Raw genomic sequence first — 60948 nt, forward strand, 5'->3', positions numbered from 1 at the left:
TTGTGTTAAATTCTTGATTGATTCTGTGCTAATACTGACAGCATGATTGAAAGCAGATATGGGCTATAATCAGAAGAAAAGCTATTAGTGGATGCCCATGTAATTACCAATACATTTATTGTGCTTTCTTTTGTGGTATTTGTGCATCTCTTATTCACACCTTGTTCTCCTCCAGGCTGGCTCTCTTATGGTACCACACGGTGGTGCAGCCCTTCTTTGCTCTGGATGGCTCTGATTCCCGGGCTGGACTGCTTGAAGCTAAAACTATTCTGCAGAAGAAAGCAGTAATTTACCCCAACTCATCTCTCTTCATCTTCTTTAGAGGACGAGTGCAAAGATTAGAGGTAAGTATGTGCAGCCTAGAAAGTCTTAACAGGTGATGAAGCGCATTTCATGTTCTACATATGTTGAAAAGTTAGTTTTTCCCAAAACACCACCCCAGCAGACACCTTTAAACACAAGCAGAATTAAAAATCAGCAAATGACAAAGTTATGTTATTTATTTTTTGTCAATTTCAGCAGGATAGAGTTTTACAAGTGGTGTAATATTAAAAACAATTTCAGCATCACATTTAAAGGATTTTTTTGTAATGTAAATGCTAGCACTTCCTAGGTAGAATGTTAAAAGGGCTGACTGAATGTAACACAATACCTTTCAAAGTGATCAAAGTAAAAAACTCTTGGCGGTTTGATGTATAATGTTTGCTCAGATTCCAGACATAAAATAAAACAGCAGATTCAGAAAAAAATAGTAAACTTTCCATATGAATTTTACTGAATCAATTTTACAGATTTAGATTGTATGCAGAGCGAGGTAACAACTCAGCTAGCTCAGCAGAATAGATAGCTATAAAAATGTTAACGTTCATTGCAAATCCACATTCACTGCCCAGTTACCTCTTAACTGAACCATGTTTAAGATATGTCACAAAAAATACGTCTCAATTCTCATCTAAATTCTACAATCTGTTTGAGCTAAAAATAAATCATCTAATTTTTTGCTAATAGCAAAATTGCAACTATGCACACTTAGCCTTTTGCTTTACTATTAGTAGTTTGGTTACAATTTAGGGATGCTGGATTTAAAATGAATTTGTAGGCTTTTTTCTTTTTCAGTGCCAGATAAATGCTGCGCTGGCATCTTTCCATGATGCTCTGGAGTTTGCTTCAGACCAAAGAGAGATCCAACATGTGTGTCTCTATGAGATCGGTATGATCTGTATCTTCTATATCTATAGAGTATATATATATATACTTTGAAGACTAGTTTGGTCACAGTGTGTTCTAAACATGTGTACATTTCAGGGTGGTGCAGTATGATTGAGATGAACTTTGAAGATGCTTATAAGGCATTTGAAAGACTAAAAAATGAGTCCAGGTGGTCACAATGCTACTACGCTTACCTTACTGGAGGTATGTTTCATCATTTGTTTACCTGAAGGTTTTTGTAAGCAATATGGTGGCACTGTCAGGGGAATACTCTTATAGGAATGTAGTCAATGACAGGGTTGTGTAATGCAGCAGACTTTCTATTTCCTTCTCAAAGTGAAATGTGGCTCAAAGTGACTTGCACAAGAATGATGCAAACATTTCATTGATTTTTGTAATTACATTACATGTTGGGGAACATTCATAAAACAAGTCCATTCATGTTATCACTTCAGTTAAATGATGTGGGATAAAAGTAAACACAAAGAACAAAATTTTAGTATATAGTATATACATGTAAAAAATGTGAATGTTTGTGTGTGTTTATACAGTATATAATGTATGTTAATATATCATTTGAGTTTACTTTTATCCCACACTTAGTATGCCAGGGTGCCTCAGGTGATTTGGAGGGGGCAAACACGATTTTCCAAGACGTACCTAAGCTCTTCAAACGCAAGAACAATCAGATTGAGCAGTTTGCATTCAGGAGGGTGAGTTTGTTACTGCTAATAAACATCATTAGCAAACAGTTATCATATGCTCAAAGTGGACCCCATGCACTTGGTACCTCTTTTCACGTCTTGTTTTCTCTGATTTTTTTTACAGGCAGAGCGATTGAGAAAACTGGGTGCTTCACAGGATCTGTGCATTCTGGGAGTTGTAGAGGTGCTATACCTGTGGAAGGCTCTTGCAAATTGCTCATCTTCTAAACTGCAGCTCATGAGCCAAGGTGAAATAGAGTGTTTTTATTTTTTGTTTCCCTTGGTTTTGTGTAGAACCATAAAACAGTGTTTTCCTATTAGATAGTGTTTAATAGATAAAGGAATAAAACATTTTAGAACACCAAGAGCGCTTAACCATTAAGTAAACCGTTCAAAATCCATAATGTGAGACTATAATGTGGGTTTGACTTTATATCAGTGCTTTGAAAATGGTTCTTAAAATCATTGATCTGCAATGATCAGGAATAGTTTTCAGCCTTAAGGGCGAAGGGCTCTTGAGCAAAGCTCTTGATTCAATCTCTCAGTCTGGCTGTTGGTCTGGGGTTGGAACCCAGAAGACACATTAATGGTCATCCCCAGGAGCTTGCAGAAGTTCCAAAAGACGGAAGTGAACTGGGGACCTCAGTTGGAAACAATGTTTCAGGGCCATGAAGACGGTAGGCATTTTGGAGGGGAAGCTGGCTGACAGTAACTTGGGTAGTAGGATGAAGTGGGCCAGCTTGGTAAAGCAGTTGATCACGGAAAGCACCACAGTGTTGCTGGAGAAGAGAGATAGTCTAGTCATAGTCCATGGCGATGTGAGACCAGGGACGGTGAAGAATTGGGAGGGGGTTGAAGATAGCAAGCTGAGGGAGTCATAGGGCTTTTCTACTTGGTGCAGAATGGGGACACCGAAACAAATTCTTGGGTGTCCTTCTTAATGTCCAGTCACCAGAATTGCTGGTGGAGGACTGCGAGGGTTCATGGAACCCCAGGATGGCAAAACAAGCAAGAGCTGTGGCACCATTGTGAGATTGGAGGTGGCTTGTTGGAATATTTACTCTATGTCAAAAAGGAGGGCTCAGATGGTAAGGGAAGGTTGGAGGATGGGATCAGTGGAAGGCTTTGCAGGATCTTGAGCCCAGGTGGCATTCAGTTTGGGTGCCATGGCATCGGATGCCATACGTAGCTCTGTGGAGTAGGCGTCAGATGAATGACAGGTCACTGCCATTCCCATTCAGTTCTGGAGATCTGCTCAAGAAGCAGGAGAGTACACGTTGGGAATGGCAGTGAACTATTTGGGAGAGCATGCTGAAACTGAAGGACGTGCAGACTTTGCGCTGTGTCCACAAAATGTGTTTGACAAAAACATTACTGACAGCATTCATGAAGTGGGCCATCTTGGCAAAGTAGTCAATCACAGAAACCACCACAGTGTTGCTGGAGAAGGGAGGTAGTCTTGTGACAGTCCAGGGTGATATGAGACCAGGGACGGTGAAGAATTGGGAGGGGTTGTAGATAGAAAGCTGAGGGAGTCATGGGGCTTTTTTGCTGGGTGCAGAATGGGCACGACGAAACATCACTGACAGCATTCATAGGCCTACTTCAAAGCCTACAGATAAATAACGTAGGAAGGATGAATTCAGCAGGTGACTGATGTTGCTCTGGATTTGCCTGGCTTTGCTTTTTTTGTCTTTTACCATTCTTCTTTGTTCTCTCAGTGTTGCAGGGTGTGGATGACCCATCCTGCATGGGTTTAAAACACTTGCTTCTCGGTGCTATACAGAAATGTCTTGGAAACATTAAAGATGCTATTCAGGTTTGTGTCTCTCCTATTGAAATGCATTTTAAAGCCATATTCTTGGATGTCATCCTGTCTAACACCCAATCTGGGACAGTATTCAGATAGTACTGTATAGAGTAGCTTTATTAATTTGATCATGTGTGAAAGATTGGAACTAGAGCAGCTTTATTTTCGTACAGAACATTTCAATAAGAATGTGGCTGCTGTTTACACTCTGAGTAAATTACTTGTGTTTATCTTGTTGGTCAACCATACAGTCGTATCAGAGGGCAGCCAGGGATGAGCTGGGCCGACTGAGCAACTCTTATGTGCAGCCATACGCCTACTATGAGCTAGGATGTGTGTTATTGGCTAAACCTGAGGTAAGGCTACAAGCCTAAGAAAACCAGCATAAAAACTGTTTCTTTCCAATGTTTTTTTCCCTTTATGTTTGTTTCAAGAAGCCTGTAGCATGATATACTGGGAACATCAAAAACTATGTCACGTCAACTTTACATATGTGAACATACAAAATGTATAAAAAGTATATAAATGTGAAACCATAAAGAGAAGAGTGAGTCAAAAAATGAAACATGGTACAAGTTACACCATAATGAAGTTACATGCTTCTTACACAGTCAATTATTGTATAGTCCTTAGATATACAGTGATACCTCGAGATACGAGTGCATTGACATACAGATTTTTTGAGATACGAGCTGTGATTCGACCAAATTTTTGCCTTGAGATATGAACAAATTTTTGAGATACGAGCATCCGAGCCGACGCCGACGAAACAAAGATCCCCAACAATCACGTGTGAGATACAAACCTCCGGGAGTAAATAAAAGGGAGGAAGAAACAAACCTTCTTGGACAGGTTTTTATTAAAACGACCGGCAGATGTTAGTGAGGAAAGAGTGACAAAAAAGGCAAAAACAAGTGAAGAGAAAAGTGATGAAGAAAATTAAGCAAAATTAATGTAAAGAAAACAGAAATTGTAGCAATTAAGTTCAGTTAAGTTAAGAGAATTTCAGTTAAGTTCATTAGTTTTAGTGAAGTTTTGTTAAGTTCCATTTAAGTGTAAAGTAGCATTAAGAGTGTACAGTAGCGAGTAAGTGAACGAAAGTGAAAGTGTACATACGAGACAAAATTCCTCCTAACTCCTCCGCCTGTTTACTCCTCCCTCAACCTCCGTGCCCATCTTCTGTTAGCTCAAGGCGTCTGATCTGGGCGTCTGATCTGGTAAATAATACACTTTATAGTAAAACCAGTTTCTTTTTTTAATATTCTCTTTTATTACTGTATGTTTTTATACAATATTTGTCATTTATAAATACAGTTACTGTATATTTTTCATATTCAAAACACATAAACAAAACACCTGGAGTGGAATTTTGCGAGCTGGAACGGATTAATGGGATTTCAATTAATTTAAATGGGGAAAATTGCTTTGAGATACGAGCAAGGTCACGGAACGAATTAAACTCGTACTGTATCTCAAGGTATTACTGTACAATTAATTTTGCATCCTTTTCATAATTGTGTTTGAATTAAGTATATATTATTTGATCAATTTAAAAGACATTGTTATTATGCATCTGTATAGATAATCTATAACTACATTTCATTCCATAATAATTTAGTAATACTAAATTAGATATTCCATTAAACCATTTAATTCAAATAAATGTGGTGGTCTCATTGTAAATTATAGTAAATGTCTCTAATTTTTCTTTTTGTTTATAGACTTTGAGTAAAGGAAGGTCATTGTTGCTTCAGGCAAAGGTAAGCAGTATGCATTGTTGAGTTTAGCATAGTTTTTACAGTATGTACCTACAGCCTGTGGTACAGGGGGCCCAGCAGGGGTTTTAGGGATTTTCCAGGCATTGCCAGGCATTATGCAGACAAATCAGGTTTAATACTTCATGGAATTAGCATTCCTGGTCAGACAACCTTATTGTTATGATTTCAGTTTGTAATTTTTACTGTATTAATTAGTTATGCAATGACAGGTCAAACTGATGTGTTTCACTAGTCTTAATTCAGTTTGTGGTCCTACATAGTGCTCCGTATAAAACAGTCTGGAGTATATACAGTAGTGAGGGAGGGTTTTCTGACACAGTGAAGTTCAAGGCAGCATAAAAAGCAGGAAGTAAACATGCATCAAGGCAAAAGGCAAATAAATGGATTCTGTAATAGAACCTTGGTGAACTGAGGCTGTGACCAGGCGAGATGCACTGTCTGCAAGCGTAAGTAGAGGAGGTGCTTAAAGTAACACAGTGGAGAGATCAGGGTTGAGGATCAATATGAGATCATATTATTGTCAAAGCCCCAAAGCCTAGGGAAATAATTTCTCATAATCAAAACTGGCTGACATAGCTCACAAAAGAAACACCAGCAAGAAAATGAAGAAAAACTTGATTTAATTCAGCCAGCATTTGGTGAAATGAGACCATAAAGAGGAAATCCCAAACACTATTATTATACAAGGTACTAAATGTCACAACTTAAGGTATCATAAAATTATTTTTAATTTAAAGTTAATTTAAGCACTGTTTCATATTTTGTATTGTACTCTCACCATCCACTTTATTAGGAACACCTGCCAATTTATGCAGTTGTCCAATCACTGAATCAAGAAAAAAATCATGCAGATAGAGTACAGTTCATGAGCTTCAGTTAAAACATAACAAATATGAGATCTCTATAACTTTAACTGTGGCATGGTTGATGGTGCAAGACAGGCTAATTTAAGTATTTCAGAATCTGTGGATTTCCTGGGAATTACAAACACAATAGTCTTTAGAGTTTATACAGAGTGGTACAAAAATAGTTTCTTATTTTGATATTTGATGTGAACAATAACTGAAGCTCTTGTCCTTTATCTATGTGATTGTATGCATTGTGCTGCCTGCACAAAATTGGCTGATTAAATAACTGCATGAACCTGTGGTTGTACAGCTGTACAACATACTGTAGGTGTCCTAATAAAGTGGATTGTAAGTGTTTATAGCTGATTTGTATATAGCTGTTAATTGTAAACAGAGTTGAAGTAGTGGGTTTGTGTATGTTTGCAGGAGAACTGTACAGGATATGACTTTGAGAACAGACTGCATGTGCGAATCCACACAGCCCTCGCCTCTGTAAAGGAAGTGGTCCCTCTGTGACTCCAGCCAACCCAGGAAGTGCATTTTACAGGGACCAACCCTGTTTGGCACCTTTTAAAATGCAAGCCATTAAATTTTTTTGTTTGTTGTTTTTTTTTTTTTGAAAATCAAAATGATAAATTATTTTTAGATGGTTAGGTTGATCACCAATAGTCTTTTTTTTCCTATGTAGGCGAATTTCCTGTTTTTATGTAGTAGATAAAGTACATAAAGTAGATTATATTGCAGTTTCAAAGTTCAGTTAAAGTTAGCTGTCCCATTACACTGATGAATGTCACTATTCCTGAATGTTTTGTCTTTTTTGGCTTTGGAAATGTTTTAGCCAGGACATTTTGGAAAGGATAAGAACGATGTTCTAAATTTGGCTGGCTTTAGTTTTTTGTTTTATCATTTATTATACATTAAGAATTTGTGTCATGGGAATAATACTAGATTAACACTACCTACCTAACACTACCTAACACTATTACAATATTTACACACACATTAATGTCAGAGGAAGGCAGAATTCTGACTAAGGACTTAATCATGTTGCAATTTCTTTCTCTAATAAGCATAATCTTGCTGAAAAATGGCATTCATTAAATAGCATTCATTTAAAATTTTGCCTTTTACAAAAATTATCTGTGTATGATATGAAAATGTAAATAGAAATAATCATTGTGTAATAATAAGTTGTTTCAATGCCCAGATAACAACTAAAATTCGGCAAGATCATCACTTCATTATGAAGAAGGATGATGGTCTCCATATTCATATGATAAGCCAAATGGCTCAGAAGCTTGTTTACTGCTTCTTCAAACAAGCTCACTTTTATCAAGAGCGATATCAGTATCACAGACCCATATGTATATTCTCACCAATTTTCAGCTGGATAGCTGAGCAGGTTCTGTAGTTAAAAAACCTGTTTCCTTTAAAAATCGGCATGTCAGATGTCACAGGTTCAAAGCCAACTGCCTTATAAGTTTAGAAGTTCTAAATGGGAAAATATAGATTTAGCACTTTGTTAACAAATTTAAACCAAAGACCAATTTATAGAATCAAAATTGGCCATGCGAGAGGAGTTAACCAGTTAAAATTACATTTCTGCATTTACAGAAATTCAGGGGTATAGAACAAATTATTATATAAATAAATAAGGCAATTTTAAGTCAAAATGCTTCACATTATCATTTTTGCTTGTGCTATAAACTCTGAACAGATCAGATGAATGTTTTTAAACTAAAAATGAAGAATAAAATGCATACTTCTCTGTCCAATAATCTTTAAAAATTCTGTTTTTCATATTAATTGTATAGTCACTACATTAATCAGACCAGAATGTATAAATGAAACTGGAATCTGAAATTTCCACAAGTATCCAGTGAAAGTGAAATTTCATTGTCTGCTGTAACATTTTTCTCAGTCCAGCATTTGATGATTACTGCTTCGGAGCGTTTCGGATAAATTTTCAGACATAAACTGATCAAACATTGCTAGCTCGGCAACATTACTCAATGTTTTTCAAATTTGCTGAGTGATAATTCTTGCATGTGTTGTCTGCATTGCAGAGACATGCATATGCAGTTTGACATTGTAAAATTTGTTATCCTCCTAATCTTCCATCACTAAGACAAGTTCGAGGTGTGCAAAAATCTGAATTTCTATTCAGTTGTGAAATCACTTTATCTCACTGAAGAAAAGTAATTATTCAGGAAAAGTATCACACATGGATAGTGTCATTTAACCACACCCATTAACTGTCTTGGCCTTAATCATGAGACATACAGAAACATACATAATAAAAATATAATCTTCTTCAAAATAGTGACCATATTTAAATGATTCTGTGCATGACAATAGAGATATCATTAAATCAGACTGCTTTTGAATCCTTTCACATTGTCCTTAATATTTTTCCAGATTACAACTAATAAGATGCTGATACTACTACCCAATGACCTCCTGGTTTCATTGCTTCTGTATGTTTAAGTGCACCTGGTGAAAGTGTTTGCATTTGTTAGCTTTCATTGTTATATCATTACTACTGTCAACATTAAAACATTATGTACTCTATACTCATATTTCCTGCTATATAGTTCTCAAAGTGGGGTTCAAGACATACAGCCAGGGTATAGTCATTTTCTTTCTATTTTCTATTTAATGAGGGTAAAGTGGTAGAAATCGATTGATTGATTGGTTGATTGATTGATTGATGTCTCTAATATTGCAATAATAGTATTTCACTCACACAATACCTTATTTCTGCAAATATAAAATTGTTTTACACTGAAAAGGCTCCCTGGCTGCAAAAGATGTGAGAACCATAGAGATCTACACAGGATTTTTTTTATATTTTTGATCCTTTAAAAATCATTTAGTACCGTAGCTGCTATTACATATAGAAATTTAATCTGGTTTATTAGATGACATACTCTTAATGCATTAGATAATCAGCCTGTTACGTCACTCCACTTGCATGAGATGAGTAAATATGCACATGCTGCCATATAGACTGACACACTATGAATACATTAATATGGTTAAATATGTTCAGGTATATTTCCAAGTTTATTTCCACTAAAACATATCATCCTGAAATAATACTGAAATAATCCTGAATGTTTTTTTCACATTCACCAGCTGGCAAGAAACTCTAAACTTTACACTGAAGGATAATCTCTGAGCACAGCACAGGTTTTGACCACTCATACAGCTACCTTGTTTTTTATTTTTATACAAAGGCTGGAATATATGCATCTATGCTATTACATACTTTTTTTGTTACATCTATTACATAAAATGTTCTTTAATATTTTTTTTTCAATTCATTGACCTGTATTTTGTTGAGCAAGATATTTCTTTGAGCAAGGCAAGATCATATTCAATGTGAAGTACCGAGGATGAAATGTGATTTGTTCCTTCTTCTTTGACAGTGCTTACAAGGAAATATGGCAAATTTCATTTCAAGTATTTTGATCATGTGCAAAATAAGTCAGAATCTCACATCTGTACTGATAATTTGTGTGCTTTACTGTTAAGTGCCCAGGTAATGTGTTACTATGTTAATCCTATATGCATAACCATAATTAATATTCTGTACTGTAATGTCACTGAGACAGTGAAGTGTGTGAGTGGCACTGCCAGTTGACCCTAAATTAAAATATGTTCTTAATGCCATTACATGTCGTGGTCATCACATTTGTAATATCTATACATATATTTTATTTCTCTCATAAACTGAACATACTAGCTACTGAATGTAGGTTTCCAAACTAAACCATCTTTAATTCCATTGGCTTAAATTTTAAAAACAAGGTATTAAGAAGGTGTTTGATAAAACTATACAGCAAAAAGTTTGCAATTCTTCGCTATTATTATTAATCAAAATCACATTAAAGCCTTTTACCTCTTTTACATTTCACATACAACTCTACCATCCTGCCTTGATGCCCGATGACGCCTGAGATAGGCACAGGCTCCCCGTGACCCAAGGTAGTTCGGATAAGCGGTAGAAGATGAATGAATGAATGAATGAATGAATGAATGAATGAATGAATGAATGAATACAACTCTACCATTGTCAGGGAGCTACCTGTCTCTTCTCCCGTGCGTGCCCCGCCCGCACGGAGCGGCTCGCCGGCTTACTAATTACACACACCTGACTCTCGTTTCAACCTCATCACCCACCATATATAATCCCCTCTCTCACTCTAACCTCCGTCCGTTATTATCTATGGTTCGGCTGTGCTTTTCACTACACGCCTGTGTAAATGCCCAGCTTCGCGCTTCGGCTAAAGCGCTCCTTCGGATTTGGACACAGACTTGCCTTTGGCATTCTCTTCAGGACTTCGTGGGCCGCGCTCCCTAGCGCACCACCGGATATATCATTGTCTCTGCTAACCAGTGTGTTTTTGGCATTAAAACTCTGTCTGCCTTCACTTCGGCTTCCACCTCTGTGTCTAGCATAACAACCATACTCTACGTGTTTTATATATATATTTAACATAAAGTTCTTGTAAATGTCTTTTGGAACGCAATAGAAATTCTGGGCTATAGACACATTTTGGGGCTTTGCTCTCATGTCCTCAGTTTCATGAGTCACATCAGAATCTTTCTGATGTGACTCATGAAACTGAGGACATGAGAGCAAAGCCCCAAAATGTGTCTATAGCCCAGAATTTCAGTATTATAACTGGACAAAACTGTAACAAATAAATGAATTAGAGCAAATGCATGATATATTGGTATTTTTCAAACACCTGATTACTGTCATGAATTCAACCATTCAGCCTGTCTTTTCTAATTAAAATGCACACTTTTTTCTACTGGATGTTATAATAGTTAAGAGATTTTTAGTAAATAATCAGCAGACTTAGACAATCATTAACATCTGTGCTTTATTATTAATGATAACCATAGTATTATTAGTCTACTGCATTAACAAGTAAGCAATACATTATATAAATCATGCATGGCTACAGTGATACTGGATATAGTCCTAAGCACTATATTCACCAAATGCTGTGCATACCAAATCTAGTCTGTGTACCTAGATTTTCAGTTTTAGTTACAGTCAGCAGTCACTTAATAAGGAAGGAATATGCTCGACAGTCTCAAATTTTGGAAAGAATTCATGCCAGGCAGTGTTGTAATGTAACGGAGTACAAATACTTCGTTACCGTACTTAAGTAGAAATTTCACGTATCTGTACTTTACTTTTTAAAGTTACTATTTAAATTTATGTCAACTTTCACTTTTACTCCACTACATTTCCTAGATAAAATGTATACTTTTACTCCGTTATATTTCCACTAAGCATCTTCATTACTCGTTACTACAAAATAAAATCAGAAGAAATGTGTGCGACTGCAATAAGGGAGGTTTGGCGAATCACTGCTCCTAGATTGCATTACGCTCCGCACGCTCTACAGAGAAGCACAGGCACGCGCAACGTGCACGCGCAGTCAGCGCTGGAGGCGTTTATCTATAACGTTAATCGGCGGTAAACCGCAAAGACGGCAACCAAAAGCAGTGAAATTTCACTATTCTTATTACCAGAGTTGATAGCACAAACAAAATATTAATGCAAACAATCCATTCAATACTAAATAAACATAACATTTATTGATTTGAACTTTGTCTTGTGAATATTTTTTATTAATGACTGCATTCATTGGACACACTGTTTGTAGAGAATGCACACATACATGAACTGATTTGATTCAAGACTGGCATCATGCATAAAATTTTGGTGTCCACTTTTGCCATTTAATAATACCATAACATTTGGCTTACTATGTAGTCATATAATATATAATATAAAACTCTTCTTGTTTTAAATTCTCACTGAGGGCTAAAACCCCTAAAGATTAAATCCTAGAACCGCCCCTGCTCTTATGCCTACCGAAAATCACTGGAATTTTACTTTTTACTTTTACTTCAAATACTTAAGTACATTAAATGTCAGACTGTGCGACTGTATGACGCCATTATTATGACGTGCCTCGGAATGTTTATGACGAACGCGACCTTTTGATTCTAGAACGGTATCGATCAGAGCTGGTCGTGTTGGCGACGCAACGGTTATGTTGCTACGGTGATTACTGCAATTACGACTTGTAATGAATTAATGGCCACTAAAACTGAAACTTTTGAGGGATGGCCAACGGTGTTACTGCCGTTTGGTCTGTCAACGTTGCTGAAGAACATGAGCAGGGACGTTATGATCGAACAACCTGAAAACATCGCCTGCTTCTTGGCTGATTATACGTCTGAGCTGCTCCTGTACAGAAATCGTCAGTAGTTTGTTTTTATTTATTCACTAAACATAACTTTCAGAACTTTACATCTATAGTAGAATTAGTGCCTTTTTTTTTTTTGAAGCTCGTGATTACAACACAATATAGACGTGAGTCTGATGTTGTTGACTTGATTTAAAGTGTTTTGATGGCCTCAGAACGTGTAGTAAATTGACTGGCTAATAAAAAGCATGTTCTACCGGTCGTTTTTGCTGACAGACTTTTAAAAATGAAATGAAATGAAAGTAAATATAATAGTAATAAACAGATGTTTCTAACATCTTGTTGTCAAGTGCAAATGGAGGCTGTAAAAAACACTGTGGTCAAAAAAAAAACTAACAAAAAAGCTAAGTATGAAACAGTTTATGACTATGGCAATGACTTGAGAAACACCCAGTATTATATATTAGTTTTCCTAATAAAGTGCTCTATTAGTATATAGGCTATATAATCATTTTTTACCTTAAACAGATGTTGACTAGTGTGTTGTTTTAACAATAATTTTTGTTGCATTTTACAATCTTTGTGAAATAATGCAGTTTAACACAAACAATCACCTTGGTTTTGATTTCTCAGAAAACCCAACAATGGACCTGAATGAAGTCATAATTCTATTTCAAAATAGGAGAGGTGAGTTTTATGACAAGCCATATTGAAAAATGTCTTCCTGATTTCTTAATATTAAAAAAAGTTACAACAAAAAACAGTGGTGCTTTTACGGAATAAAGAGAGTTGTTAAAAAATAAGAACTGTATTCTCAGAAGAGATCATGAATATATCATCTGAAGTGACAGCTGGTGAAGTTAGAGATATCGGAAAGGAAAGTGAGACGTCTTCCCCAAACCTCCCATCAACCAGTCAAGGTGAGAACTGTTGATTACAACAAACTTAATATTGTACTGTTCGAGGTACGTTAAAGAATTGTATGTTGTTTATTTTTATGCCAAAAAGGGTTTAAAAATTATTTCAATTGGTATATTGGTTGTTTCTGCATGCATAAGGAAAAAATTGTGTTTTCAATAATATGATGTTTGTGGACTAAACACCAGTCTGGGACTATAATACCGGGATATATCTAGGTACTTGAACTTTGTGAAACTTTGCAAAAACAAAGTAAATCTGCTAAGGCACTGCAGATTTTTAGAGCATATTGCTGTATTACTAATCATCTGCATGCTTAAGGATATATCCTCTGCTATCACTGTAGCTAAACATGTATCTATTCAACCTTCACGACTAAGAGAATATCAGCAGCAGCTTCAGATGTTCAAAGGGAAATGTTTAAATGTTCAAGAGAAAAATGCCTTCATTTACCAATACCTAATATGTTTGCAGGTAAAAGCAGTAGAAAGCAGTACTAATGCTAAATAATTGTTTTTAGAAGCTCCTCATCTGAGTGTAGATAGAAGTCAGTCAAGTGAAGTTAGCATCACGCCACCTGAAGATGTTTTAGGTGTCAAGCTCCTAGAGGAAACACTGCTTGTTGAAGGTAAATTACAAATTACACAGAAATGTGCAACATTGAGTGACCAGCTGTTCAGTTGCCAGGTAAAATTTTGTAACTCATGTAATAACTCCACAACTGTGGTGAGCAGAAATCCATCTGCTCAAAACATGCTTAAAATGTTAATACCTAATATGTTTGCAGGTAAAAGCAGTAGCAAGCAGTACTAATGCTAAATAATTGTTTTTAGAAGCTGCTCATCTGAGTGTAGATAGAAGTCAGTCGAGTGAAGTTAGCGTCACGCCACCTGAAGATGTTTTAGGTGTCAAGCTCCTAGAGGAAACACTGCTTGTTGAAGGTAAATTACAAATTACACAGAAATGTGCAACATTGAGTGACCAGCTGTTCAGTTGCCAGGTAAAATTTTGTAACTCATGTAATAACTCCACAACTGTGGTGAGCAGAAATCCATCTGCTCAAAACATGCTTAAAATGTTAATACCTAATATGTTTGCAGGTAAAAGCAGTAGCAAGCAGTACTAATGCTAAATAATTGTTTTTAGAAGCTGCTCATCTGAGTGTAGATAGAAGTCAGTCGAGTGAAGTTAGCGTCACGCCACCTGAAGATGTTTTAGGTGTCAAGCTCCTAGAGGAAACACTGCTTGTTGAAGGTAAATTACAAATTACACAGAAATGTGCAACATTGAGTGACCAGCTGTTCAGTTGCCAGGTAAAATTTTGTAACTCATGTAATAACTCCACAACTGTGGTGAGCAGAAATCCATCTGCTCAAAACATGCTTAAAATGTTAATACCTAATATGTTTGCAGGTAAAAGCAGTAGCAAGCAGTACTAATGCTAAATAATTGTTTTTAGAAGCTCCTCATCTGAGTGTAGATAGAAGTCAGTCAAGTGAAGTTAGCGTCACGCCACCTGAAGATGTTTTAGGTGTCAAGCTCCTAGAGGAAACACTGCTTGTTGAAGGTAAATTACAAATTGCACAGAAATGTGCAACATTGAGTGACCAGCTGTTCAGTTGCCAGGTAAAATTTTATAACTCCTGTAATAACTCCACAACTGTGGTGAGCAGAAATCTATCTGCTCAAAACATGCTTAAAATGTTAATACCTATTATGTTTGCAGGTAAAAGCAGTAGCAAGCAGTACTAATGCTAAATAATTGTTTTTAGAAGCTGCTCATCTGAGTGTAGATAGAAGTCAGTCGAGTGAAGTTAGCGTCACGCCACCTGATGATTTAGGTGTCAAGCTCCTAGAGGAAACACAGCCTGTTGAAGGTAAATTACAAATTACACAGAAATGTGCAACATTGAGTGACCAGCTGTTCAGTTGCCAGGTAAAATTTAGTAACTCCTGTAATAACTCTACAATTGTGGTGAGCAGAAATCCATCTGCTCAAAACATGCTTAAAACATTGAATGTTGAGTTGGATGCAGTACAAAAGAAGAAGACCACTTTAAGTTCCACTCCTGTGAGCCAAGAAAAGAAATCTGAGGCTATCATTTTAGAGGCAGTTATTTGAGGCAGTTTTGCACTCAAGTCTCCTTCTCTGAACAGCTGAACTCCAACACTATAAACTTCATGTTAAAACTATGATGAAGTCAAAAATGACTTTGATGCTTTGAACCATAATTTGCTCATAAGATTCTGTTTTCACACAATTGCACCTTTTGACTATATAGTATACAGTTAGAGAAGAAACATTTTGCTGTATTAGCAAACTTCTTCATGGTTAAAATCATATCCTCTTCTCTCACTGCAGTTAAACCTCAACCTATGCCACTACGTAAACCTATGAAAAGATTAGCAGCAACTTTAAAAAGAGCTGCTGTGCAAATGAAACTTTCAAGGAGCGATGGTGAAACTACTAATCAAGCGAAACTGGTAAAGTCATCATCTCTACAGGACAGTGGTGTTTTGATGTCCTCTGAAGTGACCTATAAATCTGACACAACACAACAGGAAGCTTTCCTGGACAAAGGTACATTTTGCATTTACAACTTTTTTGATCTTATAAAAAGGTAATTATTAATATGACTAATAGCTGTGAATAGACAATAATCCATCACAGCCTACACATGACATTGAACATTGCCATAGATAGGGTACAACAGCAAAAAAACACTTTGAATCCCACTCCTGTCAGCTGAAAAAAATCGGAGACTATCATTTTAGAAGCAGTTATCTGAAGCGGTTTTGTGTCTAGTCTCCGTCACTGAACAGCTGATAACTTCAACAATATAGACTTTATGTTAAAACTATTATGAATTCAAACATGACTTTGATCCTTTTAGTTATAAGTTGCTCATAACATCCTGTTTTTACACAGTTGCACTTTTTGACTATATAGTATACAGTTATATAAGGAACATTTTGCTGTATTAGCAAACTTCTGTTTGTTTAAGGTTATATGCTCTCCTCTCACTGCAGTTAAACATCCACCTGACAAACATCAGCCACTAACTAAACCTATGAGAAAATTAGGAGCAGCTTTAAAAAGAGCTGCTATACAGATGAAACATTTCATGATTGATGGTGAAACCACTGAACAAGTGGAATACTCTCCTGGACTGGCAAAGGTGTCATCTCAACAGGATTGTGTTTTGATCTCCTATGAGGTGACTGATAAATCTTTCACAATGCAACAGGAAGCTTCACTAGAGAAAGGTATATTTCAGAGACAGGCAACTTCATTGTACTTATAAAGAGTTATTTATTATAGTGAATAGTGGCTGTAAATAGACAATAATCACAGCCAAAATGCCACCAGTTACCAATATCTGACAAGTGTGCAGGTAAAAGCAGTAACAGGCAGTACTAATGCTTAATGATTGTTTTTCAGAAGTTGCTAAAATGACCAGTGAAGAAACCGAAGTTGGTGTAGATGAAATTCAGTCCAGTGAAGTCAGTGTCTCAACAACTGAAAGTGTTTCAGATGTCGAGCTCCTACAGGAAACACCACTGGTCGAAGGTAAATTACAAATTAAACAGAAAAAGTTTAGAACATTGAGTGAGCAGCTGTTCATTGAATGGAAAGTCCTTGTTGATAAGAGAGGTCAGAGGAAAATAGCCTAATTGATTTGAGTTGCCAGGAAGGATTTAGCAACTCATCTAATAACTCCATAACTGTGCTGAGCAGAAATCCATCTCAGCCTACACATAACATTGAACATTGAGGCGCATAGGGTACAACAGCAGAAGACCACTTTGAGTTCTATTTCTGTCAGCCAAGAAAGGGAATCTGAGGCTATAATTTTAGAGGCAGTTGTCTGAGGCAGTTTTGCAATCAAGTCTCCATCACTGAACAGCTGATAATTTCAACACTATAGACTTCATGTTAAAACTATCATGAAGTCAGAAATCAATCTGTTTCTCATAATCATAAGTTGCTCCTAAGCTCATAAGATCCTGTTCGCATAACTGCACTTTTTGATTTTATAGTATACAGTTATATATGGAACATCCTTTCGTATTAGCAAACTTCTGCATGGTTAAGGTTATATCCTCTCCTCTCACTGCAGCTAAACATCTACCTATGCCACCACTACAACCTAAGGGAAGATCAGCAGCAGCTTCAAAACGAGTTGCTATGCAGATGAAACGTTCAAGGAGTGATGGTGAAATCATTGACCAAGTGAAATACTCTACTGGACTGGCAAAGGTGTCATCTCAACAGAATTGTGTTTTGATGTCCAGTGAGGTGACTGATAAATCTGTCACAATGCAACAGGAAGCTTCACTAGAGAAAGGTATATTTCAGAGACAAACAACCTTATTGTACTTATGAAGAGTTGTTTATTATAGTGACTAGTGGCTGTAAATAGACAATAATCACAGCCAAAATGCCACCAGTTACCAATATCTGACAAGTGTGCAGGTAAAAGCAGTAACAGGCAGTACTAATGCTTAATCATTGTTTTTCAGAAGTGGCTAAAATGGCCAGTGAAGAATCTGAAGTTGGTGTAGATGAAATTCAGTCCAGCGAAGTCAGTGTCACAACATATGAAAGCGTTTCAGATGTCGATCTCCTACAGATAACACCACTGATCGAAGGTAAATTACAAATTACACAGAATTGTGCAAAAAGCATAAAACATTGAGTGAGCAGCTGTTCATTGCATGGAAAGTCCTTGTTGATAAGAGAAGTCAGATTTAGAATGTAAATAGACAATAATCACAACCAAAATGCCATCAGTTTCCAATATCTGACAAGTGTGCAGGTAAAAGCAGTAACAGGCAGTACTAACGCTTAATGATTGTTTTTTAGAATTTGCTAAAATGACCATTGAAGAATCCGGAGTTGGTGTAGATGAAATTCAGTCCAGTGAAGTCAGAGTCACAACAGCTGAAAGTGTTTCAGATGTCGATCTCCTACTGGATATACCACTGTTTGAAGGTAAATTACAAATTGCACAGAATTGTGCAAAAAGTTTTTAAACATTGAGTGAGCCCCGATTCATTGAATGGAAAGTCCTTGTTGATAAGAGAGGTCAGAGGAAAATAGCCTGATTGGTTCGAGTTGCCAGGAATAATTTAGTAACTCATCTAATAATTCCATAACTGTGGTGAGCAGAAATCCATCTCAGCCTACACATAACATTGAACATTGAGGTGGAGAGGGTACAACAGCAGAAGACCAGTTTGAGTTCCACTTCTGTCAGCCAAGAAAGTGAATCTAAGGATTTTCATTTTAGAGGCAGTTACTTAAGGCAGTTTTGCACTCACGTCTCCATCACTGAACAGCTTATAATTTCAACACTATAGACTTTGTGTTAAAACTATCATGAAGTCTGAAATCAATCTGTTTCTCATAATCATAAATTGCTCCTAAGCTCATAAGATTCTGTTCACATAATTGCACTTTTTAATTATATACTACACTGTTATAGAAGAAACATCCTGTTGTATTAGCAAACCTCTGCATGGTTAATGTTATATCCTCTCCTCTCACTGCAGCTAAACATCTACCTATGCCACCACTAATACCTAAGGGAAGATCAGCAGCAGCTTCAAAAAGAGCTGCTATACAGATGAAACGTTCAAGGAGTGATGGTGAAACCACCGACAAAGTGAAATACTCTACTGGACTGGCAAAGGCGTCATCTCTTCAGGATTATGTTTTGATGTCCAGTGAGGTGACTGATAAATCTGTCACAATGCAACAGGAAGCTTCACTAGAGAAAGGTATATTTTAGAGACAAACAACTTTATTGTACTTATGAAGAGTTGTTTATTATAGTGACTAGTGGCTGTAAATAGACAATAATCACAGCCAAAATGCCACCAGTTACCAATATCTGACAAGTGTGCAGGTTAAAGCAGTAACAGGCAGTACTAATGCTTAATGATTGTTTTTTAGAAGTTGCTAAAATGACCAGTGAAGAATCTGAAGTTGGTGTAGATGAAATTCAGTCCAGTGAAGTCAGTGTCACAACACTTGAAAGCGTTTCAGATGTCGAGCTCCCACAGGAAACACCACTGGTCGAAGGTAAATTACAAATTACACATAATTGTGCAAAAAGCTTAAAACATTGAGTGAGCAGCTGTTCACTGAATGGAAAGTCCTTGTTGATAAGAGAAGTCAGTTTTAGAATGTAAATAGACAATAATCACAGCCAAAATGCCTCCAGTTACCAATATCTGACAAGTGTGCAGGTAAAAGCAGTAATGATTGTTTTTCAGAAGTGGCTAAAATGACCAGTGAAGAATCTGAAGTTGGTGTAGATGAAATTCAGTCCAGTGAAGTCAGTGTCTCAACACTTGAAAGCATTTCAGATGTCGATCTCCTACTGGATATACCACTGGTCGAAGGTAAATTACAAATTACACAGAATTGTGCAAAAAGCTTAAAACACTGAGTGAGCAGCTGACAGAAAGTCCTTGTTGATAAGAGAGGTCAGAGGAAAATAGCCTGATTGATTTCAGTGGCCATGAGGAATTTAGTAACTCATCTAATAACTCCATAACTGTGGTGAGCAGAAATCCATCTCAGCCTACACATAACATTGAACATTGAGGTGCATAGGGTACAACAGCAGAAGACCAGTTTGAGTTCCACTTCTGTCAGCCAAGAGAGGAAATCTGAGGCTATAATTTTAGAGGCAGTTGTCTGAGGCAGTTTTGCTATCAAATCTCCATCACTGAACAGCTGATAATTTCAACACTATAGACTTCATGTTAAAACTATCATGAAGTCAGAAATCAACCTGTTTCTCATAATCATAAGTTGCTCTTAAGCTCATAGGATCCTGGTAGCACAATTTCACTTTTTGATTTTATAGTATTGTAGCTTTGTAAGCTATCAAAGATACACAGAGACAGGATTGCTGCATGTGAACAGAATGGTCGTATTTATTTTATTAAACTTCCTGCGCAGGAACAACGCATCAACCAACTAGCTAACTCTCCAACTTCTTAAAGGGGAAATGCCAAATATGTATGTGTGTGTGTTTGTCGGTGATATGTGAATTATGTATCAGTTATCTGTGGGTTGTTTGTATCTGCCACCACAGTATACAGTTATAGAAGAAACATACTGCTGTATTAGCAAACCTCTGCATGGTTAAGGTTATATCCTCTCCTCTCACTGCAGCTAAACTTCTACCTATGCCACCACTACAACCTAAGGGAAGATCAGCAGCAGCTTCAAAAAGAGCTGCTATACAGATGAAACGTTCAAGGAGTGATGGTGAAACCACCGACAAAGTGAAATACTCTACTGGACTGGCAAAGGCATCATCTCATCAGGATTATGTTTTGATGTCCAGTGAGGTGACTGATAAATCTGTCACAATGCAACAAGAAGCTTCACTAGAGAAAGGTATATTTTAGAGACAGACAGCTTTATTGTACTTATAAAGAGTTGTTTATTATAGTGACTAGTGGCTGTAAATAGACAATAATCACAGCCAAAATGCCACCAGTTACCAATATCTGACAAGTGTGCAGGTAAAAGCAGTAACAGGCAGTACTAATGCTTAATGATTGTTTTTCAGAAGTGGCTAAAATGGCCAGTGAAGAATCCGGAGTTGGTGTAGATGAAATTCAGTCTAGTGAAGTCAGTGTCTCAACAACTGAAAGTGTTTCAGATGTCGATCTCCTACAGGATACACCACTGGTCGAAGGTAAATTACAAATTAAACAGAAAAGGTTTAAAACATTGAGTGAGCCCCGATTCATTGGATGGAAAGTCTTTGTTGATAAGAGAGGTCAGAGGAAAATAGCCTGATTGGTTCGAGTTGCCAGGAAGGATTTAGTAACTCATCTAATAACGCCATAACTGTGGTGAGCAGAAATCCATCTCAGCCTACACATAACATTGAACACTGAGGTGGAGAGGGTACAATGTGAGTTTTGAACTCACATCTCCATCAATGAACATCTTATAATTTCAACACTATAGACTTTGTGTTAAAACTATCATGAAGTCAGAAATCAATCTGTTTCTCATAATCATAAATTGCTCCTAAGCTCATAAGATTCTGTTCACATAATTGTACTTTTTAATTATATATTACATTGTTATAGAAGAAATATCCTGTTGTATTAGCAAACCTCTGCATGGTTAAGGTTATATCCTCTCCTTTCACTGCAGCTAAACATCTACCTGTGCCAACACTAATACCTAATGGGAGATCAGGCAGTACAAATGCTTAATGATGCTTGTTTTTTAGAAGTTGCTAAAATGACCAGTGAAGAATCTGAAGTTGGTGTAGATGAAATTCAGTCCAGCGAAGTCAGTGTCACAACACTTGAAAGCGTTTCAGATGTTGAGCTCCTACAGATAACACCACTGGTCGAAGGTAAATTACAAATTACACAGAATTGTGCAAAAAGCATAAAACATTGAGTGAGCTGCTGTTCATTGCATGGAAAGTCCTTGTTGATAAGAGAAGTCAGATTTAGAATGTAAATAGACAATAATCACAACCAAAATGCCATCAGATGCCAATATCTGACAAGTGTGCAGGTAAAAGCAGTAACAGGCAGTACTAACGCTTAATGATTGTTTTTCAGTAATTCAACTAAGCAGTGGCGAATCCTCGAATGGGTTTGACAGAACTCAATCCAGTGAAGTCAGTGTCACAACACCTGAAAATGATTCTGATGTTGTGTTCATACAGGAAACACCACTGGATGAAGGTATAACTACCAAAAAACTATGAATTACAAAGTACAGCTTGATGAAATACAGCAGTACTCAGTTACTGATTACAGTGAGAGAATAATTTGTTTTAGTAAGCACATCATAACACTATAGTATATACTAAATGAAACTTCAAATACATTGTATAGACAGATTGCAGAGAAATATTTGGTTAAGGACCATGTTCTATAATGCAAAGAGCACACTCAGAATTGTCAATGGCTAAATCCCAAATGCTCCCCTCCTGTTAATGTACTCTCATCTTTTATTAGGGCGACCTTTTCACCTGCAACAGTAATTCTTTGTTTCATATTGTGCTTTTGCGAGATAAACTGCTAACACATTAAGTGATAAACCAATTTTAGAATACATAACTTAAGACTACAGCCAGAGTAAGTCTATATCCTCTCCAATTAGTCACACAAATTTCACAGCAACATATAGTAAATCACATTCATTAGCTTCAAATTACTAAAGTGCTAAGTGGTCCCTTATATCCTTTGCATATTTCTCCATAAAAGCATCTTTCCATTGAACAAGCTTTAAGGAGAGGATATTCAGGAAGATGCTCAAGTTCAGAAACTCAGGACATTTCACAGTCTGACGAGCAATATGATCAAGCGCTATCTTTTTCTGCAGGCATTAAGACTGAAACAACAAGAACAGTGCCTTTAGAGAAACTGTCATCATCATCATCATCATCATCATTATCCACATCATCATCATTATCATCAGCATCTTATTCAGGTTTGTAAATCTTTTAAGCATAACTGTATCCAACTGATGCTGAGAATATGCATTATGTGAGTAAGAGATATGTTTTCTATGCTACATTCCTTTCTGTTTTCAGAACGCCCTTCCTCTTCAGAGTCTGTGTCAGATGATAACAGAACAGGTATGGGTTCTGTGGCAACAAGCTGAAGTTGTTCCATTAGTTTTTCTCATTGCCCGAAAATTGTGCATTTATAAATTGTGCATTTATTATAGCAAAAGAACTACTCCTGGGAATAAAAACAAGGAAACTGTCATCACATTCATGCAGCAGGTCTTCTAAGACATCAACATCCTCTACATCTCAAAAGCCATTCCGTTTGCTCCCCAAAAGACAGAAAATAGGAAAAGAATCATTTCAAAGTAGGGCAGCAGGTGTAACTGTAAAATCAATAGGAACGTCAACGGAGGACATAAAATTGCCTCATCTACCATCATCATGCAAAAGGCCACAAAGAAAACCAGGACCAAGATCAACCGAGAAACAACAACTTCCTCAAATTGGTAAAATACAATTTTAAATACACACATCAATAAACCATATATATATATATATATATATATATATATATATATATATATATATACGTATATATATATATATATAGAGAGAGAGAGAGAGAGAGAGAGAGAGAGAGAGAGAGAGAAAAGACGTGTTGAAGGCTGATTGCCGTCTCTATATTGTCAGTAGTGTCAGTAGTGTCCAGGGTGAGTAGTACAGACCACAAATGGATATATAAGATTTTATGAGGTTTCCTCCTTTGAATTTTTAGGTACTAAATCCCAAAAACCAAGACCAAGCCAGGGTATTAGAATCAGCCCAGCATCTTCAAAGAGGGAAAAGGAAAACCTAAACAAGACGTGGACATTATACCATCTTCCACATAGGGAAGAAGAGGGAACATTGTCTACCACAATCCTCTCACAGCCACAATACCAAGACGGGGCAAAAATCCAGGCCATCGGACCTGGCTACATTATACTGACAGAATGTCCGACCACCGGATCACCAATTGACCAAGACAATTTGGTGATCAAACCACCTCCTCTTCAACGTAAACATACTTAAACCTGAGGAAGAGAAATATGTTCTTTTTACTTAAGTCAAATAAAAAAAATGTACAATGTCTGATATACAAATAAAAAATACAAATTTACAAACCTTAATTTAGAACATAATTAGAAAAATAAATATATAATTTCAGGCCTGAGCAGCCATAACATTAAAAACCACAGAGAGCTGAGGTAAATACCATTGATTATCTTGTTACAATGGCACCTGGCAATTAGTTGATGTAATTAGGCAGCAGGTAAACAGTCAGTTCTCATACTGTAGTTGACGTGTTGGATCTTAGCATCTTCGACAAAGGTTAAATTGTGATTGCTAGGTCACTGGGTCAAAGTACCTACAAAACAGCAGGTTTTGTTGGGTGTTCCCAGTATGTAGTAGTTAGTACATGCCAAAAGTGGTTCATGGAAGGACAACCGGTGAACTGGCCACAATGTCATAAGGTTGCAAATCTAAGACAGAAAGGTGTTGGAAGAGCAGCTTGCTGAGAATAGGGCTGTGTAGCTGCAGACCTGTCAGAGTGCCTGATCCATAACCAATATGAAAGTGGCACACAGGTTTATTAACAGGAATGTAGGGTGTGTGTAATGTGCAAGCAAACAATATATGAAAAGATGGTGGATTTGGGATATTTATATTGCAGTACAAGAAAAACAAATGTATGCTACAGAATTCTCCTGGTTATGTATGGCACATGATTCTGCTTATGTGTTTAGCTAAGTGTTACAGTTAACAGTCTTTATATTATTGCTTTAAGAAAAAAATGGGGGAGCTTTTTTCTTACTTGGGGATTCTGAAGCACCTGCTAGCACCTCTCTATTGCTTCCTATGTGGGTGATTCATTTTGGAGATGAGGTTTTCATGGAGTTACATTGGACAGACCCTTTTTTACAAAGGGAACAAACATTTTACCATGAGCTATAAGAATTTATTGGGGACTCAGAATGCAGTCAGACACTTTAATGCCATCTTGTTTGAAACTCTATAAGCTACCTTCATGTACTGAACCACTGTTACACAAATAGTCATATTTGGTTCAAATCTAAAAATTAAATGTTATTTAGTTTAAAAACAGACATTGAAAAACATTCAATTAGGTTGACTTCTGCTTAAGGATCACTCTGCTGAGCTGGTATTGTGTGAGCTTTAAAATCAACTGCAAAACAAAATCTAGTTTACAGCAGAAAGTATTTACTAGGTAGATTCATTCTCAGAAACAGGCAATGGACAATCTTTTCAGAATCAGAAAACAAGGAACCAAGCAAAATATAGTGCATGGTGAAGACGCCATAAAACTCTTCTGTGAGGTTTAACACACTGCCTGACAGGTAAATGTACTGAGAGAAATTAAAGCCACTAACCAGACACAAATCAAAAGTCAACAGACAATTCCATATCTCATAGCTGAGATGCTCACCAGTGACATTTATCAAGCTCCCAAATACATCAATACATGAAACATCAAAAACTTTATTGGAAGAAGAAAGTGGACTAGGAAATATATATACTTTTACATTTCCCTTAGTCTTTATTAATGCACTTGACTAATTAACTAGTTTGCATATATTATTACATTAGTTTCGACCCTTTCAATTAGCTGAGCTGTTATTTAGGTTTCCAGGCATTCAGAACATGAGACTGTTCAGCACATAAGCTTCCAAGCTTCCACTTCCTTGACCAGTGGACTTTGATTTGTTCACCTCAGCCAGGTATTGCTTAATACTGTAGCACCTTAGATATTTTAGTGTTAATATTGTATATTAGCATGAAATAGTTGTGAAAAAAAATACATGCTTCCTCTCAAATAAAGGTTTTCTAAATAAGGGAAATCTTCCAGATCACCTACAGCTTTTGTGACTGAAAACTGACTGAATGTAAGATTTCTACAAATTATAGTAAAATGCAGACTGGATGCATGCATGAATGAAAATGATAAATAGATCTATTTATTTTTCATCTTCCCCAACTAGCTATGAAGAAAGAAATTTAACCATGACTTTATACAACTGGTTAAATATTTTGAAGTCGCAAACTTGCTGCCTGTGCTTTGGAAAAACACTTCCAATGTGTTCAAATGCAGCAGAGCTTTTATCTGCAGCTTCCACACTCCAGAGGAGATGCTGTCTTTTTCTACCATTCAGAAAAACAACCTCTGCAAATTAAGAGCAGATCAGTAGCCAAAAGACAGTTGGTTAAGATAGTGGTGAAGAAATCATATACAGTCTAACTGTAAAAAAAATAAAAATAAAAAAAATAGATAATAAGTTCTCAGTTATCATCAGTTCTGTAACACAGGAAATTATGCATTCTAAATTTCTAAATAGAAAATATAATACATCTAGTCAAAGAATAATTGCCATTTTTATTTAACACACAGTTAAGCATAATCCCAAATAGGTCCTATTCACTATATACACACACTACATATCTAAAATTGGTTTTAATATATTTTATCACATCTACACAGTGTCATAACTTAGAAGGCCATTTAAAGATTGGGCAACACAATAAAGGCTTACTGTAAAGAGGATATCTAAACACAAGATGGCGGTAGGTACCTTTAATTTACAGCAGCACTCACTGGGGAAGAGCACCAAGTAGTAACTGCTACAGTATTATTCATATTATTTTATCATAATAATTATTTTATCATATTATTTCATACAACACGTCAACAAATGACTCAAACATAAATGTCTGCTATATACACCTGAGTTAGAATGAAGAAATAAACTGTGTTGTACAGTACACTATAGCTGTCAAAATGCATTACACTGTTCTCATATTTAGCCATAACTGTTCATTTTTCATTTCCTGAGCCTCAAATTGACACATAGTGCACAACTTGCAATAACCTTTAGTGAGCATATTTATAAACTTGGGATTTTGAATGATGTTGAACAAGAAAATCCCATGTAAAGAGGACAAGATAATTCTGCTAATACCCTGCAGTGAAATTAAGAAAAAACATTACTGTTGGTAAAGCATTAACATTAATTGGAAAAACTAAGTCACACGACTGCAACCTTCTATGGATATTACGAAATGGAAACCTTCTCAAGCAGAATAAAATTCCAAAAGCATTTAAATAATAGCATTTTAAATTGTCATTTTTCACAACATTGTTTCTCAAATGTACATGCAAGTTAATGTCCTACATCTCGCAAGAAAAATACGCTTTGAGCCTCTATTTAAAAAACATTAGAAGTACAAATCCATTAGAAGGCATCATTTCCTGCACAAGAGCAGATGAACTTGCTGGATGACCCTGATTGTTGTGGCTCTAATGAAAACTGAACTCCTACTGTCTTAGTGGATTGTGGTGATAAGATTTGCCTAAAGCTGCTTTCCTCACTATATACCATTGTGCTGGGCAATAATGATGAGTTCGGCCCAGACCATCGCTTTACTTAAAATAACATCCTCCTTCTTAGTGATGATATCGAGGAGAATATCGAGGATATGTTGTCTGTTTTGAATCAGGATCAAGGGCTTAAAAATGTATAATAATTCACAGTCACTGAACAACATACAGGGAGGAAACTGTTAGGATTTTTTGCATAAGGGAAGATTACATTTACTAAATTTGCCTTAAATCTGATATTAAAAGATCCCCCCCCACACACACACACACACACACACACACACACACACATACACACACACAGGAAATATGCATTTTTATCCAGGAAATATGCAACCTTAGCTCCACCAACTCTGGGAGTAGGGAATAAGAGCAAAAGTATTTCAGCCGAATACATCTGCAGGACATTCAGCAAACAACAATGATTTTAACAAATCAGGAAGATTACAAGAAAATCTGCTTCAAGTTCCTTCTACTTATTTTGATTAACAAAGCAGTAGTGTGCAACTTTTGCAAGTTTTTTTTTTAGCATTAAATGTTAGAAAACCCATTACAAAGACTATGCAACAATAAGTAAAACGCTAATAAAAAATTGTGCATTTAAAAAAAAAATAAGATCAAATATTCCACTGTTACAATTTCACAGTTAGCACAGAGACAGAGCACCCTCTGCTGCACAAAAACACACGTGCAATTTTTCATGTTTGTATCATCATGAAGCAAGCAAAAATTGTTTGTTCTCCTATCTTTCCATGGCAGATAGGGGAAATGAATTCTCCCTTCATGCAGAGTTCCATTAGCGCAGATTATCTTGGCTGAGTTTACTTGGGTGAAAAAAATATGCTGTAAGGTGAAAAAATTCTGTAGGGTGAAGAAATGGATTAGGAGCAAAATGAGCAAGGAAAAGTGCCCTGTTGAAGCTTTCAGCCAAGTGTTTAGCCTTCGTGCTCTCATATTCACAACCCAGAGTTATGATGATCCTGAAGCTTCTTTCAAGAAAGTGTACACAAATCTGTCTATCTGTCACCAACTAATAGTGATGGAAGCCCTTAGCTACAAACAGATGATCTGTTTTATAAATTCAATGTGTTCTGACCATGAACTTCCTTCCATGTGTGAGAGGCAAAGTTGGGATATGAAATTCCAGAGTAGTATTACAATAAATTAAGATACTGTGCTTCTATATTGCATAGATAAATGTAATCATTGGGGGGCACGGTGGCTTAGTGGTTAGCACGTTCGCCTCACACCTACAGGGTCGGGGTTCGATTCCCGCCTCCACCTTGCATGTTCTCCCTGTGCCTCGGGGGTTTCCTCCGGGTACTCCGGTTTCCTCCCCTGGTCCAAAGACATGCATGGTAGGTTGATTGGCATCTCTGGAAAATTGTCCCTAGTGTGTGATTGAGTGAGTGAATGAGTGTGTGTGCCCTGCGATGGGTTGGCACTCCGTCCAGGGTGTATCCTGCCTTGATGCCCAATGACGCCTGAGATAGGCACAGGCTCCCCGTGACCCGAGGTAGATCGGATAAGCGGTAGAAGATGAATGAATGAATGAATGAATGTAATCATTTTTCAATAAAGGGTGATACTGTATAAACATCTGTTTGGTTGTCTAAATAGGCTTATACAGTTAGTCTAAGGAATGTAGTTCAGACTATATCTGTTAGTCAAAACTGCATTTCTTCTGTTCTAACGGATTTTAACAGTGTAGTTCACTGGCTCGATGATATTGCATGCATTACCTATTGAGAATTCATTTCTGAGAATTGAGAACTGTGTCTGGGATCTGGACATGATTGTAAAAAACTAGAATATTTGTCACCACCCTGTGGAGGCACCAGTATGAGAAATATGGTTTAGATGTATTCACACACTGAATATGTTGTGTGGTTCACACTTCTTATTTAAGCCACATAGGCATTGTTTAGTCTGTCTGTTTCCTTTGGGATGTCCATTCATAAAACGGAAAAAACAAGCACAGGCTTTCTTGCTGTCAAGGAAAACATCCGGTTGTAGGGAAAGGGTTGGTAACCTGTTTGGGTGTGCAATACACATGCTGCTCGGGGGTTTCCTCCGGGTACTCCGGTTTCCTCCCCCGGTCCAAAGACATGCACGGTAGGTTGATTGCCATCTCTGGAAAATTGTCCGTAGTGTGTGAGTGTGTGAGTGAATGAGAGTGTGTGTGTGTGCCCTGCGATGGGTTGGCACTCCGTCCAGGGTGTATCCTGCCTTGATGCCCGATGATGCCTGAGATAGGCACAGGCTCCCCGTGACCCGAGGTAGTTCGGATAAGCGGTAGAAAATGAGTGAGTGAGTGAGAGTGAAAAAATTTGTAATTAACTGTAATGCAAATGCAATTGTAATGTGTATGAAGGACACTTCACATTCTTGATATGCTGACATGTTCTGTCAAATGTTTAGCATTTTTGGAAGTAGTTTTCACTGTCAGTGTTTTGCAACAAGTAAGAGGTAAAGATGTTTCAGAATGGAAGGTTATTCAGTTTCTCTACAACATGACAATCTGCATTTTATAAATTTAAGCAGATTGTGCAAGCAGTAATTTACGCTTCATGTCTTCATGCCCTGAAGTTCTGTAATGTTCTATGATTTGTGTTCTGTGATCCTGATCAATCTCAGATCTTATTCTCAGGACATGGTATCTAATCTACTTGGAGAAGCGTAACAGGTCCAGCAGGCACCATGTGCTCTTACCGGACACTTTATTAGACTCACCTTCCTTGCTGGAGAGATAAGCACATTTAGAAGCACATTCTAAGCACATTTGTGGCTTAATTTCCAACTGGCCTTTTTTCTGACTGTTTGCCTGGATAGTTGTTATTGGTGGACTGTTTCTTAACTAATTAATAAATGAGGTTTACCTGATACACTTGCCATCACCATCACCACTACTGACATGCCAATACTAGGCTAGCATCACTGTTGAGCTGGGAATGGTCCAACAGCAAAAATGAATAACATAATATGTAGTAGAATAATCACAGTATTGTATTTGTCAGTATTGTGACTCTGTTGTACATGATCCTGTTTACCTGCACCTGTCTGTGTTCTGTGTGAGTAGCTTGCAAAAGAGGGTTTAAAAAAAAAACAAAAAAACTCATAGTGTAATTTCCTTCCTCCTACTCATCTAAATAGTCTTCATCCAATTGTTCTATTGAAAAAAAAAATGAACAGGGTCCACAAATTCCCCTTTTTCATTGTTCTCTGTAGACCATTTCCTTTGGTAAATTCTCAGCCTTTGTGTAGAAAACAAAACACACTGTAAAAGCAGACAGACAAGTTTTATAATTGTGCAACACAAAAAAATGATAATTAAGGGTTATTATTATTATTGTTATTATAAATAAAATTTCAAATAGCACACAGATAAGAAAATATAGACTGTGGATTCTTCCAAATGCAATAAAATGTTAAGTTGTAAGAAAAACAAGTTTACATAAGTTTTAATTACAAATGTTTTGGGGTCTACGATTATTTAATCTTAAATATAGTAAATGCAAGAGCCTTGGAGCCAGCTAGCCTTATTAGCTGTATTAGCTTATTAGCTGTCGCTAGCTAATAAATCTAAACTGTATGCTTTGGAGCTTTAACAGGGTTGCTAATCACTGAAGCCTTAGAGCCGTGGGCGGGACACAACTTTTTTTTTCTTTCTAACTTCTTGTTCTTCTTTCTGATTGGTTTCGTAACAGTGGATTCGAACATGTTATTGGCTAAACTTCACGTCAATCATCCGGTCTCCAAGAGCTTCGACTTTGAAACTTTTTCGTTAAAGGTGGAGTCATGTAACACAAACTCCTGTAACCGATCCGAAGAGGCAGAGGACGGACGACAACTTCTTTAATTATTCACAAGGACAGTGAAATAGCTTTACAGATTTCTCCACTGGGGATTTTCTCGTCGCTAAAGCTTTGTTAGAAGGTTTAGTTGCCGTTGTTTATTTGTAAAATCAATGTTTATAAGAGGTCTTGTGAGATGAGATGGCTGCCACGAACTGGTGCTTGTAGATGGAGATTTGAGGAACCGGGGTTGCTGAGTGGATCACGGATTTGACGGTATGTAGATATATATTAATATTTCATATTTACTTTATTTGTATATCTATTTCTACCCAGTTATGAGTTCGACCTGAGCTTGTAAACTGGAACAATCCGAGGTCACAGTGTTTTATCTTTAACTTTGTGTTGGAGCTGGTGGTGAAAATCTCTCATTACACTCTGATTACAAGATCTATTTACACCCACTTTTAATCTGCTACTTTTTCATGTTAAAGCCACAGCGTTTACACGTACAGCCTGTTTTAATCGCTGCTTGTGTTTGTAATCAAATCGTTTGCATTATACCGCACTTAAAAGATGCAAATGTAACAACACTATCAGACAGTTTGTGAGTTACAGCCTGCTACCTACAGTATAAGTTATATAAAGTTGTTGATTTTGGATGAATAAGTCTGGGTCATGTTTTTATATACAGACCCATCGTTAGACTCTGTTAATGGTGATAATAATAATAATAATAATAATAATAATAATAATAATAATAATAATAATAATAATAATACATCTTGACAGACTGCTTATATTTTTAACTCATATTATATTCATAGAAGAAAAAGAAATAAACTGCACCTTTCCTTGTTCATTTTGTATCATTAATATCATATTTCACTTAAAAATGTCAATAGAGTACCATAAAAGTATCATTTACACAACTGCATGATAACTACCTCTTTTAGTAAAGATTTAAAAGGTAAAAGACACAGACTGCTAATATAAAAGTTGTATAAACATATAAAATATGTTATGAGTAAAGATGCCATTTAATGCCATTTCTCTGATTGTGTATGTTAGCAATTAGGCCCAGGTTAGAAATATAGCCCTTTATTAACAGTGTACATGAAATGTAGGTCTAGCTTGTACTACAGAAATGCATCTATGGCTCTTACAGCTGTGGAAACCTGATGTGTTGAGAGCCTGGGTAACTTGTTTACAGGGCGGAGGTGACGTAACCTGATTTACTAGCCTGCAAAGTGTATGGCACCTTCATTTGTAACCCAGGAAACACCTGTGTGTGTGTGTGTGTGTGTGTTAATTAATATTAAGGAATAGTTTGTCCAAAATATTAAATGTACAGGAAATGCTTGTACCCAGAATATAGTCAGCGATTTTATTTAAATTGGAAGATCTCAGCAATCGCAATTCATGACAGACTCCATGCATTTATGACCAAAGACAGTCGATGGAGTCAGAAAGTTCTCTCAGAGTCAGAAATATTTGATTTCTATATGAGCGTGATCTCTGGTACAGCCTGCAATTTTATTTATTTGCAGGTCCATCCTTAGTGGATAAATCCTGAGACACGTCTTGGCTGTTCAACTATATATATATATATTTTGTATTTTTATTTTTAGTATTGTTTTAACATGAAAACCATGATCCTAAATCACACTTTACAACTGTGTGTGTGAAACCAGCAGTTGTGTGTTGTGTATTTGTACGCCTGATTTAATTGTGTGGTCACAAAATGAATGTTTCTCATTGAGCGGCAAGATCAGTGAATCCTCCTCATCTGGCAATTACAAAAAGGCTATTCTATGGGTTGTTACAGAACCAGAAAGCCCTGAGAGAAAGCTTTGTCACGAGCCAAATTGTAGCTATAAACACTGCGAAATGACACTGAATAGAAAGCTCAATTTTTCCCCTCCCCAAACATACACGTGTGTTCATCTGCTCAAAGTCTCACACACGAGATACTGTTGTGCAGCTGCAAAGAGTACAGGAAATGCTTTTGGCTATGGTCTCCTTCATAACATTTAGCCTAACAAATGCATCATATGCATGCCCGACACAATTCTTTGCACGAGAAACAAACATTCGCTGAAAATCACACCTCTGATGAGTGTCCCAGTTTCTGTCCCATTGTTATGCAGCTTCTGGTAACTATCACAATTAGTTAATTACATCCTTAGTAAGCATTTTCATTTTTTCAAATTATGCAGCATGAATTATTAATCTGCGGCTTGTTTTGTGGCTTTCTTGAATAATTAATTATGCCACAGGCATCAGTAGACCTGTGTGGCCTAAATGAGAAAAAGTACCTATATATATATATGTGTGTGTGTGTGTGTGTGTGTGTGTGTGTGTGTGTGTGTGTGTGTGTGTGTGTGTGTGTGTGTGTGTGTGTGTGTGTGTGTGTGTGTGTGTGTGTGTGTGTGTGTGTGTGTTTTTTGATATTAAAGAGAGTGAAATCTGAGCACAAACATTCTCCTGCCACTCAAACTGAGAACCGACTTACAAACTTGGTACATAAGCAAACCTGAAAGCAGCAGATTCTTTATTTCATGTTTCATATCTGAAAGTACATTAGCATATATTTACTGTGTTTTTAAAAAAAAAAAAAGGGGAAAAATTAAAGTAAGAAGCATGGATAAGTGGGCAGGATAAGAACAGATAGTGGAAGCAAGTATCAGGTGTATCTATTTTGGTCACACCCTTTCTCACCTGAGGCAATCAAGTTGCATTTTACGCCTGGAAGTTTGCTTCATACCTGGGAGCTAACTTCACTCCAATTCCAGTCATTTTATGGCAGTATTACACCTCTATGATGGTGAGTTTTTGTTCCATCATTGCCTTTTGCCTTGTCAGCCACTCTTTGGTCAGCTAAATGGGTTTTTTTTTGTTTTGTTTTTTGAGAAAAAAGCTTTAGATACTGCATCCATAAATGTTAGCATGTGTTTAATGCTAGTTTGCATGGCTTGATGCTTTAATACCCATATTTGAGCTCAAAATTGCTCCTTTTCACACTTTTATTGCTGTAGCAGAATTGAAATTTATACATATGTACAGAAAGAACAGCTGTTGTTCCTCTTTACTTACATCCATGAAATGTTTTTATTCGCGCTTGTGTAAAACTAACCACAAATGACAGTGCTTGACAGTTGGTTGCTGCCCAGTAGTTCCTTGGACAAAGTTCAAAACCATATTTCTGCACCACAGTTGGCAATCATTGCTTGGTGAAGGCTTTACTCTGAATTTCAATACAGACTGCATGCATGCTATATGGCTGCCTTACCTTCTTTAAAATGCGTTCAGCACAGGCTTGGATTACGATCTCTCTTTCTCTCTCTCTCTCTCTCTCTCTATCTCTGTCTCAATCTCAGGCTTTATCTTAAGCTCCGAACACGACAGGATCCTCATTCAGAGACGCTGTTGAGGTGTAAAATGTGATGAGAGGTGTTTTATGGTAGCAAAGTAATGCAGTGAGTCTTAAGTTTTTGAAATTTTGGTGCTCCTTTAAAATTGATATATTTTCATTTGTGCTTTTTGCAATGAAAATCTTGTATCTCTTAACCTTGCCTCGACTTGTACATTTTTTTCAAAGGATTCTCCCTTTGATCTCGTGAAGATATTCAGCCTGGGAAAACCCGGGGCTTCTCCAAAGGAGGAGAAGGATAAATCTGGGTGTCACAGCTACAGTTGTGGCTCAGTTTCTATCCCCGTTTCTGACCCAAAGGCTGATTAGACTTGGGTTTTGAAAGAAAGAGATGGGTGCAATATGAAGATATGCTATCAATATTTAAATTCAGAGTCCTGTTTGATTCTTGAAACCAATATCTTCAGTTTGTTAGGTGTTTGTTAATTTTTTTTATTACATTTGCAAGGCAAATGTATACTTGCTTACTTCTACTAATGCTTTTTCTAACGTATTATCAATCCTAAGGGCATAAGCTAATAAATAAATATTCATCAAAATAATATCGAATAATTTAAATGTTTATGTAACATTTTATCGAGGTGTTCCCCAGTGTCAGTGCTTTGTAACTGTCAGTATGTATTCAGTATGATTTTACTCCTTTTGTTTTCTCTAAAATGTAACTTGTTTTTGTCTTATTAAAATGTCCAGAGTAAAGTCATGCAATAATGTGGTTTACATCTGACTCCTGGCAGGACTGAGATTAAAATGGATTGAGTATGCTGAAGCTTTTAGTTTTGTTTTGGAGTTTGAAAATGTAATTAAATCCCTCCCTTTGTACTTGTGTTGTATGTTTGTACGCAGGGTAAAATGTAGATATTCAATCTATTCATATCCCACTCAGTGTGACCACTAATATGGAAAAAAAAGAAATTTTTAAAACTCCAATTATTTTCACAAAGCTTAAAAAGGTCTTTTGGGGCTACACTGGGCTGTGAAATAAAGGCACTTCCCGTCGTTGTGCTGTTGTAATGATGGATTAGCCTCACTGCAGATAATTGCTTCCACACTGCTGTGTCTCTTCCGTCTTTACTTGAATTCACATATGGTTCAACTGCCTCAGACTCAACTATCTGATTGGCTGGTGATTTGACCTGGTGATATTTGCTTCTTCAGTGCAGAAATAATGACCCTCTCTCCACTCTTGTTGCCTTTTGGTTTTTGACATGCATTGTATAATGTAAAATGTGTGTTTTATAAAATCTGTCAGAATAAATGTAAAATTTTCTTCACATTTGCTTTCAGGAAATGCAGCAAACATTCATTCATGAATATTATTGAAATTGCTGTCTGTGCTTAACCTTTTATTAAAATTTGAAAAGCTTTCATCCTCAGAAAAAAAAATCACTTTTTCCGAGCCATTGGTTTTCTGAGGTGAGTGTAAAGTGATTTAGACATGAAGTGGTAACCTGACAAGTGCACTTCTGGCATTTATTAGTTATTTTTAGCCTTATAAACTAATTTTTAAACTTTATAGCTTCAGATTAAAAACCATAAAAGAAAAGATCACACACAGAGACCTTTTATATTTTTTTTTTATATATATATATATAATATATATAGAATGACAAGCTCTAATGGAGCTGATGCTTTTTATACAGTATCGAAAATGAAATGACTGCAAGTCCTACACAGTTTTCAGGAGCCCTCATATCATTTGACACTGAATACATTTTTTTTCCTCCCTAACAAATTCAGTGTGTCTGTGGCTTGTAATGAGGGAGAATAAATGCTCTAGATGCCAGGTTTTGTTCAAAGGATTTCATCATGTCTGTAATAGTAAGTGATTGTAGGCAGCACATCATCTCTAGTGTAAAGCTCTGTAAGGAACAGGATGGCTTCAGAGCTTTGCAGCTTTGTTGTGCAAAAATTGTGGGAGATCCGAGAGAGACACAGACAGAACTGGAATTTGCACCAGTGTGTTTCCTGTGGCAGGATGTAGTGAGTGGGGAGCATATCCATATCAATCCAGCTCCTCCGAAAATTAAATGACACAGCTCTCCCGAAGGAATTTGTGCCATCTCAGTCTTGGTAGTAGGCCTGTGTGTATATAAACAGTAGGAAGAGGCAGAAAATTATTTATTTATTTAATAAAAAAAAAAAAAAATTTAGAATGATGGACATCATCTCGTGCTCTGTGTTTATAGAGCACAGGAACACGCAGTATATGAACAATCCTTTGCAAACTCTGTGATTTTGTCCAGTGATACTATACAGGTGAGAATACTCCTCACACTCTGAACCTTGCAACATGAGTCCTTCAAAAAAAACTGCAGGTTCTGATTCTCAGAATGTCCTTTCAATGTTTTATATGTTTACATAAACATGACCTCACTGTCCATTTTAGTGGAAGCACCTGCACCCGGTCTTTGGTGCATTAAATTCCCAAATCAACAGTTTCTGACTGCCACGACCACAGAGATCTCATTTTTCTCCATTTTTATGTCTGATGTGACCATTAACTGAAGCTCTTGACATGTGTGTGTGTGTGTGTTTGTGTTCCACACCAGGCTGCATTATGCTGCTGCCACTTGATTTGCTGATTAAATAACTGCATGTGTATACAGGTGTTCCTAATAAAGTTGATTGTGTGTGTGTTGCCATGGCGATGGTGTACTCATGTTTCCATATGCTTTCACGCAGCATATACTGGATAATCATCTGCTGTAATTTAGATGTATGAGTATTGTTTGGTCAAATGTTCACCACCCTAGGTCCTCCCATTCCTCCTATCCTTTTTCTTCGTCACTGGATAATCATCTCTCTTATTGTCTTCTGTTTTCAGAAAACATGGACTCTTTCAGCACTAAGAACCTGGCCCTGCAGGCCCAGAAGAAGCTCATGAGCAAGATGGCTACGAAGACAGTGGCCAACCTGTTCATCGATGACACGAGCAGCGAGGTGCTGGATGAGTTGTACCGTGTGACCAAGGAGTACACGCGCAACCGCAAGGAAGCACAGAAGATAATCAAGAACCTCATCAAGATCGTGGTCAAATTGGGCGTGCTGTACCGCAATGGGCAGTTTAACAGCGAGGAGCTTCTGCTTGTTGAGCGCTTCCGCAAAAAGGTGCACACACTGGCCATGACTGCAGTCAGCTTCCACCAGATCGACTTTACCTTTGACCGACGTGTCATGAGCAGTCTCCTAAACGACTGCCGCGAGCTGCTGCACCAGGCTATCAACAGGCACCTCACAGCCAAATCACATGCCCGTGTCAACCACGTCTTCAACCACTTCTCCGACTGTGATTTCCTGGCAGCTCTCTACGGCCCTTCCGAGATCTACCGTGGACATCTGCAGAGGATCTGTGATGGTGTGAATAAAATGCTGGATGAAGACAACCTTTGATCCTTAATTTTTGTCTCCCTGAGCCCTTATATTTTGTCGGGGTTTTTATTGTATGTGAATATTTTCACATTTCTATTATCTGTTTTTTGTTATGCCACACCCCAGCCTCAACTTCTTCAGTCCTCTTTCTGACTGAATGTTTTCCTGGGTGGGGAGAACAGCAGCTGCATGTTTTCCATGACAATGCAACACTCTTGGTCAAACCATTAAAAGAAGAGCACAACCCAGACTTTAAACACTCACTGGTATCTGGAAGGATTAATCAGGAGTGCTGGTTGAGCTGTAACGTTGAAGTAGCACATTGCACATGGTTTCCCTAATTTGCTTTCTTCTTGAAGTTTTAAAATGTGTAATTTTATGCACTATAATAATTACGCCGAAGGAGATTTTACACTTGATCCTCTAGGATTAGATTGAAGTTTGCTTTCATTTGGTGGCTAGAAAAATAATGCCTGCTGCAGTTGTCCTCAGAAGCCCAATGTAAGCAATCTCTCAATGCTAAGCCTTTAATGTTTAATACCCACATGAGTCACGTGACAATGCAAGAACATAAATGAGCTTTATGTGGTCAACAAACCGGTTTAGTAAGTATGGAATGGTCATGTATCAGCAAGTCCTTGTCATGTATGTATTTTCTTTGTTTTATTCTTTGCTGTGACCTTTTCACCCTGATGCAGTTCCTCTTCGGGAATGAAGGCAAAATGAGCATATTTCCATGTACTACTATTTCATACCTTTTTTGTTTTAATATTTTTATTACTGAGCCCTTTTTGCTATACTTCTTTCTTTTTGTGTGTGTATGTGGCTGTCACTAGTCACCTCCATGACTCAGCCAAAGAGATGCAATGCAGAATTTTATTTCAAGGGCAGGAAGGAACAAACTTTAGCAGGAGTGCTGATCTAGGGGTTAAAGTTAGCAGACGCATAACATGACACTCCAGCAGTCTGTGTTTTAATGTATCTAGAGATGTGTAGAGTGATGTGAGACATTTTACATTTCCCTGATAACATGAGCAGCTGTTAAATGAAGGACCTCAGTGAACAGGAGTATTTCTATAGGTGATCTGTAGGTGTGTAAAAACATTTTCCGGCTGTTTCTGTCCGCAGAGATCCTGCCCTGTGCATCAAGGTGTGATACGAATGTTTGCTTTCAATGTTTTATAAATGACCAAACATGGATGTCAATATTGATGCTCACCGTCCAAAGGTAAACATGAACCATAAATGTTTTACACTTATGAATAGTGGATTTTTTTTTAAAATATAATATAAATGGTGTATGTAAAATTGGTTTTGACTGTGACACTAAAAGTAATTGTCATGAAGGCACAGAGCTTGAAGCTGAAATAAAACCATATTAGTAAACACAGCATTTCTTCTAAGGATTGAAGCCTGCTCGCACACAAAAGGATTGTTTACCGTTTATATGAGTGAACAAAAGTTGTCTTCCAACTTTCTGGTTCTATCTTTTTGCTCGCTTCTACACTTGTGTTGATTTGTAGGTTTGTGCCTCCACCTTTCAGACCTGTTATGTATATACGTACATATATAGTATATATAAAGGAAATCTTGTTTTTATTTGAACCTCTTGTTGTTTTTTCCCCACCAAGAGGCCTAACGAGAGTTAATTATCTTATCAAGCCCGTATTAATTCCCCTAATCCACCAACTAACTGTGTTGTATGGCTGTAATTTACTTGAGCATATCAGCTCTTCTTTTCACCTCATATGGTCATGCAGGTCCAAATGAGTGATATGTGCTCTGATTACCTGTTCAGCTGTGTTTAGATTACACTGCAGATGGCTGTAGGTAATGACTTGGGATCCTCTTGACCTTAAAAAAAAGACCTATTTGTGTATTTAGAGAAGCTGTTGGCTTGAGAGTCAGTTTCTAAAAGAAAAGCAGAAATAAAAAAGGAAATGACTCGCTGAGCCTGAAAATGAGACTGCTGATCGACTTCCATGTCTTTTTTTGCTGTATTTAAAAATCCAATTTAGAACAAGAAGACTGCTGACAGTATAGTTCATTTAACAGTTGATAAGTTTCAATATAGCCCCATGGTACGTCAGCAAAAGGAGGATGATTTTTTTGTTTTTTTTAGTTTAAAGAAAGATGCAAGGGCCTATGAAAATTTCTGTGTACACCCCGCCATTTATTATTCCCCTCACAGCTTGCGGATTGCCTGGGTGACATCCTCTCCATCCTGTATGCTGATGCCTCTCCCCTCAGGCTGCTGTTACTTGAGATGTGACAGTTACCTGAAACTCAGCTTCTTAAGACAGGCAAATTCTTTTTGTTTTCCTTCAACTCAAAGATCATCCTCTGAGAATAGTCAAGACTGGCATATTTGTCTTAAGCTGAAAGTGCTGAGGAAAAAGACAGAAGTGATGCAAAGAAAGTTGGATTGCACTCACAAATATGTTAATATTCTGTATGGGTTTCAAAAATGTTAGAAATGAATGGCAAGGTCAAAATGTACAAGCTCCTGGTTCTGGGTAATTGCAGTCAAAATGACCTTTATTTATTGTATTTTTTTTTTATTTTTTTTTTTTTGGCTTTTGTTTTAAATCTTAGATAGCTGTGAATAAAAACAGTTTTCCCCAAGTAGTGCTGCACCGTATACTGCAGTTTAAGTAAACTAAATGTATATGATCTCAGACATTCACATTTAACTGGAGGGTACTGAAATTATTTTAGATAAGGTGCCCACTTAAAAGACCAAAAATGATTTGGACAAACTAGCAATAAGTTAAATAATTTTTAATATGTGGTTGCAAACCTTTTGCCGTCAATATCTGAGAGACATCACCTGAGGCTGGGTGAGGGTCCCTGTTAATGCTCAGTCAGGCATTTGCTGCAAACGTCTTTTGGGCCAGCATGTTCTTGGGGTCGATTTTAATGTATGAGCATGGAAGCATTTGACTGAACCTGAGCTGATTATATAGCTGTTGGTTCCAGATTGGTGAAATATATAATATGCCAGCTGTCAAACTCACCAAGATCACGAACGTTTTTTTTACCTCATTTACCTACACATGTTTGATTTGAACATCAGCTGAACATCTCTTGAACTGTATCTGCAGGTTTTTATGCACTGCACTGCTCCCACATAAGTGCCTGATTTGCCAATTGCAAGAATGTGGAGGTGTTCCTAATAAAGTGGACACCAAGTGCATGTTTTTGCTAATACCTAGCCTTTAAAAATCTCTACCTTTTCTCTGGGTGATTTGATAAATTGTGACATTTAGATGATCCAAAAAAAATTAAACCAATTTATCCTCCCAGATCATAAACTGTAACGCAACACAATATCCATAATTTTAAACCTCTAGCTACAGTATCACAATCCACCTATAACAGAACTAACATGCTACTTACTGTATTAGGCTTGCAAGATGAGCTCAAAGCAAAGGTGCAGTTCAAGGCCTGCTTATTCAGCTTTGGCTTGCAAAATGTATGCTGCTTTCTTTTATTTAACTTGGTGATACAGTGACAGGCAGAAGGTGCAGTGTTACCCAACCTCCTGTTATACAGACGATACAGCTTTCAAACCAACACAGGCTTACGCAATCCTAACCCTTTAACTGAAGATTTTTTTTCTACAAGTCAGTTTTGTAGAACACGCACACATACACAAACCATGCAGATAAATACCAGACGTTCAGAATCATTGTATGAAAAGAAAGCCACACAGGAATCCCCTTAAAGTGACTATAAGTGGGGATATTGGTTTAGTATATAATCTGTGTGTGTGTGTGTGGCCAGCTGTTAAAAATATTTCCTTTGCAGCTGAGCATGTACAGTAACAGCACACACTTGTCCAAAACGAATTTGTGATCAAGTGCAGTGTGAAGCTTTTCCAGCTATTTCTGACTCACATGCAGCAAGTGGGTGACGAGTTTGAATGCTGACTATTTACAGACAGCAGAGCTTCATTACTCGAATCCCAAGATAGGTCCTCTGACCCCATCTCAGTGAGGGGTTAGCACGACTGAAGAATGTGCTTTTGAGAGCTTCTTCAATGGAGCAAATCATGGAAAACAGCTATTTTAACTTTTTTTTATTTTAGTTTTCGATTATTCTGCTTATCACTTATTGCATGGGTTCAAAGTTATTGGTGTTTTTTTCTTTTTCTCAGCTGTGTGGTATAATCAAGATTAATAATTGACTTTTTTTTTTTTTTACACAAGTGTAGTAAACAGTAGACCATGACTGAAATGTCAGCAGGGTTAATGAATACCCTAATGATTAATAACATGAGAAATGGTTTTGAATGTCTGCTCTTATTGAAATAAAACAGCCTATTTTTCTTAAAGTTTCGAGGAAAATGTATTAAACGGGAGGTTGGTGTCCCACTCTAACAAGATGTAGGCATGTTCATTTATAATACTTTCTTTTATTCCTTGTGGAGAAGCTGTGTTCTCAATCCATTAGAGAAAGAGAGCAAGCAAGAAAGATCCACCCTCCCAGAGGCTATTCTTTCTCAAATCCTAGCTCTACTTGTGCCTTATGAAGCAAAAGACAGACACGATCAGATCAGAGATTAGAGCTATGACTCAAGTAGACACTGCTAATGGTGGATTTAAAAAAATAAAAATAAAAACCCTGACTGGAGTCAACTAGTCCTGCCAGTGAGTAAGTAAGGGAGAGAGAGCGAAAGAGAAAGGGGAACAGCCATGAGAAGGAGTGGGAGGAAGAAAGCACCAGAAAGGGAGTGAGTGCAATGCGCGAGAGGAAGTGAGAGAGAGAGGGAGACTGAGCGGGTACGGGGAGGGGGAGAGCAAGCGATGGAGAGACAGGAAACATGCAACAGCCACTGAGCCTGGACGGCAGGAAGAGTGGAGGAAGCAGCGGAATATAGAGGCTCTTGGCCAGAAGCAGGAGCAATGGAATATGAGCAAAGGCAGCATGTGTTTGTTCAGAAGGAGGGAGGGAGGCTGTCAACGGTCCAGCAGCAGAGAACAACGTGGGGATAATATCAGAAGCAGGCACTGACGAGAAACGGAGGGAGAGGGTGGGGGTGTGAGCCAAGGAACATGCTGACGAAAAAGTTTCAGGCTTCAAGAGGGATAGAACTTGCATGACACTGCCATCCAGCCAGGAGTGGTGGGAGACGATGCATGGGGAAAGGACAAATCTTTTCCGGCATCTCAATATGAATTCGGTGTCCTCCCTTCGCAATGCCTACTGATACCAGAAGACTTGGGAAACATACTATCCCATGTCACGTCTGGCTCCTACAGAAGAAGACCAAGATGGGACACTCAGCAAAGACTGGGAAGGGATCTTTGTTTAGTTTTGAGCCTAAGGAATACAACAAGATGGGTACTTATGGATCTAAGCAGACCATCCATAATGGATACAGTCGCCACTCCAGACTATCACTTACCACTCTGAAGTGGCATTCAAAGATCTTTAGGACTGGTGAGAACTGTCATAATGAGTCAAGCAGTATGAGATGGCGTAAGTGTCAGGGGCAGGGATTACAACACAACAGCGCCTCTGTGAGGGACCGCTCAAGAGAATGCAGCTTTGTGGAAAACCTCCACCAAACCCAGACACCCCTCCCTTTGAGGAAATGTGCTCTGGATTTACCGACGCAGTTCATAGGTCAAAGAAACTGTGGAGTGCCTGTTTGCGTGGTGGCACAACAATCCAGCTCTGTCAGAGAGTCGCAGCCGCCTGGGCAATCTGAAGCAAACGAATACACCTTTAACAAACGTCAGACACCTAAAACCAGCTGCAGGAGCAATCTAGAACACTATAGTGTGGACAACGCAAGACAGAATTTTCCTAACTCAATGGGACATGTAGCAGAAGACAGTGATGGGTCCAGGTCCATGCATGAAGTTTTCTTCTCTACAGAAGTTCCCCAAAACATCACCATCAACCACAATGAGAGCTCTCATAAAGGGAATTTGCAAAATATGTCAAACAACGGGGGGCAGTCCATGAGTGGAGAAGCTTATGCCTTCAAATCAAAGAAAACTCAGATGGTTCTCCAAGACCAGATCCGTAAAGTGGTTGTCAACCTTGAGGAAGTTCTCTGTGGCTTAAAGGAAGTGCATTTGGAAATGAAGGAGGTAAAATCTGTTTGCAGATGTGCTCATACTGTAGATGGTTTTGATAATGACTGAAAAAGAGATTGTTGTTTATTTGAGATTGAGATGTGTCTATTCATATGGGAGTTCATGTCATGTACTGTAGCAGTTACTCCTCTAATAAAATTATAAAAATCCAGTTACATGAAAGTAAAGTGTTAAACACTAAGTTTGTAATAAAAAAAAAACAATTTAAAAACAACATGGCTAAGAAAAAAACAGAGTCATGCAAAAAACCTAAAAAAAAACCAACTACCTGCTCTATTTCTGAGGTGAATGCAGTGCTTGTAAAGGATGCTGTGCTGCACCTTTTTTATCATCCGTTGTCAGCTGAAGCGAATAGAGTGGGGCAGCTGGAAGGCAAGGCGACTGCCTATTTTTAGTTTCATGCTGCTGCAGCCTAATCTCATTTACACAAACGCATCCCATTGGTGTCCTTGCATGTTATCTTCATCCATGTGGCACTGATTGTTTGGCATAAAACTGGGTGTTCTCAAACATGGGTTGGATTGTTTGAGCAAAGCTGCCATATGGTGATGCCAAATGTCTTTCTCTGACCCTCAGGTGGTCCAGCAGATTGACCAGCTGACCTCCATCATTGACCTGAGAGAGGATGTCAGCGGAGAGGCTTCTGGGCATTGCAGCCCAATTGAGAGAGTTTCTACATCAGAGGAAGCAAAGCATGTAGACACCAGCATCCACAATTCTGGGTACTCAAAAAACCCAGGTCTTGTGTCAACACTACCAGGGGGCACGGGAAGACTTGAAGCATGTAATAAAGACCAGACACCAGGTGAATGCCCCCCTAGTGTTGTGCCACCAGCATACACAGCTGCACTTTTATCTATAAACAATTCAGGACAGAAATTTAATCACGGAACAACAGTGTCCCAAATTAAGGGGCCTAAAACAGAGGCCAGTGCGCTGTCTAGAAGCCAGAAGCCTCCTCCTTACCCCCTTAACAACAGAACCTTGAGGGCAAATAAAGGGAAAACGCCCCCATATGCAGGCAGACGAAGACTGCTGTCCACTACTGTGTAATGGGGCAGTTGCTTGAGGGCAGCTAGGGGAAGATTACAGTTTGACGAAGCCAGTATCCAAGGAGACCGGCGGCATTAAGTAAGTATGTTCCAAGTCTCGCTGCATGCAGTTGAATGATTCAGCACCTCACACTTCAAACATGATTCACTCTGAGTGCAAGTTAAGTATGCACCATGGTGTGTCTGCATGTGTGTGTGTGTACAGCTGTGCTCTTTTAGACCAACTTGTGAGACAATTTCACAAGGCACCTGTGGATTTACAGAAACTGTGGTCTACAGAAACATTTGGAGAAGAATTTATTTACATATTCAGGTTTGTTTTTTTTTTATTTAGTAACAATCTGTTATTTGTAAAGAATTTGTATTTCCATACATTTTGACAGCAGAACTAGTATCATCTGCATTGTTGTAAAGATCAGATTAGATGTGAATTGATTTAATTTTTTTATATGACTGAATCGTTAAAGGGGTGTTTGTAGTGGGAAAATCTACCCCATCACTTTTGTATTACTGTTGTACTCATGCATCTTTGGAAACCTTTTGATCTTGGTCAGAATCAAAGAGGATCAAGAGCTTATGTGTATATGAGATTACTGCAAAAATCCCATGGTGCCAGACACACACACATTTTACTGCTATGCGTTTCGATATGCAGGCGTAAAAAAATATACCCGGAAGAAATTTTATGATTTCAGTTCACAACTCTCTGAATTATATAATAGCTTCATTACAAATCACTCAGTCATCTGAAAGCAGGCCTCTTTCAGTCAAGCATTTGGAGCCCAGCTGGATATTTCAGGCTGAAGCTCTGCTTCTTAAGATTAATTGATTAATGTGAACACCTGGAGGAACACCAAGATGGCAGAGCTTTGGCTCAAAACCACAAGGGGAGAGGAATAATGGATGTACTATTGTAGAGAACACAGTTACTTGCACAAACTTTTTGCTGACTTGAGTAGAAAAACCTCATAATTGAAACCACAAATAAAATAACAGAGCTGTGTGTGAGCACCACTTGCATTAAGAAAGAGCTTCGATTATCAGGAAGTTTGAGGGTATTTTAAAGGTACAGTTGAACTTAAACCTCTACCATGGTTTAGAATGAAAGTATTATAACATGATGGAAAATTTATTTCGATCATTTCTAATAACAGCAAATTCACGAGACAAGTTACATCAAGGCAACCATTTCCTCTACAGTCTCTAAAGTTACCAAGAACCTGCAAAGTACTAACTTCTTAAGATGTTTCTATAGTAGAAAACTTATCCGTACTACCTCGGGTCACGGGGAGCCTGTGCCTATCTCAGGCGTCATCGGGCATCAAGGCAGGATACACCCTGGTGAGAGTGCCAACCCATCGCAGGGCACACACACTCATTCACTCATGCAATCACGCACTAGGGACAATTTTTCCAGAGATGCCAATCAACCTACCATGCATGTCTTTGGACCGGGGGAGGAAACCGGAGTACCCGGAGGAAACCCCCGAGGCACTGGGAGAACATGCAAACTCCACACACACAAGGTAGAGGCGGGAATCGAACCCCGACCCTGTAGGTGTGAGGCGAACGTGCTAACCACTAAGCCACCGTGCCTCCCAAGACTCCTTCATATATTTTTCCAGAGATGCCAATCAACCTACCATGCATGTCTTTGGACCGCGGGAGGAAACCCCCGGGAGTACCCGGAGGAAACCCCCAAGGCACCGGAGGAAACCCCCGAGGCACAGGGAGAACATGCAAACTCCACACACACAAGGTGGAGGCGGGAATCGAACCCCGACCCTGTAGGTGTGAGGCGAAAGTGCTAAGCACTAAGCCACCGTGCCTCCCAAGACTCCTTCATATCATTTGAATTATCACTACTTTTGGAGTGTCTTCAGAATCAAAACCTTCTGACCAATCAGATCCCAGAATTCAATAATACTCAGGTATTATAATTATTGTTGCAGCATATTCTGCTTAGATTAAATTATGTAGAGTTTAATGCCAAAACCAGTTGCTTTACAAAGTATAACACCTATCAATACATTATTAGCCAATAGATTTTAAAACTTTGCAGGTGTTTTTCCCCCTTTTCTACCATGTTTCCTTCCGCTTTTCTATATGGTTTCGTTGCATGCATCTAAACTGCAATTAAATCAGGGTGGTTCTTGAACTTCCTTGAGTAAATGTTACTGCATTTTAAAGTCTATCTAACTCCAAAATTTCATTTAAATCATTGTGACTGCACAGAACCAAGACTGATATATTGGCAGTCTGTGTCTGATTAAATATTTAACTGAATTAATTAGGTGTATGTCCATTTTATTGGGGCACAAAGCTGCATCTTGATAAAAGTAGAATAAGTAAATAAAAATATTGGGCTTTTTTTTGCTAACATTTTAGACTTAAATATATTTATGGTTTCTTAAAGTTGCAAAGTTCAAATATGGTTAAAAACTAAACAAAAAAACAAGGATTTACAATGTTGTGGTACGATCAATTTTAGCGACATAACATTTTGACCACAGACATTTGTTGACTGAAATAAGAAAGCACTTCTCACAATCCAACAGCTGAACTTATTTATTAAAATCTATTTAGACTATTACTAGATCATGATCACAGAAACTGAAAATATATTGCTTTGTCAAATTGTGGTAGAAAAGTTGAAACTCTTGTTTTTTTCCCCTTCAGGCACAGGCAGATGACAGAAATGCTTGTTTTTTTAAAGTGGAGGAATCCAAAAACAGTAGGAAAATGGGGACATCATTCATCTCTTCTTCTGGCTGAATCTCTGCTGCTCAGTGATGTCAGGAAACAGTTTAGTAACAGGGTCCAGGACTAGAGCCACATCCATCCATTTGTTCCCCTTTTTCTAAGCGTAAGTGTCTGAGGTTAACCAATCAGAGCTCATCATGACGAGTCCTACCAATGATGGTGAGTTTGGAGAGTTCAGCCCGGAATTTTCCTTCTTTGTGTGTCACTAAAGAAAACAATAATGAAAAGAAAAAAAAACAAAAAAACATAAGCAACCTCAGCAGGCAACGGTATCTCAACTGTCATGGTTCTGCACTAGTGAACAAAAGTTTGAGTTCAAATCCCAGGACTACCACTGAGCCATTGTCGGGTGCCTGAGTGAGACGCTTTAAACAGCACTTCTATATGACTAGATTGAATTCCGTTTCACTTGTGTAATTACAATTTGTATTAAAATGTGTCTGCTGAATGAATAAATGTAAATGTGAATCTCAGGGCTCTCTACAATTACATCAGTCACAAAGGATGACTCCAAGGATCAAAGTGGCTCTCGATCACCGAAATAATCATACTGTCAGAAGAGATAAAAGTGAAAACTGTGTTGCAGAGCAGTACAGCATCCAGACTCTGCCAAGTGACAGGCTCGCCTGGGACAACAAGGGATCATAAATCAAACCAAAACATCATACACCACCTCTAGTCTTTCTTTTCTGTTCATTAATTGACATCCCTGGCAATTATGTGCATTTCTGCATTTCAATTAAGTTTAGCTAATAAAATGAAAATTAAATAACTGCAATTTATACTAAACAAAATGATCAGCAAATGATCAGATATATTTATGATATATATATCGTCGCTGTCGGGCAGAAACCTCGTATGTCCAAATTTTGTCAATTTCATATTTTTTCACATATCGATGCTATTGGCTTGAAAATAGCTTGAGCGCAAATCTCATAACTCCACTGGACACTTCAACTGTCCACCTCTTCCTCACTCCGCAGGAGAGCTTCGCGGCATATTTCTCCTCAAGAAAAGTCACAACGAATCAACACGTCTTCTGAGGTAAATGTCTTCAAAACACTGGGCTCAAAGAAAAAAAAAATCTTGACCCCCGCTAGTTCTGGTGCTCGTCTGAGGACAGGAATTTAGCGCAAGACAATCCACTAACCCCTTTAGTCCTAAGGGACTAAACCCTGTGCATTGCAGATAAGGTACGGCGTTTTTTTAATTTCCTGAAAAATAACGGTTTTGGTGATACGAGGATTCCGCCCGACAGCGACGATATAGATTTTTATATTTATGATATTTATTGATATATATATATATATATATATATATATATATAGTTCAGAATGTGCAGTAATCAGCAGTGAAGTCAGCCCACCTGTGGAGTCACCAGTTATGTACTCTTCTTCCTTCAGAGCCACATCCTTTAATCCGCCTACAGCTGACTGGGACTGAGAGAGAGAGAGAGTTAAAGTGAGAATGTAGAGCAATTATAATTCTATTATTCATATTCTTTTTGAAGAAATCTCTTTTTTCTTTTACCCCATTGAAGTTTAGAGCAAAAGAAAATGCTTTAAATTTGATTTCTTATCAGAATGAAAATATTTTTTGAGGAGGCCATAATCTGAAACAGCTCCAAAGAAAATCCTGTATCTGTTTTATCCGTACGAACAAGGGTTAGGGCTCAAATTAGGGGCTGATTCACAGCAGAGTTAAAAAGAAATATAGTTCAAAGTTTTGTCCAGAAATTACACAAATTTCTTGTGTGTGTGTGTGTGTGTGTGTGTGTGTGTGTGTGTGTGTGTGTGTGTATGATGGTTGCTGCCTTGGATTTATGCCAGAGCAACAAGGCAAAAGTAGGAAAAATTAAAGGCATAGTAAGGTTTTACTAAGTCTCTGATCTCTACTGAACAGATAAACATTTAACACGCCACAAACACAAAGGATTAGGGTCTTCCCTGATGTGATCGACCAGACGAACTTCATATTGATTTGCAGTGATGCTTCAACTAAAATTGAAGCATCACTGCAAATCAATATGAAGTTCGTCTGGTGCATCACATATATGCATCATATCATATCTATGCATCATATTTAAATGTGAGTTCACAGTAAATGCTGATGGTCATGATGATAATTGCCCTCAATTATAAAACTGGGTATCCACATTTTTTCCAGAAATGTATTTGATGAACATTTGTACATTTTTGTACATTGAACATTTGTATTGTACACAAGAAATTTGAAATTCAAGAACATCCGGTTGTACAAATCAAGAGCTCCTGAGTTTGTCCAAATGTGTGCAGGTGGACACTCATAAATATGAACCTTGACTGATAGGATTTAAAGCACACTTAAATTTTATATACATATTGTTTTTAAATTTAAATAATTTGTTTATTTTGATTGCACACATATTCAATTTCAATGTTATGGAACTATCCATAAATTAAGGGGGAAAAAAAGGCTAGATTTCTAATCAGAGCAAAATAAAAGCTGCCATATGAAAGGTGGAAGAGATAAGGTGTGTCTTTTGGTAGATGACACACGGTGATGGGTGCACTACTGGAAGATTTAGTGCACAATACTGTATGTTTAGGAGGCGTTCTTTCACCGTTTAATTGTAATTCTCGTTTTCATCTCTCTGTGAGCATTTATGGAGTTTTGTGGGTAATTCAGCCGTACCATGAACATGCTTGGGAATTCACAGCTGATCTGAATTTATTACCTATACACGTGTGCAAAGAAAATAAACCTTACAAAAACTTAGGAAAATCTGTCGGAGTTTTTTCGTTTGGTTTAGCTTACGAAAACATTTAGACACAGCTTTGTTAAAAACTGATAAACAATGCCCACTGTGAGTCCTTATTATAACAATATGTATCGGATCTGATGTTACACACTTTTGTCATGAGACATTGGAGAAAATGGTGCATCTTCAGTGTTGTTCACGAGATAAGTGATACTCACATATGCATTGGCGTATTCAATCTTCGCTCCTTTAATCTCAGCTTTGAACTGAGTGAAAAACAAGTAGGATTTCCCTTGGGGCCTTTCATTTTAAAAGAAAAAAGAAGAAGAAGAAATCATATTTCTTTCATCTCATGATCGCAGGTCACATGACAATGTATGGAAACAAAACAAAGACTCAAGACATCAACAAGCATCTGTCTGCATCATATCATTTCACAGACAGAATCAGCACACCACCTGGTGTCTTAATGGAGCAGACCAACTAATGCTAATGTTCCTGAATGATGAATACATACAAAACAGCCGCCAATTACCATTTTGCTTTTTCAACATAAACCACGATTGTTTATGACCACAACTCAGACCGTACACACCAAACCTTCCATGGAGTTAAAAACCACCTTAAAATCTCAAACCAGCATGGGATTCTTGACTCTTACCTCCACACGGAGCAAGAAAAGAGCCTGTCATCATCACTCAAACCCACACTCATCTGCCATTGCTACAGGGAAACAAAAACAAACATGTCAGAAACAGTGTTTATCTTTAATAACACACTTACACTTTAATAACACAATTACAATGTGTTGTATCAGTGTTTAAATGGTAAGGGTGTTACTTTTTTGTGCTATGTTGATATATTTATAGGACATTATGGATGACTGAAGGCTGTAAAAGTAAACAGCACGATCACAAAGCTATGGAGTAAGATTGATATGGCCCGGGTGACCGAGCATAAACACAGGCCAGGCTTTCTGTGTCACTTTTTGCAGTACTACAGACATGTGAACAAAAACAATACAAATGTTGCACTGAGATCTTATCATTCCTATCCTGCTAATGGAATTCCCCTACAGTGCTGATTAATGAGTCAGGCACTTTAATCAGGGTAAGTGCAAAAAATGCAGATGTCCTTCAGAGATGCACCGGACACAGATCCAGCAAAGTATTTCAATATGGATTGAACCAATCAATACTAAATAAATAAATAATTAAATAAATAAAATTATTATTATTAACAATAATAATAATAATAATAATAATAATAATAATAATAATATAGATGATAACTGAAACATTTTTTTTTTAAATCCTGCACTTCAGCGACTGAGTAGGTTTTGGTTTGTTTTTCATCCTCTGATCCTCTGATGTGGCTTATCAGATTGCATTCATACATGTATGTTGTTTATCTGGTTTTATTGATGCTTTTAAAATAATTCAATGAGGAAAAATATGTTAGATTGTTTGCCTGAATGAAGCACGGCAAAATAAAAGAAATTTTTTCATCTTTAAATTGTCTTGTTTACAGCCATCAGTCTTGTTATAGCTCCGAGTTCATAATTGTTATTAGACCTGTTCACTTTAATTGAATGGGCCCTGAATTCAGCATGTGGCATCATGTCATCATGTCAACATTTATTTTACATTTAACGAAGACCTTTTTGTTTATTCGGTCAGTCAATTAAAGACAGACAGACAGACAGGCAGGCAGGCAGACAGAGACAGACAGACAGACAGACAGACAGACAGGCAGGCAGGCAGGCAGGCAGGCAGGCAGGCAGTCAGACAGACAGGCAGTCAGACAGACAGGCAGTCAGACAGACAGACAGGCAGACAGACAGGCAGGCAGGCAGGCAGACAGAGACAGACAGACAGGCAGACAGACAGGCAAGCAGTCAGACAGTCAGACAGAGACAGACAAACAGAAAGACAGAGACAGACAGACAGAAAGACAGAGACAGACAGACAGACCCTGGCCACGCCCCTAAACATAGGAGATACAATACAATGCTAAGCAAATCAGTCTTACCTCATTGGTTCCTCCTTGAGAAGCATAGGTGAATGTGCATTCATACTCTTCCTGTAAAATAAAAGAAATTTTCAAATAAGGAATCTAGGAAAAGTGTATGAATTGCATGGAAATAAATAAATTCTTCAGAATTAGCCATTCGCTAACGCTAGCCTGCGTTTTTCAGTGGAGGTGTAATTTCTAGACGACAATAGCAGTGCAGTAAAGGTAAAAATGACCTTTAACACTAATATTTTTTCAAAGGTTTTAGAAAATACAACTTATTTAATGCAAAAACGGGTGTAGATAATTTACTTCCGCATGTCAGTCAGACATCAAGTACATGATTTGTACAAAATCCTGATGCCCCGCCTCCTGACCAATCAGAAGCTGACTTGTGGCATCGCGCTAAACACGTGACATGCTTTTCAAAGACATCCCACTCAGAGTATTTTAGAATGTGCTTTTTGTGTAAAGTCAACAGATTTAATGTTAGAAAATGATCAAAATTCATTATATATTTTGATTTATACACAATGACTATTAAATGCAGTATCACTCAGTGATATAATACCACGTGTCCTGAAGTACAGGATCATCTTTATTGAACACAATGTAAGGTTGTAATATATACTTAATACTGCATATTAATCACAATGCACTATAGGGATGTAGATCATCACTACAGCTTCTGTCATTTCTTTGTGTACTTACAATTTTCTCAGTAAATGAATGCACCACACCTCCGGGTTTGACGTTGAACTCCACTGTTTTAGCGTTTTCACTGGATGCATCAGCAGCCACCAACATAAATAAAACCATTAACAATTTTGGCTGAAACAAAAAATCTGTTCTGCTGTAACCGAAATCCATGGCTGTATATGTATGACACGTTGCGAGCTTTAGCTCTCACTTATTCTATTTTAACGTGAACCGTCCTGTTTGTTTCGCACCCGTATTCCGGTTAACTCCGCCCCCTGCGCTGGAATTGGCTATCAGTGTCACGTGTGAGAATGAAAATTTTGTTTTTCCATTTTTTCTTTGATTTATCCATTATAGTCTATTGTTATGTATACGCCATTTATTATATATGCACATACATTTGTGTGTGTGGTGGATTCCGCATTAAAACGTTAATTCATTCATTCATTCATTCATCTTCTACCGCTTATCCGAACTACCTCGGGTCACGGGGAGCCTGTGCCTATCTCAGGCGTCATTGGGCATCAAGGCAGGATACACCCTGGATGGAGTGCCAACCCATCGCAGGGCACACACACTCATTCACTCACGCAATCACACACTACGGACAATTTTCCAGAGATGCCAATCAACCTACCATGCATGTCTTTGGACCGGGGGAGGAAACCGGAGTACCCGGAGGAAACCCCAAGGCACGGGGAGAACATGCAAACTCCACACACACAAGGCGGAGGCGGGAATCAAACCCTGGAGGTGTGAGGCGAACGTGCTAACCACTAAGCCACCGTGCCCCCCTTAAAATATCAATGTGGACTAATAATCGTGGACTTCAGGAGGAACCCACCTCTGGTCATCTAAGGGACCTGGCAGTCATTAACAGTTTCTGGACCTTCACCTGACAACAAACTTGAGCTAAGACAAAAGCACCGCAGCTTCAGTGAAAAGGCCCAGAGATGTCTTTATTTCTTCATTCATGAGAATAGCAGGACTCAGATGTCACACTCAGCAAAGTCTACAAACGACTTACAGAGAGCATCCTTACGTATGACAGAGAGGAAGTCTCTCCAAAGACTCATTAAAACTGCTGAGAGGATCACTGGATCTATCCTGCCATCAGTATAAGCACTCTTACAACACTGCAAGAAAAAATATAGAACATCCTCCAGGACACACACAACCCAGCTCACTCTCTGCTTACACACAAACCTTCAACATACAACCCGAGACACTGCAGACTGGACAGTATCATCACACACAAAGCACGTGTTAATAACAGCTTCTTTCCAGCCACCGTCAGACTGATGGCAAATGACACAATGGAAGGACAGAATATATCTACCTCATCTCTGTAAGGTCATAAATTTTTATAAGCTCAATTTTTATCTTGGTCATAAAAAGGCTTGCTGCTACATTTACTTGCTGCAATATGACCAATATATATGTATATTTGTTTTATATTGTAGTGCAATTCTTCACATAATTTCTATAATGTTTATATTCTGTGTACAGCATTCATTCATTCAAATCAAATTTATTTCTATAGCACTTTTTACAATTGACATTGTCTCAAAGCAGCTTTACAGAACATAAACATAGAACAAAAGGTTAATATAAGGAATAATATAAAGATTAATATTAGATATATTTAAATGTGTTTGTATTTATCCCCAGTGAACAAGTCTGAGATGATTCAGGTGACTGTGGGAAGGAAAAACTCCCTTGAAAGTAAAGGAAGAAACCTTGAGAGGAACCAGACTCAAAGAAGAACCTCATCCTCATATGGGTGACACTGGAGGGTGTGATTATAAATATACAGTCTGATAAATGTGTATTAATGAGGAGATTGTTGTCCTCAAAGACCATATGGAGTTGGCATCTCCTCAATACTGCTCTTTTTATTTGTCATAGTTCTTTTATTACCGGTCTTGTTTACTTGCACAAAGATCCTGTGCAATCTGTACATGTACAAATGGCAAATAAACCTTGTGTATCTTTGAAATGTAAGTGAACCACAGTTTAACCCATCCATCAGTTCTGTATATATAGTAAATGGGCCAAGAATAATATTAACATTTAAACACAAATAATTTACTGTGCTTTATATTAAAATAATTTAAAACCATGAATACTGTTTCTGTTTATAATACAGTATTCTGTTTAAAGAATACTGTATTTAAAATAGTTTAAAATAATGACCACTAGATGGCGCTAAGGGAGCGAAAACACATTAATATATTAACTATATTATACATTAATTTACTAGGTCACAGACTAAAAATACACCAGTCTAAAACTTTGTTGGGTGATAATACAGCAAGAGCGAATTTAAACAAATAAAATTTTACTGCCAATGACGCAGCTGTTCAGACATCATGGGTATGTTCATCACCTCGGTTAAAGAACAAAGAGTCTTGATGCTTACCTAACCAAAATTGGTCCCTGCCTTGTAGAAATAATCAACAAAGATCAGAAATAGGCAAAATGATTTTGAATCCAGTTTTTAATTTGTCTGATTGCTGTTTTGCAATTCAGTGTATCAGAAAATCAGTGGATGCTGTTGTACAGAAGGAACATATCCAAATAAGTTCACTTAATAATAATCTAACTAGGCATCATGTGACAAAACATTTGAATCCATACTGCACATGTTCTGCATTTAGCATGTAAGAAAAAAAGAACAATGACAGGGTAACAACCTGAAATTTATTTGGAAATCCATTACTGAATTGTCTGCATGAAAAGCATAGATACAAACAGCATCCTCAATTGGAAAGAATAATATTAAGCTTTACCATAACAAAAAAAAAAAAAGAAAAACTCCAAAGACTCCAAAAAGTGATAAGTTAACATTCCATCATCATATTTACAGTCACACTGGTTTAAAATAAGGTTTAAAACAGAAAAAAGAGAACTTCATAGAGGGGCTATTTACAGTTGTATACAAAGGCACTGCTGGCCGGGATGCTGCTGCTGAAAGAGAAGAAAAGGGTCAAATGTTAACCAAATGACTTGTAGAGCTCCCATCTCAAGAACAATGATAGCCTGAATCATTCAAGTGGGGTGAAACTAAAACAGACTCTCCCTTAGCTAAAGAGCAAGTTGCCAATTCACTCCAACCCCCACTGAAATACAAAGACTTAAAACTACAGCTCGGTAAATTGACTCCTTGCTACTGAAATCACTGGCAAATATCTATAGTTCAATGGGAATAAAACCCTTCCAAATATGATCAGCTTTGGGGCAGTAACAGTAACTCTGCTTCAAGGTACATTTAGTAATAAAAGCAGTGAGGTTTTACGAGTCTGAAAATAAAATGTACTGTTTTTTTCTATCCATCATCCCATAAATTAATTCACTCCAAATAATTGTCTAATGATCGGTCTTCTCTTACCTATAAATGATTCAAAAGTGTATTGTGGAGGTCTTCATACACCTGCTGGTAGATTTCATCTTTAGATTTCGAGCCATCCAGGTATTCTAGTGCATAATGATGAAATATCAGTCTCAGTGATTTTACTTAATAAAACACTTTAAATATGCTGAATGCATAGGTAAAATATACAAACCAATTTGCAAAAGGCTTTCCACCATCTCTGCATTGTGTTTTAGGTACATGGGCCACACATGACCGTCAAACAGGCCTGGAGGGTCAGGGACAATGTACTGTCTTGAACTATGGATGAAAAAATACTGATCAATTCAGATAGTCTTAGTTAAATTTTCCCCAGGTCATTTTAAAGTTAGAACAGAGTTGCAGCCTAGTTCATATAGGGGTTTAAACGCCCATATCACACTCTTGTTCTGATTTAATTTAACACATTTGCATCATTCATTATGTTACTTTTATTGTGAATACTGAAAAGGTTTAATTCATATTGAATCCAGACATGGGTTATTTTATACTGTGATACTAACACACCTTATAAAATTGCAAGTCAGGATGACTTACAAGGTCAAGCATTCATTTTACAAACCACATACCTTCTCCTCCTCTTGCACACATCATAAGGGATGGTTATGTAGTAACACTTGTCAAACACTTCCATCAGGGGCCTGTTCAAAGAAGTACAGGACACAGCTCTCAATATTTATCAACAGTACACAGTTGTACATAACATATGAAACAAAATGGCAGATATCACTTGAAAAGAGGGAACATTTAGTTCAGAAGCACCAATCCTATAGCCATCCAGACGCTCTATCACCTTATCAGTGGGTCTGCAGAGACGAGTCACATGACCTGCCCAAGACGCTACAGCATTATGCACTGTGTGAACCCCAACCTAGGCCCCACCCCCAAGTTCACAGCACTACATGAACCAGATGTCTTTCCAAGAAGATAATCTTCATTCACTAAAATTCTCAGGACCTTGTACTGCAAGTACATTTACAGAACACTCACTTGTAATTGTACAAAAGAAATCCCTCTATAATGAGGATGTGGGTTTCGTCCTCTGGTGATCCCATTTCTGTTGCTGGGGTCACCTGGATGCCATGGGAGCGTGCAAACTTGACTGGGTTCTCAATCCAACCTTTTATGGTGTTCACCATGGCTTCCATATCCAGTGCTGTTATCACTAGAGAAGTGAAAAAGGGCAAAGGTTCAGTGGAACAATAATAAAAATGAACAATTTTTTGAAACACTGCATACAAGTGGAGGAGTAATGGATGGGGAATTACATTTGGAGATGACTTTTGTTAGGGATAGTGTCTACAGTAAAAGGAGTTATTGGTCGCCTATGGCCAAATCTCATTCTTACCATCCCACTGTTTAAAGCCGTCCTCTCCGACCTCTATCTGATCCGGTGGCTGAAATAACAGTGACCAATAAAACACTGCAGAGGCCTCAAAGTGATCCGCAATCTACTAGATCTGATCACACCATTATCACAAACATGCTCTTCCCCCAAAAAATTATCAATTGCTACAAGAGCTACGTTTAACATGCTTGGTTGTATTCAGAAATACATATCTGATCCAAACAAAAATGTAATGACTGTTAGAATCGTGTAAAAATGTAAAACTTGGAAAAAAATGACTCAATATTTTGAAAAATGGGGGCAAAGCAACTAAGGAGAAAATGTTTGATGCAATATCTTTGTCCTTTGGAAACAAAACAGCATTTGTTCTGTGTATCTTTGAGCTAAATACAATAAAAAACAAATCTAAAACTGCGTACTCACCTTAAAAAAGTCATCTTGATGAACCACACAACAGTTAGGTAAGGCTTTGACTAACCTATTAGTCAGTGTGGTTTTTCCACCATTGGTCACGCTGTAGAGGAGAAAAATGCTTAAAATAGGCGACAGACCTGGACAAAGCAGGTGACGAAAGATAAAAGATCTCATTAAACTCTGGTTAATATTTACTGATTAGAACCTTGCTAGCTGGCAAGGGGCAGCAATTTGGCGGGATAAATCCAGTTGGCACAACAAAAGGTAAAGTTGGTGCTAGTTTACCAGATTTTAAAAAGTTATATACCATTATCATTATTTAAAAAAAAAAAAAAAAAAAAAAAAAAAGAAAGAAAAATTTTGCCTTAAAGACCAAAAAAATTTCTATCAATAATCCAACATGTTTATAGGTTATTAACTAAACACCCAATAGTTTTCCCTTACCTCATTTATTACAACAGTAAATTGGGTTATTCTTCAAACGTTACTTCATCGACAAATTACATCAGATATGTGTTTCTAAACAAGTGTAGTTTTAGGTTGTTTATGCGTTAATTTGTTTTGTTGTTGTTGTTATTATTGTTATTGTTATTGTTGTGTCCTCGCGCGCACCGTTTTAAATCTCCCGCTTAAAATCACTTCCTCTCCAGCTCACGCGCCACTCATCCAACCGTTATTAAACGTTTCTGATTAAAACACTACATCTGTTATATTATATTAAACACACCATACATTCCAAAAACTGTTTAATTAGACCAACACTAAAAACTGTTTAATTAGAAAAAAAAAAACCATATTCCAACAGTTTAAATAAAAGACATTTAAATAAAAGACATTTTATCACTTACCCGCCGATTCCTATAATGAATTTCATTTTTCTTCGGGCTGTTTTTTGTCACCAAGTCCAAAATAATAACTATTCAAAACGCGAAATTATTAATAATAACCTTACAGACAACTGAACTTAAGTCAGGCTGTAGCAGCATGAAGTGTTTCTGCTTCACGTGGCTTTATGAGCAGCTCAGCCGTGTCACTCAAACGCCTGCCATGACACCCACCAATCACGTGCAAGGGGGGCGTGGCTACTGTCTGACATCAACACAGCAAGTTTGTCTGAAAAGTATGGAGTTTTTAGGAAGGACGTGAAATTGAAAATAGTACAAAAAGTTACAGAAAAACAGACCACAGTACGCAAAGTGCATCTGATATACAAAGGGGTGTGTGGGTGTATATACTGAAGTCCTAAGAGGCCATGAATTATTATTATTATTATTATATACATATTATTATATATTATATATAATGGGCCACATTTCCATTCTAGCTCAGTAGATAGTCATTTTCAGCACAGCACTGACATGGTATTGTATATGTTACACCTTAAAGGTTATACATATTTTGTAGCTAGGTTACTGCCAGTAATTGTTAATGTACAAATACACTGACCAATAAATGGCCAATGTGTGTAGCTGTAATGTTTAGCATGCAATCTATGGGGATTTGTAGGTCTATATAAAACTATTTCATGTTTATCTGTTATGGTATCTAGTCAAATATTCCAAGGGCACTATAATGCTTTGACACACTTCCAAAGAGTTCTAACTCACACAAGGGACCAACAGGCATTGAGATAAGGACATTTATATAGTCATGTAGGCCTCCAGGCACTGTATGAACCTTATAGTGGTTGATTTTTTTTTTCTTTCAGCTGCAATTGTTGAGCATATATCAAATATTTAAAATTCTTAATGTTTTCAAAGTATTTCCAAGGTATATTCTTATTTATTGAAAAATAACTGAAGCTCAGCATTTGTAGTGAGTAACTCAGTGATTCCTCAATTGTGGTGCCATTTGTCTCCCATCAATATTACATTTACAAATATGTATGGAAAGGTGAAAGACATACATATCTACAGCATTTTACAGCATTTTGCCTGTCTCAACTCACTTCCAAACAACATTTATTATACATATAATTAACATGCTTTCAGGTATTATATTATTTTTGCATTTAAGTGTGATTCTATTTAATAGTGTATGTATATGCTACATATATTTCCATGAGTCATCGAATATAGGATATGAAAAATGCACATTTTAGTTCGATGACATTAACTTGCTGTTACCTAAAAATAGTAACCCCTTTTAAAATATTTGGAATAAATAACATGTTTAACAGGAAGTTGTGTATATATATATATATATATATATATATATATATATATATATATATATATATATATACACATACATGTTGTAAAGTAATATATCTATTGATATTGATCAAAGGTCATTTTTAAAGCAACCCTGTTACCCAAATTATAGACTGGAAATAAATCATGAAT

The 60948-nt window shown here is 37.4% G+C and overlaps 5 protein-coding genes across 12 annotated transcripts in view; 3 read left to right on the forward strand and 2 right to left on the reverse strand.

Annotated features, from left to right (window-relative positions):
- Positions 1-6985, forward strand: part of ttc39c (tetratricopeptide repeat domain 39C) — a 15112-nt gene extending 8127 nt beyond the window's left edge. The window contains exons 6-14 of the mRNA XM_060864816.1: positions 176-344; positions 1117-1210; positions 1306-1413; positions 1813-1922; positions 2038-2161; positions 3635-3732; positions 3975-4079; positions 5445-5483; positions 6776-6985. Of these exons, the coding sequence (XP_060720799.1) occupies positions 176-344; positions 1117-1210; positions 1306-1413; positions 1813-1922; positions 2038-2161; positions 3635-3732; positions 3975-4079; positions 5445-5483; positions 6776-6865 (937 nt within the window). The 3' untranslated portion in view covers positions 6866-6985. The remainder of the gene's footprint in view (positions 1-175; positions 345-1116; positions 1211-1305; positions 1414-1812; positions 1923-2037; positions 2162-3634; positions 3733-3974; positions 4080-5444; positions 5484-6775) is intronic.
- A 24247-nt stretch (positions 6986-31232) lies between these two features.
- tnfaip8l1 (tumor necrosis factor, alpha-induced protein 8-like 1) lies at positions 31233-39443 on the forward strand. Of its 2 annotated transcripts, none has more exons than XM_060881883.1 (2): positions 31233-31526; positions 37508-39443. In XM_060881883.1, exon 2 carries the CDS (start codon positions 37513-37515, stop codon positions 38071-38073), a length of 561 nt encoding a protein of 186 aa, XP_060737866.1. In that variant the 5' UTR covers positions 31233-31526; positions 37508-37512; the 3' UTR covers positions 38074-39443. The 2 variants fall into 2 exon arrangements, with proteins under 2 accessions (XP_060737866.1, XP_060737856.1); XM_060881873.1 differs by lacking the exon at positions 31233-31526 and adding an exon at positions 33963-34077.
- A 3429-nt stretch (positions 39444-42872) lies between these two features.
- Positions 42873-47206, forward strand: LOC132853871 (uncharacterized). Of its 3 annotated transcripts, none has more exons than XR_009649203.1 (3): positions 42873-44156; positions 44739-45293; positions 45420-47206. XR_009649203.1 is itself a non-coding variant. In XM_060881894.1 (2 exons), exons 1-2 carry the CDS (start codon positions 43254-43256, stop codon positions 45213-45215), a joined length of 1380 nt encoding a protein of 459 aa, XP_060737877.1. In that variant the 5' UTR covers positions 42873-43253; the 3' UTR covers positions 45216-45405. The 3 variants fall into 3 exon arrangements, 1 of the variants encoding a protein (XP_060737877.1); XR_009649204.1 differs by having other exon boundaries at positions 45478-45496; XM_060881894.1 differs by lacking the exon at positions 45420-47206 and having other exon boundaries at positions 44739-45405.
- A 561-nt stretch (positions 47207-47767) lies between these two features.
- On the reverse strand, positions 47768-53694 carry mydgf (myeloid-derived growth factor). The gene is made up of 6 exons (XM_060881914.1): positions 53442-53694; positions 52749-52799; positions 51379-51440; positions 50936-51017; positions 49344-49416; positions 47768-48182 (listed from the first exon to the last, which is right to left on the reverse strand). Exons 1-6 carry the CDS (start codon positions 53598-53600, stop codon positions 48103-48105), a joined length of 507 nt encoding a protein of 168 aa, XP_060737897.1. The 5' UTR covers positions 53601-53694; the 3' UTR covers positions 47768-48102.
- A 2217-nt stretch (positions 53695-55911) lies between these two features.
- mibp (muscle-specific beta 1 integrin binding protein) lies at positions 55912-59612 on the reverse strand. 5 transcript variants are annotated; one of them, XM_060881951.1, is made up of 8 exons: positions 59452-59612; positions 58613-58703; positions 58190-58238; positions 57832-58006; positions 57411-57482; positions 57018-57102; positions 56821-56906; positions 55912-56396 (listed from the first exon to the last, which is right to left on the reverse strand). In XM_060881951.1, the coding sequence occupies exons 1-7, from the start codon at positions 59475-59477 to the stop codon at positions 56832-56834; spliced, it is 573 nt and encodes a 190-aa protein (XP_060737934.1). In that variant the 5' UTR covers positions 59478-59612; the 3' UTR covers positions 55912-56396; positions 56821-56831. The 5 variants fall into 5 exon arrangements, with proteins under 5 accessions (XP_060737934.1, XP_060737925.1, XP_060737917.1 ...); XM_060881942.1 differs by having other exon boundaries at positions 55912-56399; XM_060881934.1 differs by having other exon boundaries at positions 56996-57102.
- Positions 59613-60948: the final 1336 nt, after the last annotated feature.

This window comes from Tachysurus vachellii, chromosome 1 (assembly GCF_030014155.1).
Source record: "Tachysurus vachellii isolate PV-2020 chromosome 1, HZAU_Pvac_v1, whole genome shotgun sequence".
NCBI lineage: Eukaryota > Metazoa > Chordata > Actinopteri > Siluriformes > Bagridae > Tachysurus > Tachysurus vachellii.

Excerpts from the sequence above, each read along its gene's own strand:
- tnfaip8l1 (XM_060881873.1), top strand. The coding sequence starts at position 34,053 with ATGGCAGTATTACACCTCTATGATG. Across the intron at positions 34,078-37,507 it reads AGTATTACACCTCTATGATG|AAAACATGGACTCTTTCAGC; the intron begins GTGAGTTTTTGT and ends TTCTGTTTTCAG.
- LOC132853871 (XM_060881894.1), top strand. The coding sequence starts at position 43,254 with ATGCCTACTGATACCAGAAGACTTGGGAAACATACTATCCCATGTCAC. Across the intron at positions 44,157-44,738 it reads TGCATTTGGAAATGAAGGAG|GTGGTCCAGCAGATTGACCA; the intron begins GTAAAATCTGTT and ends TCTGACCCTCAG.
- mydgf (XM_060881914.1), bottom strand. The coding sequence starts at position 53,600 with ATGGATTTCGGTTACAGCAGAACAGATTTTTTGTTTCAGCCAAAATTG. Across the intron at positions 52,800-53,441 it reads ATTCATTTACTGAGAAAATT|GAAGAGTATGAATGCACATT; the intron begins GTAAGTACACAA and ends TTTATTTTACAG. Across the intron at positions 51,441-52,748 it reads CTCAAGGAGGAACCAATGAG|CAATGGCAGATGAGTGTGGG; the intron begins GTAAGACTGATT and ends GTTTCCCTGTAG.
- mibp (XM_060881934.1), bottom strand. The coding sequence starts at position 59,477 with ATGAAATTCATTATAGGAATCGGCGG. Across the intron at positions 58,239-58,612 it reads ATCAAGATGACTTTTTTAAG|CCACCGGATCAGATAGAGGT; the intron begins GTGAGTACGCAG and ends CTGTTATTTCAG. Across the intron at positions 57,483-57,831 it reads TTTCTTTTGTACAATTACAA|GCCCCTGATGGAAGTGTTTG; the intron begins GTGAGTGTTCTG and ends TTCTTTGAACAG.